Here is a 72,089-nt window from a genome sequence, read left to right as displayed (position 1 = left end):
CTATTATTGCTTGTACTCTCTCTACAACAAAATTAGAGATAAGGGCAAAATAGTTTCTGCTGGGTATTGAGGGGGTGGGGGGGAGAGGGAGGGGGCGGAGTGGGTGGTAAGGGAGGGGGTGGGGGCAGGGGGGAGAAATGACCCAAGCCTTTTATGCACATATGAATAATAAAAGAAAAAAAAGCCACCTGCCAGGAATTCACTACACAAGGGACTTTCACACCAAGCTCCACCATCTCTCCATATATGTTAGGATATCTTAACTAGCATTCCCCCAGTCTGCCAAGACTTAGCTTCTGTATTGAGGTTCTTCTGGTTTCCTCTCTCTGTATTGCTCAGCTTTTTCCCTGTAATTGGGAATAAATCAAGGTCAAGACCATCTAAAATTAATACTCTCTTTGAACTATCCTAAGTGATACTTCTCCTGAAATAAGATATGGAATGTGGACATTTAAAAAAATTTTCTTTTCTTTACTTTTTAAACTTTTCTTCACCTTTATTATCATATATTCATTGTACAAGGGGATTCATCTTGCCAATTCCCAATGGTCTCACACTGTACATTGGTTAGATCGCCCCCATCACCTCCACCAACCCCCTCCCGTTCCACTTAAAGCAATTGCAAGAGATTTTATTGTTCTATCTCATGTATGTATATGAAGCCCATCACCCATTATTTCCTCACCTTCATCTCCTTCATTCACACTCCTCCTCCCACAAGTATCACCCCCCCAAATAGTCTTTCATTTTTCATTCATAAGTCAATGTTCAAAGGGGTTACTTGATGTATCCCAGCTGTGAATATATTTTACTTTGGTCAGTTCATCCCCCTCTGATACTCTCCCTTACTCCTAGAATGTGGACATTTTTAAGCTGGGCAATCAAGATTGAGAAAGATGCCACGAGATGGAGATAGGTCTTCTTTGCTGAAGGCTGTTCTAAATAGTAATCCTTTGAAATAGAGTAGAGGGGACTGTATTCTAAGAAAAGTCTCCTGTTAAACTCAGCTATAAATGAACTATGTTTGTAGTGACGATTAGACCATTATTTGGCTAGTGATTAGATGTGATATACTCTTGCATTTCAGAGGTATTTGTATATACTTTGGAAGTTTGTGAGCTGAAAGTTTGTAAGCAGAGAATCTGCTCAGATTCTACTGAATACCTCTTACAGGACAGGTATAGAAGCAACAAGAAAATACTAGGGATAGAAGCAACAAAAAACAAAAGACATGAATCTTGTAGTCTAGGAGATGAGCCAATAGCAAAAAATTTAAGTAAAATAAAGGCCGTGATGAGAAAGTTTTGCGAAAGTGTTAGGAGTGGGAAGGATAATCAGGAAGTACTTCCCTTGGGGAGCTGGGTGAAACTTTATCCATCAGTGGATATTGTAAGGGATGTGGTGTTAGTGGGTAAAAGTCAAATTCCAAATAATATAATGTATGGTGGCAGGAAAAGTGTGTGAGGAAATGTTTGAATATGCAAAGTAAATTATGCATGTAATATTATGAATTTTCAAAAATCAAATGTAGAAAAATGTAATTTTTTGTTTGTTTTTCTTGAGACCGGGTCTCGTTATGTAACCTCAGCTGGTCTCGAACTTGTGATCTTCTTGCCCCAGCCTCCCAAGTGCTGGAATTACAGATGTGATCCACTATGCCTGGATAAAAATATAACTTTTTTGATAACTGCAGTTAGTTCTAATATATAGAGAAAAAGTCTGGCTACTCATAAGTGAGTTCCATTACATGAAGGCAATGCTGATTTAAAGCTTAGACATTCTCAGAACACACTCAGTCATACTGAGGATTATCATTCCAGTCATTATTCCCGTCCCCTAGGGCAGATATTAGGATGTAAATTTGCATCCCAGCCACATAAGCCCCCTCCTATCATCAGGCAGGACCATAGACCATGGGCTCCTCCAGACGTCTTCCCATGCCTAGGCAGATGCTTGTGTTACCATTTTCCCCTTTGAAATTGCCACACCCATAACGCCAGGGAGAACTCTGTAGAGCTTGCTGTCTTGCTGGGCCTCCTCCAGCATTCAAAGTGCAGGCCCTGCCTGTTTTCAGATTCTGGAATTTTAAAGGAGCTTTATCATGTACCATAACTTCTTCTTCCATCCCCAACTGACTTGCCAAGAAGAGACAGGCAGATTGTGTGGCTCTCACACTGAATCTTGTCTCTTATTTTTTTTCCCAAACTTTTCTCTTTCATCCCAAATCAGAGGTCTTTTACTTTATTGGTGTGGGTGTGGGGTCTAGTAGACCTGGGTCTCTTTGTTGCTAATTCTGGTCATGCCTGGGCTATGGGAAGGCATGAGAATGTAAGTGAAAAATGCATATGGAGGATGGAAGATTCACACAAAACCACAAACCCCAAGATATAAACTCCCTACTCAGTTCCCAAGAGAATGGGATTCTAAAGTGGCCTGGAGTGGTAGGTGGAGGACAGGAGAGATGTGGAACTGGGGGAGAGCTATAGCTAATCAGGATAGAGACATTAGCCTGGGAAGGTACAGTCATGGTCAGAGGTTTGCACCTGGAGCGCTGGAGTGGCAAGAACCTGAACTGAGGGGAGCTGAGCCAAGGCAGGTGTCTAGGTAATGGAGGTGGATGATTTAGATTAGACAGGATTTAACCGTGCGCTCAATGTATGATTTGTACCATGGTTCTAAAAAATTCATTTTCACTTCTTTTTTTCATTTATTCATTATTAAGAGTCTTGTGGTTGGAAATATAATATTTATTTTTTGGACAGTAAAATTTTCTTCTACCTTTCAAATGCCTAGATATCTGATAATGCAATAAATTAAAAGCATGTGGTAGTTTACAGGAACACACACACCCACACCCACCCACCCACCCACCCACCCACACACACACACACACACACACACAGAGAGACACAGGTCTGATGGGTCAACCTGAGTAGCTCTTCTAAATGTGCTGTCAGAATGAGACAGTGATTATGTCACTCATTGGCAATAAACACTGGGGGAGCCATCACTGACAAGAAGTTAAAAAGAGTCCCCAGGGGAACATGTTGTTCTGTGGGATGTAAATATGTCTCTGGAAATGCATGCTCATATACTTTGTTACTTACTGCAACATAAAAATGTATTCCTAAGGTAGGGTGCATGTCATGATGATGGAGTCTAGTATTTAGCTTTCATTCCTCAAAGGTACAGTTCAGTAAACTCATTCCTTGTGTAACCAAGGACCTGAAATGCAAGGTTTTTTTTTTTTAAACTGCCAAAACCAAAAATTCCTTCCCACCCTTTCTCAAAATGAGAGTTCATCCTTTTGAGCCAAGACTCAGTGAAGACAGGGTGTGGGGCTCCATGCAACAGAGAGGCATTTATTCCTAGCAACTGGAATCCTGCGATCCTCTTGTCAGGGCCTGTTTGAGCCATTTTCTGTTGGAACAAACCCCACTTGGATCTGTGCCCAGTCCCTGGGCAGAGAACCTGCCCAATCCCATTTGTATCCTAAAGACAAAGATCTTGTCATGTGAGGAAATTAATGAACTCTTTAGACATTTTATGGGGGGAGGATTTGATGTGGGTTTGACTGAGTAAGAGAGAGAACAGAAGGTCTGGAGAAGGAAAGAACAATCCTTCATTGGCTCAGGATTATTGGGGAAACATTGACTTTAGGTAAAGGAAAATTCCAAATTGTGAAATCTCTCAAAAGATACATAACTTGATATTTTTAAATATTATGTGTAACAAAGTAAAATGCCTATTTTTAGGCATTTTAAAACTTAAAAATTTTTCTTAGTTCTGCATTATGTGTATTGATATAAATCTAAAAATTTTATTCCAAACTTAAGAAAATGCAAATAAGTACCATTTTATGCAGGAGAATAAATTTCAAATTAGCATAGTTTAAATCAATGAATATCTTTGCCTTATTAACATTAAAGTGATTGTTGATTAATCATTAAAATGACAGATGCCCTAATGTCTCTGAGAGGGCAGCTGAGGGGTTCTCCCATTTGTTGGACAATGTGATTTCAAGGAGCCCTAGCATTATACTCTATGGACAGGGACTCAGGCAGCAATGACAGGTTGGCAGATGGACATGTGATGAGAGCCAGGCCAATCAGAATTCTCACGTGAGGTCTTTCTATTTAGAGTTGTGGGACTATAGAGCTCTGGGCTTCCTGGTAAAGGGATGCATATGATGTATGGCTGATGGTGTGGGGCCCTCATCCTCTGTTGCTTAGAGGGAGCCCACCTGTAGCATAGACTGAGGCCAACATGCAGGGACGAGAGGAATGAGAAATAGTCCTACTCTGGAGGACTTTCTGGTCTAAACCCTGTTCGCCTAACTTGGTTAAATGAACTTTATGCAGTTCCCTTTTCTGTTTAGATAAGCTTGTATTTCTGTCACTTGCAACAAAAAGGAACTGCTTGATCCATTACTCATTAGTATTAGTTCCTTGAGTTTAAAGATAGAGAACAGGGTATCCCAGTGTTAAGTTTGTGGTCATGTTTAATACCACATCTGTGGCTTGATGGCTCATTCTTGTTGCTCTCCCTCTCTGCTTAGTATTACTAAGGTCTTGCTGATGGAAACAGTTTTGGACCAATTGAAGACTTCCTTGACTTAGCTGGAAGATTCATCCTGTTGTTAGTGCATGTGCCCAGTTCCTTGGTTAGACTGGAAGCTTCCTAAAATAGGGATTCAGTACTTTTTCATATTCAAGTCCCCAACAGAGTGCCCTCTGCCCTGTCACAGGCACCTGTAGAGGGTGGATAGCCATTCCTCACACTTGTAGTACTTCTCCCATTATGTTTAATACTGGAGATACTTATTGCTTGCTTTGAGGTCTCCAACTGTTGCATTACCTTTTGCTGTAGAGTACAGGCTCAATGACTTAAGCACCTGCCACAGTGCATGGCCCAACAGGACATGGTCAATAAGCTGCTTTCAAAAAGCTTGTATTTGGTCCTCACTACTGGTTTAAGATTATGTACCTTTGTGCTGGGCCTCGTGGTATGTGCCTGAAATCTCTGCTATGTGGGAGGTGGAGACACGAAGATCATGGTTCAAGGTCATCCTGGGCAATGTCAGCTTAAAAACCCTATCTGAAAAACAAGCTGGAGGCAGAAGCACTCAGGCGTAGCTAAGCCATAGAGCTCTTGCCTAGCAAGCGTCAGGCTCCGAGTTCAATCCCAAAGATTATGTACCTTTAGCATCATGAAGTGGAGAGGGGGAGCATCTTCTTATCTTCACATTCAACTATACCTTAGAATGTGCACAGCTACACATCCCAGGTATGTGCTAAACAAATGGGACATGCCACTTCTCAGAGATGTTTCACTGTGTTTATTTTTAACTACTGAATTTTGTGATAATTATAAATTTATAGAAATTTGCAAAGGTAGTACAGAAGAGCACCGTTCACTCAGTTTCCTAGCACTGGTTATGTTTTAGGAAACTGTAGTACAGAACCAAACTGGGAAATTTATGTTAGTGCAATGTGTGTGGTCTGTAGTTCTGAGCCATTTATCACCTGGGTAGATCCAAGTAGCTGTCATTATAGTGAAAATATGGACTTGTTCCATCCCCACCAAGATCTCCCTTGACAGTCACAGTACTCCCCACCCCCGCCCCCACCGCCAACACTTCTCTGGCACCTACTCAGTTCATTTTGTGTTTGTAATTTTGTCATTGTGAGAATATTATCTAAATGAAATCACATGGCATGTGACATTTCAGGATTGGTTTCTTTTTTTACTCAGGATAAATCCTTGTAGATTAGTACAGGTTGGTGTGTGTACCAATAGTTTGCTCCTTTTTATTGCTGAAGACTGTCCCATGGTATGGGCACACTACACTTTTTCAAGTATTCACCTACTGAAGGATATTTTTCTTGTTCCAGTTTGGGGTTACTGTGAGTAACACTGCTCTGAACATTTATTCATATACAGATTTTTACGTGGATGTAAATTTCCATTTCTCCAGGGAAAATGCCCAGGAGTAGCATTGCTAGGTCATGTGGTAAGTGTATTTTTAGTTTCTGAAGAAATTGGCAAGCTATTTTCCAGAGTACCCTTACCATTTTACCTTCCTAATAGCAATAAATGAGAGTTCTACCCTTTCTGATCCTTACCAATATTTGGAGCACGAAACAAAATATTATACTACTGAAAATAACCAAGTTATCTCCAAGTTCTATTGTAGGGAGTGGGGAAACTTGGAAAGTTCAGGAAAAAATCCACAACACTAATGTGTAATATGGACTCTAGGTGTATCCACATGTGTATATGGACTCTATCATGTAATCATTTCAACCAGATGTTACATTCCCAAAGGTAGCTCTTCCTTGAGATTTTATTCTTTTCTTGAATGTGGATTAATAGCTGTGATATTTGTTCCTGTTTTCTGTGCATTGCCCTTATTATTTGTTCCTGTTTGTCTTCTATACTTTTTCTATCTTTTGTGATTTTAATTGAGCATTTCACTTTCTGCTTTAAGTAGATACTTTCTCCTCTCCCTTTGACTTAATCATTCATTGCATTAATATGGACTGATAGAGTCCTATTCTTAAAAAAATGGTCTATAATCTGTCACTGTGATTATTTGTTTTATGGTCACGTTGTTCTCAATTTGGTCACTGAGGGCACTTTTGGACTGACCCCTATGTCTTTTTGCATTCTTCTTTGGGCACTGTCTTATTTTCCAGTTCATTTTTATTTTCCTTGTACTTTTCTACGAGTTGTTTCCTCATCAGCCATTTCTTCAAGAGCTTTTAGTGGACACTGGCATATTGGTTGCTCATTGATATTGGGGTTTCATCTTTCACAGGCCCTCTCAGTAGACAGAAATAGGTTACATATACACATTAATGCTTATATACCCATATCCATTTATCTATTTATTATCAATCTTAAATTTATTTTGTTACTGTCAATTGCAACCCAAGACCACAGAGTTCATCCTATTGATATTATAAAGGCTGCCATAAACAGCCTTTTAAACTTTTCTTTTATAAATTTTTATTTCTGCGTTTTAGGATGTAATGGCAGAATTCATCTTACAGTGATATGCTCCCTTGTTGGTAAAAATTCATTTTTTTGTGTGCTAGGGTTTGAACTTGGGGCCTCACACTTGCTAGGCAGGCACTCTACCACTGGAGCTATTTCCAGCCCTTGGTAACAATTTTTGATAGTTACATACCAAACCTCAGTTGGAGATGTTGTAGTTGAAGAAGCAGAATTGCTCTGCACACACATGTAATGATATTCTTCCTTTGCCTCTTCCTCCTTCTTTCTTTTTCTTCCTTCCTTTCTTTGTGCTGGGTATTGAACCCAGGGCTTATGCATGCTAGATAAGCACTTTATCACTTGAGGTCTTGTCACTACCTTAACTTGGGCTGGCCTGGAATTCGTGATCCTCCTGCTTCTGCATCCTAAGTTGGTAGGATTACAGGTGTGTACCATGAGACCCAACTTCTTTTCCTTCCTTCCTTCCGTCTTTCCTTCCTTCCTTTCTTGCTATGTTAAGAGAGTTCATGTTCCTCTGAAGGTTTGAAATTGAGCATTGAGAGGCTTTATTCAGTGTCCAAAGAATGGAGGAATGGGAGCTCTCCTTCAGGAAGTTGAGGGTTACAGAGATAAGGAATAATGATTGAGAAAGATATTAATAAAGGGAGGAATAATCATGTCTTTTCTGGGAATAGGCAGAGATCGTCCAGGAACTCGAGAATTACTTCATTTTACTCCTTTCCTGGTCTGTAGGTTGGCAGATGTCTTCAACCTTGAAAAGGGAGAAGAGACACTAGGCAAGTCTAGGTCAAGTTAGGCCTGTTCTACAGTTTTGGACAAAACATTTCTCAAAGGTCTATCATGTTTACATGTAGGGTTGAGTTAAATATGACCCAAAGGTTATGGTAGCAAAAGAAACAGACACAATATGAAGACAAAGATGACAGGCCTTTTCATCTCATTCTATCTCTCATCTGATATCTGCAGACCCAAGTGAAGAGTCAATGTTTTCAGCCAAAGTGGCCTTCAAGTTGCTGAGAAGTAGCCTAGTCAAACATTATCACTATAACTCACATATCAGAGGTGTTATCTACAGCACAACTAGTGGAAAACTAACAATGTGCCACTCAGCTGTGTGACCCACAAAATCAGTGATTTTTAAGTCAACTGAGAGCAGGTGAAGTTAGAAGATGTGCTTAGGTTTTTCCTGTGGTAATGGAAGCACCAGGAGTACAGATGACCTAAGTTTTGAGTTTGTGTAAAAGGACAATGATGGCATCTTTGACACATGTTGGACTGTCAGAGACATACCATAGCGAATGGAAGTTTTATAGGGGATCTTATCGATCAGTTGTCATTTTCATAAAACTGTCACTCCAAAACTTTGTACTATCTTATTTGGAGAAGCTTATCTGTAACTCCCTAAAAATCTGAAGTGTGTTTTATTTTCTTTCCCAAGGATTCTCCTTCATCCATACTATACACTCTTACCTCCCAACTGATCACAGGCCTGCCTACCATACCCTGATAGCCCTCTCTGGGCAGCATCTTGGAAAGAAAATTTTAGTATTATTTGTCCTTTTTCTCCTCAAAGCTGTGGAAGAAGTTCAAAAGAGGAGAGGACAAGTAGGGAACCTCAACATGTATGAAGTTACATTCTTGCCTAATTGAAGAGACTCCTGAGTCTCCTTCATATTTCTTTCATTGTGGTAGGTAGGTTGATTTAGGAATATCTTCATCCTGGTTTTGGATCATATACAGTTAGTTTTATATATTTGGGTGATAAAAGTGATGAAAGTCTAGACAATGGTCCCCCAAAATCAGGACTTGTGAAGAGATATAAAAAAAGACCATCCTTCTGAGGGTGGGATTTAGAGAACTGTCTTTTCAACCAGATTTAGGAAGTGTTGGTTTGTACGTGACTTCCTTTCCTTTCCCTTCTGGTTTTGAATTTTAGTACACATTTTAATTACCAGGGGATTTGTTAAGCATGGAGATTTTAGGGTCCCTCCCAGAAATTCTACATCAGTAGGCATGGGGTGGGGCCCTGCTCAGGATTCCTTATTTTGCCATTAGCCATGGCTTCTGTTGAAACTGGTTCTTAGATCTCAGGTTGAGAAGTCAGCTATCCAGTTACTCTCAACCCTGGATGCTATTTAGAATTGTCCTGGAGCTTTTAAAAAATACAGATGCCCAGGCTCCACTCCAGATCCATGACACCAGAATTTCTGAGTGCAGAGCTTGGGAACAATATGTATTAAATGCTCCCAGGTAATTCTAACATGAAGTCAGGGCAGGGAGGATCCCAGCTAGACAACCAAATGCATTCATTTGCCTGCCTGGTGTTTACTCACAATTTAAGATGTTTTCCCCATCTTGTAGATGCAAAAACCCGAGGCTCAGAAAAGTTCCATAATTAATATGAGGACAGGTATCTTACTAGTGTTGGATTCTGGGGCTAAATATCTTTTATACATCTTACTGCCTCCTTCCTCTGAGAGATGCTTTGGAAAAACAAAATTCTTTGATCCAGTTTTTGAATTCAAATAAACTGGTCATTAAAATGCCTTAATAAAAACATTTTCCCTATTGACATCTGTTTTTGTACATTGTTTCCAATTATAAGCTGAGGCCATAAGCATGTAATGTTATGAATGCTCAACCAGTTGGACTCAACCTTGTCCATGGATTAAAAACAGTGCTGTTGATTTATGAGGAATGTTGGTTAAAGTCCAATGCTGCCATTCATACCAGTGACTTCCATTTGCTATGGCTGGAGACTCTCTTCATGAAAGGAAGTCTTTCCTCCTGGGCAGGGGCCTTCTAGGACAATTGTCTCTGTTTTTCCACATTCAGTTGTTGTCTTGCATCTCAGTGAACAATAATTCATAAGCCAAAATTTAAAGGTAGTATTTGATCCCAAGCACTAGCCCCAGTCCCCTCTTTTGTAGTGTTTCACATCTGACAAGCTCTGTAGAGGTGTGCAACACTGGTCTAGTCAGATTTCCTTTCTCTTACCTGTAAGGCCATTAGCTGCCAGACTATTTGGGCCTGGGTGGGGCTGTGGCTTTGGGCTGACTCATGCTTACTCACAGAGAGAATCCAATACCTGGGCTGACTGGACACTGTCATTATCTGCCCTACCCATTGCTTCATTAACCCACAGATTCAGGAAGGGCTCTTTTCAATGAAATATAGGAATCTACTCTATTTTCTGCAGTCACAAGAAGTTTGGGTGCATGCATTTTTCTCAGTAAGTCACAACACAAAAACTTTGATTTTGAAGGTAGACTTTGAGTTTGACAGAGGGCCTAAGATTCTAGGGTTTGGATTTTTCAGTAGTATGCTGGAATGATAACTGGAATGCCACTGAGAAGCTGGGTTTTGTTTGATGTATAATTGGAAACTAGCCATGTCCCCAATGTGTCTGTGTTTGGTGTAAGTTACTCTTTCTTACTTCACCATGGTCTGCAGCTAGGGCTTCAGTGTGTGATGTGTCTGAACGTCCATTCTGTGCTGACTTAACTTACTCACTCCACCTTCCTGTGCTGGTCTCCTGCCTCACCTTGACATATTTCTTATTTTTTCTCCAGAACCTCTGCAATAGATCACAATTCTCTGAATGAATGTTCAGCAAAGTTTGGTTTTCCTCCAACTACAGCTGGGTCATTAGTAGTCTTTATGTGACTTGTTGGAACGTCTTTTCTTTAAAGAAACAGCCATATTGAGGTATAATTCATGTAACCATAAAATTCACCTTTTAAAAGTATAAAATTAAATTATTTTTAAAAACTATATTTACAACTGGGTGTGGTGGTCCATGCCTGTAACCGCAGCATTTGGGAGTCTGGGGCAGGAGGACCATGAATTCTAGACCAGTTTAGGCTATATAGTTAGACTTGTGTAAAAAAAAAAGTATACTTACAGAGTGTCTAAGCATCTCCATACTATCTAGTTTCAGACGTTCTTATCACACATAAAAAAAACCCTATACCCATCAATATTCCTTCCTTATTTCACTCCAACTGCTTCCCCATCCCCAGTCCTGGGGAACTATAATCTATTTTCTGTCCATATTGATTTGCTTCTTCTGGCATGACATCTAAGTGAAATCATACACTGTGTGGTCTTTTGAGTCTGGTTTCTTCACTTAGCATAACGTTTTGAAAGGTCGTCTGTGTTGTAGTCTGTATCAGAACTCCATCTGTTTTTATGGCTGGATGATATCCATTGTAGGAATATTCCACATTTTATTCATCCATGCATCCATTCATGTACCTTTGAGTTGTTTCCACTTTTAGCTATTATTAGTAATACTGGTGTGGACACTCTTGTATGAGTTTTTGTAGGTACCTGTTTTTATTTTGGGGGATATATTCTGAGGGGTGAAATCGCTGAGTCATGCAGCAACTCTACGTGTAGCATTTTAAGAAACTATCATGCTGTTTTGCAAAATAACTATGCCATTTTGCATTTCTGTCAGAAATGTGAGAATTCCAATTTCTTCATCAGCACGTTATTTTCTATCTTTTATTATGGCCATCTTAATAGACATGAACTGACATCTTGTGGTTTTTACTTAAATTTCCATAATGATTACTGATGTTGAAGATCTTTTATTGTGCTTTTTGCCATTAGTATATCTTCTTCGGAGAAATATCTATTCAAATCCTTAGCTTATTTTTAAAAATTTTTTTTTATTATCAAGAGGTAAAAATTCTTTAAATATTCTGTATACAAGTCCCTTATTTGATTTGCAAATATTTTTGTGGGTTTTCTTTTTATTTTCTTGGTGGTGGTCTTTGTGACAAAAAATTTTAATTGTGATGAAGTCCAGTTTATCTGTTTTTTATGTTGCTTGTCCTTTTGATGTCACATTTAAGAAGCTATTGCTTAATTCAAGGTCAAAATTTTTTCCTATGTTTACTTCTAAGAGTTTTATTGTATTTGTTCCAATATTTATTTGATGGTCCATGTTGAGTTAATTTTTGTATATTGTGTGAGGTAGAGGTTCAGACTCCATGACTTTGAAGGATGGTCTTAACCTCAAATCTTTAGGTAGAGTCTGTCTGACCTGTTGAAACTGAGGGTGTCTCTGATAATCTCAGAATCACCTTTCTTTGGGGGCATTTTTCTCTCTTCTTGAAGAATAGCACACTTTCACAGCTGAATAACTCTGTTGTCCAATCAAATCCAAGGAGTTCAACAGTCTCTCATTTCATATCATCTCTGTCTCCTTCAATTCAAACTAGTAGCATTTTTCTTCATATAACTTGATAAGCTTTTAATAGAACTACTGATCAGTACACTTTTGGTGTTTTCTTCAGAGCATGATTTCTCATTTTTTTTGTTTTTGCAATATAAACTGACTAAGAATTTTCCAAATCTTCAGGTTATGATTCCTTTTTGGTTAATAATTCCTTCTTCAATTAACCTCTCTTTTCTTGCATTTTACTGTAAGAAATCAAGAGGAACCAAATTTCTTCTTCTACAGTTTGCTTAGAAAGCTCCTTAGCTGGATGTTCAGTTTCATTGCTCACTAGTTCTATTTTCTACAAAACACTACGACACAAATACAGCTCAGCCAAGATCTTTGATACTGGAATAAAGTTCACCTTTCTTCCAGTATCTAATGACATGTTCCTCACTATAGTGGCCTTTAATTCCATGTTTCTAGAATACACCTCAAAACATTTCCAGCCTCTAATCATTACCCAGTACCCAGTTCCAAAGCTGCTTCTACATGCTTAGACATTTACAGCAGTACCACATACAGTCAGTACCAAAATCTGTAATAGACTGAGTTCTTCAGCGAGAACCAATAGGAAGTACACATTACATATGTGTATTTATTTATTATAAGAAATTCACTTATATAATTATGAAGTCTGAGAAATTCCAAGATCTTCAGTTGGTAAGCTGGAGACTCTGAAGAGCTGATAGTATAGTTCCATTCTAAGTTTAAAGGCCTGAGAATCTGGAAAGCAGATGGTGACATTTCAAGCTAAGTTTAAGTCTAAGGCCAGAGAAGACTGACATCCTAGCTCAAAGGTAGCAGGGCAGAAGGGTCTTTTTTCACTCAGCCTCTTTGTTGGGTTTAGGACTTCTGTGAATTGGACAGGCCCACCAAAGTGGGACGGGTAATCTGCTTTCCCATCCTACCAAGCCAAATGTTCATCTTGTGTAGAAACACGCTCACAGACACATCAGCACAACGTCTAACCAAGTATACAGTATGGGGCCCCTTTGGGTCTGCTACTTTGGTCATTTTCTTTTCATCTTGTTTTCATTCATATTGTCTTGCTTCCTAGTCTGACAGATTAGCATTATTTCTTTGTTTTTCACTGCATGTGAGTCTGCATATTCAGTAGTGTTTGTGGATTAAATTTGAGGCCCAGAGGGATACCTTCTTTCAGAGAGAATTTACATTTGCTACTCCTAAGCAGTTAGAACCACTGGTTATCTGAACCCCTGCACTCCTGAATGATTCAAAGCCCATCTGTAGTCCCTCTGAAAGATTATGCAATACCAACTCATGCTTCCTCAGAGCATAGCCCTTTGGTCTCAGAGCAGGTCCTGGACTGTTTACCAGGTTGTCCCTAGACCCTGCTTCTCCCTTCTTCTCTCTGTGAGATGATCACAATTGCTACACCTCTCAGCTATTGCTTTCAGGAGTGGCAAATTCTGGAAAACCAGAATTGGATGTGGGATTTGATTTTCTGAATTGCCTTCTTTGGACATTTGACATGATTCGACATTATCTGGTTAGTTCTCCTGTGCCTTTAAGCATACTATTTGATTATTATTTTTTATTATTGTAGTGCTGAGGGTACTACATTTACAAAAGTTCTTACCATATATCATGGTTGAATTCATCCCCTCTATCATTCTTCTTTATTCTCCCTCACCCCATTCCTGGAATAGTTTCAACAGGTTTCATTTTTCTATTTATATACATGTGCACACATATTTGCACCATTTTCCCCACTTCTGAGTGGGAAGTTTGGTCAGATTTATCTAGACCTCTATTAGTGGAAATGGAAATCCTTTGCTCTTTAGAGAATGCTCCCATTTTCCCTTTTTGAGGTTAGCTTCACGTCCTTTGTGTTATATTATCATGCGTGCATGGATGTGGTCGGTGGGTGGAAGTTGGGTAGAACCATGACTTGAACGTCCCTCCTGCTTTGGCTAGAACTATGACAACTGAACCCCTGGGCGTGAAAAAACTTTTGTTCAGAAACACAAGCAATGTGGCACCACTATTACCCATTTCTTTCTTTTGATTGTGGATGAGAGTCCACAAACACTCTTGAGAATGTCAGGATGGGAGATCCTCAAGAAGCAAGAATTTATTTCCTTGCTTCTGAAGCTGGGAAAACTTTTTTCCTTAGAAAGAAATGTTTAAAGATTAGCGGAATGAAGATGTGAAGGCAGTTGTTCTTAACATTCCAGCATTTCTTGAGTTTCAATTGTAAACTATTTTAAATTTCAGTCTATATTTTAAATGTGAGGAAAGAAGCAATAGATATTGTTATATAGATTTTATGGGTAAACACCTATCTTATTGCTTACTCTATGTTTCATATTAACCACCATATCACTAAATGACTCATTCAAACAAAATTTTGTATTTTTCTATTGCACTGATTAATTCAAGTATTGTCTGTTGACAGATAATTCTGCTATATATTTAAAAAATTTTTTTGTTATTTCCAAATTTTCTTTCATACTTAAAACATTTTGCAGTATTTTGAACTGCTATGTATTTTGGGTTTTGGTAAGATTATCTGAAAGTACCACACACATGACTTACACAAAAGTAAAATGGCATCTTAGGTGTTGACAAAGGTGTTCTAGATCAGAAGAGATACTGAGTACCTCTGAGTAACAGCAGTAACTGCCTACTCATCCTCTGGGTTAGGCTAATACCATTGATTTATGACACCCAGAGCTCTTTCCCAACTGTTACACATTCTAACCACAGCACTGTGAAAGATCAGACTCAGTCTTTTCCCCTTGTGTGTTCAACTCTACACATAATCACTTGGATTGGTCCCTGAGAATTCTGAGGCAACTTGTTTTCATATGCATCAAGGATAAAGGATCCATGTAGAGCTATAGTCTAGCTTTATGCGATTTTTGTTTGCTTTTATAGCACACACAGGTATTATTTTGGTGCAAATAGAATCAGAATTAAATCATCGTTAGCAATTGCAATGCATGTTTTTATCTAGAAAATCTCTAATGCAGAAGTATTGATTTCTTTCGCCAGTGCTGTGGGAATTTAAAAAAATTACAAAACTGCCTATGCTACTTGAGGCACAATAATATTCCATAAACAGTGGATAATCTTGGCCCTCCTGAAATTACATGGCTTTGTTACTCATCCTTATCATCTTAGGTTATAGACCTTCCTCTGGCCACTTCTGTGGGGTAAGGGGTGCCTGAGAGGGTGACAGGAGGGAGCAGGCGGGCGTTTGGTCTTCTTCAAGTGAGGCTATGCTTGGGAATGATTCCCATTCCTGTTCATTGGACAAGGCATACTTTCAGACCCTGACCATTGGACTACCTTGATTTCTTCCTGCTTTGTTGATATCCTGGGATTATTTCTAAGATAGGCTGGGGCTCTACTACTTGAATATTCTATTTCAGGTTCAAAACATTTGATTTGATGTTCTTAATTCAATTGTATTATTGAATACATGATGTCACAACAGAAATTTGAAATTTTACTTAAGATTGCTCAAATTGATTATTTTTTTAAAAACTTTTCTTGCATGAGGGGGACTCATGCCTATAATCCCAGCTATTCAGGAGGTGGAGATCAGGAGAATCATGGTTAGAGGCCAACCTGGGCAAAAAGTTAGTGAGACCCCATTTCAACAAATAAGCCAGACGTTGTGTGTGTCTGTGATCCAAACTACATGGGAGGCATTGCAGTCTTGGTCAGCCCTGGCAAAAACGTAAGATCCCCTCTGAAAAACAATAAAAGCAAATAAGGGCTGGTGGAAACAAAATCAAACAATCAAACACCCAATCACCGAACAGTCAAAAACAATAAAAAATCTTTTCCGACTTACAGGAAATGTGCATTTATAATAATAATACAAAGAATCCCATAAACTTTCATCCTAATTCTCTAAATATTATCGCTTACCACAGTGGTTTTAATCTCCTTTGTCCCTGTCCTTGATTCACTTGAGAATAATTGTAGACCTCTGTTTCCTCAAAACAAGAAAATTCTTACACATTCTTGGGATAAGCACCCAAATCAGTGAATGACCACCAACCACAATATTTATATCATATCATACTACTGTAATATATAGTATCACATAATATAATAATATAATATACTACCACTATGTAGTCCACACACCTCATTCAGATTTCTCTAGTTGTCCCAATGGTGTCCTAATTAACCAAAGAAAAAATTTCCTTCCTTCCTTTTTTCCTTTCTTCTTGCCTCTCTCTCTCCAGCTCTCTCTCTCTACCTCCTTCTTTCCTTCCTTCTATGATTCAGGATCCAATACAGGATGACAAATTCATTTAATTACCTGGTTGGATTTTTAAAACTCAGCTGTATGGAGGCAAAATGTACATATAATGAAGTATGCCCATTTCAATTATAACTCAAAGACTTTTGACAAATGCATGCTTCTAACAGTTCTGTCACCCAGCATATTTCTTTTTCTCTTCCTAGTCAATTCTTTTTGTGGTCAGGTAACCACTGATCTTACAGATGAGATCAATTTTCTCTACAGTTTTGTGCCAAAGAAATGGTACAACATGTATTCTTTTGTGTCCAGCTTTATTTCTTCTTTCTTTTCTTTTCTTTTTTCTTTCCTTCCTCTCTCCCTCCCTCCTTTCCTCCCTCCCTCCTTTCCTTCCTCCCTCCCTCCTTCCTTTCTTTCCTTCTTTCTTTCTTTCTTTCTTCTTTCCTCCCTCTTTCTGCAGTACTAGTGTTGAACTCAGCTTCATGCTTGCTAAGCAGATGTTCTACCACTTGAGCCACACCACCAGCCCTGGTATTTTTAAGATAGGGTCCCTCAAACCATTTGCCCAGGCTGGCTTTGAACTGTGATTCTCCTGTTTTCTGTCTCCTGAGAAGCTAGGATTACAGGTTTGAGCCATTGGCTCCCAGCTCAGTTTCTTTGCTTTGAGATTCATCCATATTGTGTTAAGTTTCTGTTGTTTGCTTTTAATTGCAGAGTGATATTCTATGAACATACTAAAATTTGTGTTGATAGACGTTTGATCTGTTTTCTTTTTTCTCTTTTGCCATTACACATAAAGTCTGTTATGCACATTTTTATACAAGTCTTTGTGCACACATATGTTTTCACTTCTCTTGGGCAGAATTGTTGGAACATATGCTGTGTATGTGTTTCTTTATAAGAAACTGCCAAATTGCTTTCCAAAGCAATTAAACCATTTTATATTCCCATCAGTGATATATGAGAGTTCCAGTTCCTCCACACCCTTGCCAACAGTTGATGTGCCCAGTTGCTTTAAGTTCAGCAATTCTAGGAGGATACAGTGGGATAGTATTGTGGTTTTTAATTTGTATTTCCCTGATAATTAATGATGTTGAGCATCAACTATGAGATTTAAAAACCTATGCCTAATAATAACTTTTATCACACATCTCCATTATGCTAAGCTGTGCGTCACCACCTTACTTGTAGGAATTAATCTCATCCTCATAACAACCCCATTAAGTAGATACTACTACTGTTCTGATATTATAGGAGGAAATAGAGGCACAGAGAGGTAAGCAATTGGCCCAGCTTCACACAGCTGGGAAGTAGAAGCCAGTAGTTAAAGCTGAATCCAGAGCCTGTCCAATACTAGATCTATGAATGGTGTCTACTTAGAATCTGACACTTGTTTTCAGTTATTCCCACCATTTCACTTGTGGACCATTTTCTTCTTCTTCCCTTTCACCTGGTTCCGGTTGCACAGATGCCACACCCCTCCCAAAGCCCTTGCTTATTTGGTAACATAATCTGCCTTCAAAAGTATCCAATTTGTCCTGCAGTCTAACTTTTTATATTTAAAGTTGCTTCCATTATTTTTAATTTCTTTCTAGAAACTTATATTATGGAATATTTAAAAATATTCAGAAGTAGAGAAAAATACTATAACAAAGCCCTCATTTAAACATCTATCCATCTGTCTATCTATCATCTATCTATTCCATTACTGGCATTTGAACTCAAGACCTTGCATTTGCTAGGCAGTGCTCTACCACTTGAGCCATGCCTCCTGCCCTGTTTTTGCTTTTTTTTATTTTTCAGACAGTGTCTCACAATTTGCCTATGCTGGCTGGACTTCAATCTTCCTACCTGTGCTTCCCTCATAGCTGAGTTAACAGGCACATGCCACTGTGTGTGTGTGTGTATATATATATACATATATATACACACACACACACAGTGAAAGAGAGAGAGAGAGAGAGAGAGAGAGAGAGAGAGAGAGTTTCCTGTAGTTTGGATTTTGTTGAATCTTTGTGGTATAAAGTTTTCTGTTCCCTATATTTCTTGACATTTGTACTTAGATCTAGAGGCTTGGTTAGACACAGGTTTTATTTGTTTTTGTACGACTACTTCAAAGGTGATGTGTGGACTTTTATTAAGAAGTATGCAAGCTGGGCATAGTGGTGCATGCCTGTCACCCCAGCATTCCAGAGACACAGAAAGATCATGAGTTTGAGGCCAGCCTGAGCTACACAGAAGTTGTAGGCCAGCCTGGGCTACATAGTGAGATTCTGTCTTCAAAACACATAAGTAAATAAATCAATAAAAGTGAAAAAGAAGCAGAAGAGTGAAAATGTAAATGATTCTTGCCCACTTGCCAAGAATTAACCAGATATACTCCATCAGTCTAGTCTCATCTTTGGTTTCCTGCGGAACCTGCCAATGCAAGTGGAAAATTTGGCACCTTATACCAGAAAAATGAACCCAAGAGTAATGTGGTGCTTTTTATCTTCAAAGCATTACAGGTCTAAATTATTTCTCCCATCTTCCTAAAGAAGCAAGTGTTATTAACTTCATTTTAGAGATAAGAAAATGGAGACCTGAAGAAGGAATGAGAGTAATCTGCCCCAAGCTATGAGGGCGTCACCATGAGAGATGAGATTAAAATTTATGTATGGGTTAATTGTTAATTTCATCCTTAGGAAGGGTGGTATAGGGAAAGTCAGAGAAAAAGGTAACTAGATAGAGATCCCTGGCTCAATTCAGATATAGCAAATTTTGCAGTGTGCAGCAACTCAAGGACACGTTGCAGCATGGTCATTATCAATAAAGTGTTTGACATTGTGGTACTTGACGTATGGGAGGTGACAGATGTTTGACAGATGACTCTAAGAGAACAACGTGTCACATTCTGCCATTGGGTAATCTCGAACAGAAGACTCCTCACTATTGTTAGGCTCCAGTTAGGGGAGGATGGTCATGTTTTACTCTACCTGGGCACCATTTAGTGGTTGTTGATTACTTCCTGTGTAAAGAAAAGTGTTATTTATACTAAACTGAATATATTCAGTCATGCTGAAAGGTCACATATGATTGTGAGCCTAAAACAAACCAGACATTTGAACTCTGGGTGCTTGGCTTTTCAATGTAGAGATGTTAAAGTTAATATACCTCCAACCATTGTGGAACTGGAACATATGAAATTTGTGTTCTCCACCCAGACTAATTGCCCCAACACCCTGTAATTGCCCAGAGCTCAGTAAGCTTGCCTCACCAGTGCAAAGCTGCTCTTAGTGTTGAGAGAGTGAGGGGGAAGCAAACCAATGCAAGGCGTTTCAAAGGGAAGGAACCCAGAAGCCTCATTCGGACATGAGATTTTTATTAGTCACCTAGCAACGCCCCCTAACCTAACCCATTTGCAGAGCTCTAAGGTGATTTGGCAATTTACCTCCTCCTTGAAAAGAACTGTTAGTATTTTTTATGTACTGTAGACTTTTAGTTCACGACTCAAATGCTACATGTTTGATTTACTGGGTGAGAAAAGTCTCTGTTTAACTTGCACCTCCTGTTTCTTCTCTCTATTTAATTCCCAATTTGTGCCAATAAACATACTTACTGATTTTCTTGTTGTTATTTAGGGAACTGCAATCCCTCTTCGTTTTCTTCTTTCCCTAATTTGAACTCAGGGAAGGAATGTTGCAGTTCTCTGAGTTTTAAAGGCATCCTTGTAATCTTTCTGATGGGTGGAGAGAAAGGAGGAAGGAGGAATCCTGCCTTTACTATAGAGTTTTCTCCTACCCTGATTCCACCTAGAGATTCTCTCCACCTTTTTTCAGGCTGGGGACATCTTCCTGTGAAGTCATGAGGGGTAGCAACAGGTAAACATTGGTTTGCAAATCAAATTCTGGAATATTAAGAGCTTGACGAAACTAGGCTTAATATTAGTAACAAGGATGCATTGTTTTACAAAAGAAGAGCAAATATATCATATTTTGGTTATACTAACAAGCAGTATAGCTAACAACATAATTCAGATAGGAGTTGTGTCAGTCAGCTTTCTGTAATTATAACAAATACCTGAAATAATCAACTTATAAAGAGAAAAGGTTAATTTTACCATGTATTTTTGGAGGCTCCAGTTCATGATTGATTAGCACCATTGCTTTTAGGCCTGTGTCAAAGTGGCACATCATGGTGGGAGTGCAAGGTGGAACAAAACTGCTTACCTCATGTTGGAAAAGTGAGAGAGATAAAGATAGAGATAGAGAGAGGGGAAGGGGTAGAGAGAGAGAGAGGAGGGGAGAGAAAGAGAGAAAGACACACACACACACACACACACACACACACACGCACACACACACACACCTGAATCCCAGTATCCTCTTGAAGGGAACACCCTCAATGACTGAAGACCTCCCACTAGTTCCCACCTCTCAAAGTTCCCACCATTTTCCAATAGTGCCAAGCTGGACACCAAGTCTTTAACACAAGGGCCTTTGAAGAATACTTAAGACCTAAACCGTGATAGGAGTGTGTAAGGGTCATTGCTACATAATGAGGGATGTGCAGGGGGATTCATTATGGAGGAGTCTGACTTGACCACGGATGAATGGCACCATGTTTCTGACTCTGCAAGTTGGCTTGGTGGTTTGGCCGTGTGGTGAGTCTTTGGGCTTTCCCTTCAAAATCTCTGAAAAGAAAACTGATAGGAAATAGTAAGGGAATTATTTTTGGCTCATTCACTTTCATTCTTGAGCACTATTTAGTACTTTGGATTTAGTTTTTATTCCCTTCCCCCCTTTTTTTAGTAGTGGAAGGTGCTGTGGTATCTGCACTGTCTCCTGGAGCTCTGAGTGTGAGCTTCATTCTTTCACTTACAGTAGTTGCTTAAATTTCTAAAATTACTTTTATTATTTGTAAAATGGGGACTACAATACATAACTGAACAGGTTACCATGAGGTCTGAAAGAGAAAATACATTTCATATATCTGCTTTGGGATAAAGGGCGGGTATACAGTAACCATGTCTAAATGATGAAGCCCCATAATCAGGATAGTATAAGTTGTGATAGTGATAGTAATAGTACTCATTATTTAATATTGAAACATTTATCCTCCTACCTAAATATGAGTAAATTTCCCTTTTATTTTTCTTATTTATAAGATACTATGATCCAAAGGTAGCAAGCAAAAACTTCCTATCAGTTTTGTACATACCTGTGTGCATGTGTGATATAGCCAATAACTCATCATTTCTCTCAGGCTGTAAAGACCATCAGTTTTTCCTAATTGAAAATCTACCTCTTTCTCTTTATACCTACTATAGAAGCAAATCTAATCTCTCTGGGGTTTATAATTTTACTTCAGCTTTAGAGAGCAAAAATCATGATAGGAACATTAACTGTTGGCAGACAACATTCTCAGCAATTTTACATGTGTTATCTCGCCTGTGAGGAGTTGTTGATGGCATCCCCATTTTACAGATCTGGGGACTGAGGCAAAGTGAGATTTAGTAAGTTGTTCAAAAGCATGGAGTAAATGATTGATCTAGAACCAGTCAGTCTCATGCCCCAATCAGCACTAATCATGGGGCAGCCTGTGTTGGTACAGAACCTGCCAGAAGTCTGGGATTCTGGGCGTGTGGTCTGCCCAGTTCCTCACTAGTGGGAGGAATTAAGATTCCTGGACAACACCTAGAGCTATGGAATCATAGTTTCTGGGGATTTGGATCTGGGAATCTGCAATTTGATTGTTTTTCCTTTCTCCCTCCTTCCACTGCCATCCCCCCATTTTCCCCAGTGATTTTGTTGCAAGGTGATGATGAACAACCTGTAGCATAAGCATTTTGATCTAATTGGATAAGAAACCTTTGATTTATTTTCATTCATTTTTAATTTTTTCCCTTGTTTCAAAATATTAAAATAACAACACTTTCTTTTTGATGCTTCTTCCTTTGAGAAATACCCATTATCTATTCCATGCCATTGGTAAAGATTACTCATTTCTACTACAGGCTGACCATCCCTAATTTGAAAATCCAAAATCAGAATTGCCCTAAAACATGAAGTTTTTTGAGTTCTGGCATGACATAATGAGTGGAATATTCCACACCTGATCTCATGTGATGGGTTGAAGTCAAAATCCATGTATGCTAAAAATATTGTATAAAATTATGTCTAGGCACTGTGTATAAGGTATATATGATGCATAAATGAATGTGTATACAAATACTCTAAAATCAGAAAAAAAGACATCTAAAAGACTTTTGGTCCTGAACATTTTGGATAAAGGATACTCAATCTGTACTAGATACTTGTTCCTGTGGCTTTTTATATATTCAAGGCATGCTTATTCACTGTTAGTGTGCAAAGCACTTTATGAATTCTAGGAGAGAGAGTGGGATATACATATGTGTTAGTCAACTTTTTGTTGCTGTGACAAAATACCTGATATAAACAACTTAGGAAAGGAAAGATTAATTTTGTCTTGTGGTTTTAGTGATTTTGGTTCATGTTCTCTTGGTCCTATCACTGTAGTCCTGTGACTGAGAAGGTGTAGTGGAACAGAGCTGCTTACTTCATGGTAGCAAAGAAGAGGGAGAGACAAGGGAAGAGAAGGGAAGGGAAGGGAAGGGAAGAGAAGGGAAAAGAAGAGAAGGGAAAAGAAAGGAAAAGGGAAGAGAGAAGAAGAAAGATACACCACTTAAGGCCATACCCCCAGTGACCTATTTCTTCTAATTAGACCCCAACTTCTATAGTTTTTATCATCTCCTGATAGTCCATTCAATTACAAATCAATCAATGGATTAATCCATTGATTAGGTCAGTGGCCTCATGACCCAATCAGTTCCCAAAGCCCCACCTCTGAGCATTGCATCAGGGACCAAGCCTTCACAAATGAGCCTTTTTTGGGGGGGATAGTCTATATCCAAAACATAATACCACATAAAACATGCATCCTGCCTTTCATGTGGTTCAGGATGTAGTGAGAGACTGGGCACAAGCAAGTGAAGGGCTGGAAGTACAGAGTGGACTCAATGAAGAACATCAGTGAAGCTCTTTATGCAGGGATAGTGTATTTGTTAAGGGTACCACCTGGGTTTAAATATGGTTCTACCATTCACAAATTTTGCAGCCTGGAGGAAGTTACTCAATAGCCCTGCATATCAGTATTTTTCCTTTCCATCTATAAAATATGATAAAATAGACCTCATGTTAGATGTAGTTGCAAAAGATGTATAAAAAGTTTTACTAATATCACTTTAAAACATGTGCACACAAGGCAGTACAGCTATGCTTCTCCTTGAATTGCTTTAGTTGCATCATGGAACAAGGCTGAGATCAAAGCCACAGCTCTGTTAGCACATTGGCTGATGCTGTGAAGGAGGGAGGGAAGAAGAAGAGGGAGGATGTCAGCAGAGAATCAAGCCTGTTCCCAAGGCAGCTCTCCCAGGGCTTCAGGTCAGCACCATGGCCTTGTGTCCCCCTCAGCTTGGCTGGGGGCAGGGGTAGGGGGCAGGAGTGATGTTAAGACACACAGCTTCTGCTGGGCTGCTGAGAATTTCTCCATCTCATTAAAGAGTTTCTATGTCTTAAGAAACAAAACTTTTAATCATAAGAAATGATATAGAATGACCATAGAAAATTTGGGTAAACTATAGAAAGAAGATAATCTCACCAGTCATGAGATAACTATTCTTAAAAGCATTTTAGGCATTTCTTCAAGTTTTCTATCTATATACTTTGCAAATACAAAATTAAGCAACCAGAAGTGCATCCTTGCAGGAAACAAAGGTCCTACATCCTATTCTCTGGAGGTTGCTACAATGTATTTTTCATTAAACAAAATTGGGATTACAATTCATATGTATATTCTTTGCAATCTACTTTTTACACAGCCTGATCTTGAGAATATTACTCTGAAAACATCTACTTAGTTTTATCTTGGCTGATGGACATTCAACTAGTTTCCTGTTTTCACTGTTATAATATTGCCATAGATATTTCTGTACTTAGTCATTGTACTGGTTTGTAATTATTTCCTTAAGAAAGATTTCTGAAAGATGTATTATTGGCCCAACAGAGATGAATATTAAATAGGTAATAATGCACTGTCAAACATTTGCCCAGAATAGTTGACCACTTTACATTTCTGCCAGCTGTATTGAAATTATTTCTACTCTGTATTTTGAAAAGGTTATATTTTCATTCGTATATTTCCTTTAGTACTATAAAAATTACATTTGAAGATAAAATGATAAATCTTTTATATTTATACAAATATTTGGACAATTGAACATGAAGTAACTGAATCACATAGCTCTATTACTAATGAAATAAAATCTAGACATTAATGAACTAATTAACATATTTAATTTATATGTCATATCCAAACACATTCCATAGTATTCATTTTAAAGAGAAATTAATCTCTTCTTCTGCTGATTAGAATACTATTTATTTTGTGAGTGAATGTGATGAAATAAATACTCAGGTGTTTAGTGTATGATTAAGAGTGGAATACAGAGTTCTTTGGAGTTATTAAATCCATCATGTCTTTTATATAATGGACAAATGAAGTTTAAACAATAGTTTAATTTGGCTTTGGGTGTTGTTGACCTGCAAAAGAATATATTTTTGTATAAACAGGTGTTTTGCAATTTATGTATACAAGAAATTGTAGGCATATTGTATTTTATTGATAAGTAAGAAACTAATCTCCTTTCAATAGGGTCAAGGCAGGATTTCACTCTTGTTGCTTTACCTATAAGGACAATCTGTTTAGGTCCCCCACCTCCTTTTCAATACAGAAGATTCTAAGGTCCAGAGAAGTTGTTTCTTGCTGATTAATTCCTATTGAGTGGCCGAGTGTGGCTCAGAATCAACTCCAAGAAGAATTTGCTTTCCCCCACTGTCATTTTGCTTTTTTCCACATCCATCAACCAAACCTAGGAGTCTGATACTAAATTTTCTGCCCAGATGTGCCTTAAAGATAGGATAAGCATATTAAAGGCAAATTTTCTGTGCAACCAAATATTTGGTTGTTTGTGGTTTAACTCTAGCTTCCTGCTTTAACTCTATTTTTTCATCATCATAGTTTATGTTTGTGTGTCTTAGTAAAATATTTCACATTGTTTTTATAATAGGTTAGCACTTAATATAAAATTTTTTCAAAACAAACACTGCAAGTTAATAAGACAAAAAAGATGAAACTGTTTGAGTCCCAAAATGGACTAGTTGGTTGCACCATGGAACAACAAGGCAACTGATTGTAAATTTATGGATTATAAATCTGGGATTTGGTAAGTATTTTTTTCTGTCTTAGAAACTTCAAGGTAAAGTCACCTTATCTTGACTGACTCAGTTTCTCTTCATGTGAAAAAGAGATAATACCCAGTGACTAAGAGGGAGCCTTCATTGTGAATTTCCTTTGAATTGTTGGAGATGTGCAAGGCTAACATTGTTCCTCTGCCACAGGGGGAAGATGTCTATAAGTCAGTGGGAATCTCATTTCCAGTGGAGTGAAACACTCAGTGATTTGTGGGTATCTAGGGAGAACGCTCAGGAATTTGTGGCTCAAACTTCTTCTTTTAGAAAAGCAGGAGAGGGAGGGAAAGGGAGAGGGAGGAAGAGAAAGTAAATAGGCAGAGAGAGAGAGAGAGAGAGAGAGAGAGAGAGAGAGAGAACATGCCATAACAAAGCTCCTTTGAGTTGTTCCTGGGAGTGGCCAGGTGTATCTAGTCATCCTCCAGTCAGAATGCTGTGTAATCCAGTTCTGATGTTTGCAATGCTTCAATGTATATGCAAGAAAAGGCACCAACAAAACAGTCTCCTAGGATATTAAATATTTGGGTTGATGATTACTTTTGTTGAGCTAGAGGAAATTAGTGCTTGATAAAATAGTTTAATGAATGAATGGATGACTCATTTTTTAGGCTGTATTTTTCTCCTCCACACACAAAAAGAAGACATTCTCTTTTTAATATGTGGTCAATAAAATAGGTTTTGTGGTAAGTAAAAGAGGGAAAAGAACATTGTGACTACCTTTGGACTTATAGAGCATTTTCTTGGAAACAGGTGTATCATTTCCCACTAAATTTTTATTTTGCAAATGTGAAGTGTTTGAGATGAATCAGATACAGTGCACTTGAGTATCTATAAAGAGAACTGGGGAAAGGGAGCTTGTATTTAAGGAAATGTCAGACTGATTTCAAATCAGTTGTCATTTTTTTCCAGAAACTAGTTTGAAACATAGGTGGCTTCAGATCTGTGAACTAATTGTATGACTCCATCCTTTCCCAGTTTCCTGTTTCTTACGTCTTTTAAGGTAGAATTTAAAAGGACTTAATTTATGGCCACTGTAGAGTCAAATATCCCATTTGACTAAGTTCTTCTCAAATAGAATCACAATTTTAATGCTCTTACCACTAAATGGCAATCACTGCTCTGCCTCACAGTAGTTGGTCTTGACAGTGATGCTACACTGAGACTCACTGAGAGTCCCTGCCTTACCTGTCCAACTAGTTGGTGAGACCATTTGGGTGCATGGTCTTACCTCCAGAGACAGCTCAACAAGTGGCTGCTTTTGACAGGGAATGCTCTCCTTAACCTTTTGCTAACACACCTGTCCAACTTACCTGGTGCTGTCCCAGCTATACACCTTTGCTCATGCTTTGTTCATAGGCTAAATGGTCCCCTGATGCCCAAAGACCTGGCCTCCATAGTGCCTCCCTAGTCACCCCAAGGCTGTACTTGTCTTTAAATTCCTTTTGTTCTGTGTACCAAATAATGTCCCTTATATACAGCCATGTATGTAAATTCTTGTATTTTTCATCTTCCTACTGCTCTGTTTGTAAGATCTCTGGGGAGAGGCAGCATGTCTTCTATCCCTAAGTGAATGGTGTCTCTAACTTCCAAGCAGTCAGAATCATCCCATGATACTAGTTTTGTTTCCACACGGGGTGGGGAAGCATTGAACAAGTGTGTTGCAGAGGGAATTTAACATCAAAATGGGGAATAGATAAAACTTTCTGATTTAAGCAGAAGTCCTTTAATATCTGTGGATCACAGCTGCAAGCATGTGACAGCATTCAATAAATAACTGTAGTGAGCTGGGCATTGTGGTGCATTTTTGTAATCCCAATTTTGTGGTAGACAGAAGTAGGAGGATTGTGGTCTGAAGCCTGCCCCAGGCAAAAGCATGAGACCCTGTAAGAAAAAAATAACTAAAGCAGAAAGGACTGGGGGTATAGCTGAAGTGATAGAGTGCTTGCCTAGCAAGTGCAAGGCCCTGAGTTCTAACCTCAGGACACACACACACACACACACACACACACACACACACACACGAGTTTTGGTGAATTAGATGGCAATACCATGGTCCACCCTTTTGGTCATCGTGATTATTCCCTGGGCCTATTTGAAGAATAGGTAAAGTGGCAATTACTGCCATCATTAGGAAGCACATGCCATAGGCTGGACACTTTATATGCACTGTCTCTTCCATAAATGTGTACATATGTGTATCTCATTTTACAGCATCTGAGGCTAGCCAGGCACTGGTGACTCACAGCTGTAAATCCTAGCTACTTGGGAGGCTGAGACTGGGAGGATCACAGTTTGAGGCCAGCCAAGACCAATTGTTCTCAAGACCCCATCTTCAAAATAGCAGAGCAAAATGGACTGAAGGTGTGGCTCCACCAGTAGAGCCCCTGCTTTGAAAGTGTGAAGCCCTGAGTTCAAACTGCAGTCCCACCAAAAAAACCAAAAATCTGGGGCTAGAGAGATTAAGCACTTGTTTAGAATTTCTCCAACCACCAGTGGTAGTCAGTGTGCAAATTTATGATTTTCCCCCCCACACCCACATTTCCCCCACTACAGCTGGATAACTTAATTTTAAGAGGCCTCCTGCCCATTAGAGGTCACTAGACCTCTAATGACCTCTAATGACCTTGCCTCCACTTACTTCACTGGTGCCTGAAATACTACGCTAGGAGCTGAACTCATTTAGTTTATGAATTTGATCCTGATTAATAATAAAGAACCCAGGACCACTGGGAAGGGGAAGTTACCAGCCAAGTGTAGCTTAGCTTAGTGAGTTGCTCTCATTCAGTCAGTCAAAGAGCATTCATTGACTACATACTACTATAAATCAAGCCATTGCCAAGTAGTGGTGTTACAGAAATGAATGAAGCTTGGATCTTACTTTTAAAGTTCTGTAGTCACACTCAGGAGACTGTAAAGTCAATTGTGAGGGAACAATAAAACAAATGAACAATAGGAATATGGGTGAGCACTGTAGAGAAATAACTGGCTCAGATCCAGGTACTTTTCCGAGAACAGATTGGATAGGAAAGGGAGTGGGTCCCATCGAAGAAAGTTGCTTCAGGAAGCAGAAACCTGGAATTTGTCAAAAGTAGGCTCCACAAAGAGATTTCAGAACAAAGCTCCGTGATCTATTGGGAATTCCCTCTGCCACCCATCAAAGTTTCTCCTATAAATTTGATATTCAATCTTTTACCAATACCGTCATATATTGGCAAGATAATTGAGTTTTACCATCACCACATATTCTTTTTATTTCATATATCTCACCTTCCGGTGGTGTGTTGGCCAGTAGGGTTGCCTTTATTTACTTATGCATGCAGGTATTCAGCCCAAGGCAGGATCCACCGACAGCCCCTTCCTGCCCCAGCATGTTGGAGGCTTTAGAATCTGTGCAGACAACAGCACGCTCAGCCTGAATCATCTCTCTCAATCCGGGGCGGGCTGCCAAGGGCGTGAGTAAGAGGGAGTGCAGTGTGGGCGGGGCCTGCGGGCGCAGTGGGCGTGGCCAGGCGGGAGGGGCGGGCGCGGCTCAGGTGAGCGGCTGCTCCTCCATCCAGACGGCTGTGCTTCCACCGCCAGGTCTCTGAGCAACTCGCTTGCCTTTTACTTGCTCGTTTTCCTGGATAACTGCAACTCCAGGTAAGCAAAATGGGTTCTTGGGGTTGGTGGCTTCCCTTTTTAGCACCATTCATAAAATAGTTAGTGGAACTGCCTCCAGCTGGTGGACGAAGTGGACACTGAGGTTTTTATTTCCTTCAAGGGTAGCAGTCCCCTTCAGTACTGCTGCACTATCTCCCAGTTACAGCTCCCAGGCCTTTGGCCTGGGAGTGCCAGGTAGAGTCTCAAATCAAGTAATTACACACGGTAAGAATAAGAAGAAATAACCAGGCTAGGTTTTGGGGGCGGTAGGGCACAGCAGTGGTTCACAGAGGACATTTTCAGCCCTATCTTGGAGTTTTGCAATGCTAGTGCCAGAAAGGGAGTGGTACTCAAAACTGGAGAAAGTGAGAAGCATGTGTCTGCCTTACCTTCCTGGTTTATGGGCCCCTCTACTTTCTGGCGTTTTTAAGTATCAGATCAGTGTTCACTTATTGTCGTTTAGGCAGCAAGTGTTCTCTCTCCCTCCTCTTGGATTTCAGCGCACTTTTAAAACAAGTTGCACGTTTTAAGTGTGAATTCTTGGAACTTTGATTTGGGCTGGCTCATAGTTTCTTCCTTATGTGGTCTACTTTTTTTTTTATTTTATTTTATGGCTTCATTTAAACGTAACATACTAAAAATCCATTTGACATGCTAGACTGTTCCACACATCTGTAATTGAACTCTCAGAAGTGGGAGACCTTGACCTATTTTTTGCACAGCCATAGATGAGTCTCCCAGAGGTGAAGTGGGACCCGAAGTCACATGGATTGTAAGTGGCATCAATGAAATAGAATGAGGCCATGGGATTTTCAATAAAATTAGGTGGGTTCCAACCCTCAGTCATTGTCGGTAAGTGCAAGTGTTTGATGGGTTCTTTGATGGGTGGAGAGGCTGAAGCCCGACTGAGCAAATGAGTCAGTAGCTTTGTATCTCTCTTCCCAATGTCTTGGACTTGAACTGTGCCACTTCAGTCTCTTTCTTGTGCACAGACTTCAGGGCATGCAGTCTCAGCAACTTGGGCCATTTGGTGTGGCCCAATCTGGCGGCAGTGGGTTAGGTCAGTGGTCAAAGTTAGGCTTGTAAGGAACTGGGAGCAGCTGTGATGTTCCAGAACATCTGAACAGAGCAGAAGCTCCTCCTTCATCAGAAATTAAAGCAATTAACCTCATTACTAATGGCTGGCTGAATTGCACTTTCCTGGCATCAAAGCACTTTCCATGGACATTTACTCAATCATTTCATTTAATTCTCATTTTCTTTTACACAACAGGAGTGCTATGAAAAATCTCAAATTTTCCAAATCTGGCACAGAGTTTTCTTCTCTTAGAATTGTAAAGTGTATCACAGAAGTTGTGTTTTTAGGCATTCCATTAAAGGTATTGTAATAAGCAAGGTTCCTCAAGGTATTTTTGCCTAGGGATAGACAAAAAAGATCATGTCTCTTCATCTGTAAAATGAGGCAGGTTAGGCTAAAGGTTATCCACAATACCCTGACTCAGGGAAAAGTTAGTTTTAAGGAATGAAGAAATTATTCACATAGTTATGTATCTCTCTCTGTGTGTATGTGTTCAAGTGCCTATGTAGAGAAGAGAATGGTAGATGGTCTGTAAATAGGATGGACGTATGTTGTTTAAATATGAACGTGTTTGAGAGTGAAAGCGTTTCCCATGTCTGGACAATAGACATTAAGCAGGACTGTCACAGTCTAAGTGGGACATATAGTCACCTTATCCACAGAACTTTTATCTCACCCAAATGCTCCAAAGACAAAAAGTTTGAAGATTATTTGCATTACGAACTTAGAAAATGTTCATGGAAGGAATGGTGACAAGCTGTTAAGTCCAGAGAAGTGAGCGCCTCTCCCTCATTCTAGTACATATTGTCCCTCCATTGATTTGGGGTCACTTGCAGTCTCTGAATTATAGAAGTTTTCTCTGGCCACATTTCTGTATGACTCAGTCCTACTTATCCTTTAGGACTTACCTTTAGTTGTTTTACTTAGATGTAACTGTCTCTGAGGAGGTATTACTAAGATTTGCAGTGTAGGTTAGGTTGTTGCTAAGGATTGCCATGGTAACATGTGCAAACTATCGAAATACTCATCACCTTTGTCGTGCCACCAGTTGATAGTTTCATTGAGAAAGGAGCCATTGGGTTCACCTTTGGTTTCTTAATGCCCACTTCAGGGCCTGACATGAGTTGGATATGCAAACCTTATTAGCATTATAACATTAAGAGTTTGCAACATCAGTAGCAGAAAGAGAACTAGAGCTCCTTCAAGTTGGAAAATCACAGGGAAAAAGCTCAGCGCTGATTAAAAATGAAAACAAAAATAAAACCAAAAACTCCATGCAGGATATTTTGGTATCTTTAAAGGGGGTCATTCAGGTCACATAGGAGTTTTGGAACATGGGAAACTTCTGAGAGAACAAATACCAGTAGAGACACAATTACCAAAGAAGAAGGTGGTGAGGTGTTGTGGGAGCTAGAAGAAATGAATCCAAGTCTGGTTTTGCCACTCTCATTCCTGCGTGGGTGACTTGGGAGAATCACTTATCTTCATTCATTTCACTCGTTTGCAAAATGAAGAGGCGGGGACAGGCTAGATCCCACTGCAAGATCTTGTCTTACTTTAAAGGTTTATGATTTTACAACACCTTTGCAAAAAATCATGAAAAAGAAACCATTTTAATAAGTTCTTTAAAACTGTATTCATATTACTGTTCAAATTTCATCTCAGTTTTCTCTGGTTAAAGTGAAAGCTCCTTTTAAACTTTTAAGTGATTTTGAATGGTGCAGTGTTTTCTGTGTTGGAGTTATAAACAGAATTATCTTTGTTGAAAATTGTTATAGGGTTTTCATGAAAATGAAAGAAGGTAACTTTGTACCAAGGCGATAATAAAAAGGAAAAGATTGTAGTCATTTTAGCTTGTTGAATACAAGTCATTACATGTGTAAGCTTACTGTATTGGAATTGCTAATCTCTGATGTTGTAGCTATAATTTTTATAACATTTGCTCATGTAAAAGTGTCTATGCAGGAACTTGACAATTTCCTCTGGGTGTGTATTGTTCACATTGCTGAGATTTATTTAAATGCTTTGATTGTCTTGCAATACAATGAGGCACCATTGGCTCTGGCCAAAGTCATTGCTTGAGTTACCTCAGAGCAGACCAGCTTCACAGTGTTTGTGGGTCAATTGGGAGTAATCACTGAGCATCCAATGAGATTTACCGTGTAATTTGGTAATTTCTGATGAGATCTATCATAAAATATCTGATGATGTCTTAATTTGGGATTGTTTGTCACTATGACATTCTCCACGTACAGACTTTTTCTGATAGTTTTGGCCAGTGTCAAACAATGGTGCTGTAGCAGGGACCTCTGGTATTAGGGTTGCCTGTCTTTCCCCACTGCCAAAAAGAATTTTCTGAGACAAGGGCCATTCAGCACAGATGGAAAGGCAGATGGGTTTGAAATCATGTACTGAAGATCACCATGCAAAGGAAGGGGCTCACTGGAAGGGAGGGGCTTGCTGGTGGGAAAGCTTCCCAGGTGTCAGGTGTGCAGTGGTTTACTTTCTCCAACAGGGACCTGGATCTAAGCCTTGCATTGCCACACAGCACCAGTGTATTGTGTAATTAGCTGCCTTAAAAGCTAAATGACTCTGTACTCATGGAGTTATTTAGGCTAAATGTAACTCAAAATAATATACTGAATGGATGGTAAAATATTTCCTTACTCTTTGATACACTTCCTGGATCCATTTCTAGGTATTTACAGGCAAATTTTCTTAGCAGATTAATCTACGATCTTAAACACAGCTTTTCTACACAAAGGAAATCACTAAAAGTACTTTTTTAATTGACTATACAGAAGTCGTTCCAATTTCTCTTCTTGGGAGGAGGTAAATATATGTTAGAGAGAAATTATTGTGCTTGGGAAAAGTACAGTTTGTATATTTTCATATTATTATCAGTGTGATTGGGCCTCAAGGTGTGGAAATCGAAAACTTTGAAGGGCTCTGGGTTTAGGTTTGTCTGTTTGGAGCAGAAATAGCTCACTACTCCATGTTCATGTTGAGGTTCAGATGTAAATAACTCAGCATTATCAATGCTCAATTTGCTCTTGAAGTAAGCCAGACCTGGCATTCTGAAAGTCTGTTACACACATTCCGCCAATCTTCCATGAAGACTTTCTTTAATGAATATAATTGTGCTTTGTTCAAATTCACTCCCTCTATTGCTCTTTCTTTTCCTCCTCCCTTTTAACCAATTTTAGCAGGTTAACCAATTTTAATAGGTTTCATTATTTTTTACTCTATTTTATTTCTTTTTCTGATGGTATTGATGTTTGAACTCAAGGCCTTGTGCTCACTAAGCAAGTGATCCACTTGAGCCATGTCTCCAGCCCTTTTTGTTTTAGTTATTTTTTGGGTAAGGTCTGGATCTTTGTCCAGGGCTCACCTCTGTTTGACACGATCCTCTTACCTATTCATTTCACATGGCTGGGGCCACAGACTTGTGTGCCATACCCAGCTTATTGCCTAGATGGGGTCTCGCTAACTTTTTGCTCAGACTGACCTCAAATTTTGGTCCTCTTGATCTGTACCTTCCGAGTAGCTGGGATTACAGCTGTGAACCACTGTGCCAGGCTCATTATTCTATTTCCATACAAACATATATAAAGTGTGAAGAGTTTCTTTCAACTTACCAGTGATGGCACACTGGTGAAACACTCCCCGGGCTTTTTTTTTTTTTTTTTGTCACATCTTGGTTTGCACCAAACGTGAATCAGCTTCCATGGGGGTGTGATGTCATCCTTGGCCACAAACTTAACCCAAAAGGAGAAAGAATAAGGCTGTGGACTTTAAAGAAAAGTTCAGTGCTCACCACAGCTTTAAAGTACCTTATGATAGATTGGTATGTACATACTGGTCCCAGTGCACCTGCTGTACTTGTCAGGGACATAAAGAGAAACAGGAAGTTAGTGGGAGGACCAGTGAGCATGGACAGGGGTCAAGAAACCTTTTTCTTTCTTCTTTATTTTTTGGTAGTAAACTTGCTTTTTTAGATTCTGAGATACATTTTTGAGTCCATCCTGCACATAAGCCATATGTCCCATAAAGAGAGAAGGCCAAAGAAACTTTGGAAGACCAGAGGTCCACTACTTGATCTTACTCTATACCTTTGCATCTAGAATTTCTGTCTTGTTTAAGGTGCAAATGAGAAGGACAATCCTGCTCATGCATTCGGCTCTAACATATTCCTGGGGTCTGGCTAAGGGAGCCCCTCTGTCTTCAGTAGTGAAACTACATGCGTTCATGTTCTGCTCAAAGACATTTACTGTCATATCTGCCCTCTGCATCTGGGTGAATGCATATCATCTTCTCTCTTTGTGTGTCTGTCTCTGTGTTTTTTCTTCTCTTATAAGGACACCAGTCACCTTGGATTAGAGCCACCTAACTCAGTATGACCTCATCTTAACTAATTAAAGCTGCACAGACCCTATTTCCAAATAAGGTCACATTTATAGGTATGAGGGATTAGGAGTTCGGCCTGTCTCTTTGGAGGACACAATTCAACTTATAACATCCAGTAAATATTAAATTGAACCGCACAAAACCTATCTAATTTGACTGTTCATGAGCTATCAAAATGTCAGTTTTTGCATCATTTCGCCAAAATCCTTATTGAAACAGTTTGTGGTAAATAAAGGCAGATGATTTTGATTGAAGTTGTCAGCTGCTCTGACCACTTGCTGAGAGAGAGGTGTCAAGGATAGGCTCCTGACCTTGGTCACGATGCTGAGCAGGCCTGAATTGGAGATTCCCCGGCAGAGCAACACACACAGATGTCCTCATGTGCCTTAGGACCTTTGCGCCAAGGTTTACGCACAACTGGCTTTCGTTTCGAATTTCCTGAAGACCCCTTTCTTTCTTGCACCGGGATCGTTGCTCCGCGCCGTCTTGCTGTGTTGGGACCACGTGACCCTTTCCCTTGCCTTTCATTCCAGGACGCCATGGACGCCCTGCGATTGGCAAACTCAGCTTTTGCTGTTGATCTCTTCAAACAGCTGTGTGAAAAGGAGCCCGAGGGCAACATTCTGTTCTCTCCAATCTGCCTTTCCACCGCTCTGTCGCTTGCTCAAGTGGGAGCCAAAGGTGACACAGCAAGTGAGATTGGACAGGTAACGTATCCCTCTCCTCCTTCCTCCTTTGACTTTGAGTGGGGATTCAGTTATTGGAACCATCGCAGGGTCTATGGGAAAATGTGGACTTCATGGTCAGAATTGCGCAGCATTGAGAGCTCGGCCAATCTCTAGGACTCTTTCAGTCCATTTTCAAATGTGAAAGCTCACTTATTCGTCCTGCAGCTTATACTTAGAACAGGTACCAGGTTGCAATGGAGAACCTGAGATCTGCTGGACACTCACAGGTGTCCCATTCACCAGTGGCTTCTGGCAAGTCACCTGGCATCTTTCACCTGCCATATTGTAAGGGCAATCACGAGGTCCATCTTGATTGAAATGTTCCATTGCAAATACCCTGAGCAGATGAGTGTGAATCTATACTGTACCCCCACCCATGCTCGGACAGAGAACAAAGCAGTCGATCTTTGCACAAAACTTATTTACAGCATCACGTTTTATTTTAATGTGTACGTTCAATTGCACTCTACCCTAGAGTGTATCCATGCTTATTTTAATACAGAATAATATTTTAAATTATTACCTTCAAGTAGTGTGTATGTAAGATGAATTGCATTTATATATGTTTTGGAATATTTTCTGGGGGCTTGAGTTTTTCATTTGAGAAGCATGGACTAAGAGATGATGCCTTACTTATAAGCACACACACATGTACATAGCTATTTTAGAGTTCTTTTTATCTGTGATTCATTGTCTAGCTTTGTAAAGTTCTTAGATATTAAAATGATATGAATTTTCCTGATTGCTATGTTTTAAGTCTTTACACACTTTTGGATAGGAGCTGAATGTCCTCCTAATTCCATTCCATTATTATCTCATGGTAATTGCTATAAGTTCTGCAAAATCTGTTCCACACTTAAAAAGGGAACAACTTCTTGAGTGTCAATAGATATCCAGAAATTATGACCCACAAAATGTTGTATAAGTCAGGATGTAGAATTTACGCTTGAAATTGAGTGAGGTTTAAAGAAGAAAGTTCAGTTCTGGGAAGAGAAGGAGAATTTCCTCACCTGATCACATCTCTGAACTTTCTTACTCCACACTCCCAATCCCATCTCCCAGTCTTCATTTCTCATCTCCTATCAGAGAAGGGTAGGGAAAGAGAACTTCTGGTTCTCTATTCCTGTTCCTTAACAATCATAAAGAGGCATCTTCCCAGTACATGAAACTGGTTTCCCATAAGTTGTTACCTCAGCTGTTTAATTTTCTGATCTCCTTTACCCATCATTAGGATGAAAGTTATGTAGTGCTTGGGGAAGCCACTCTGACCCTGCAGTGTTGGAGCTTCTGACTCATTATGCAAGGTGCCAGTTCGGTGGCATGGCCTGAGGTGTGGTATCAGGGCATAGCCATTATGTGTTAGGGAGTGAGGAGAGAATCATGTTATGCTGACATCATATTTTGCAGTTCCACAAGTCAGAGGAGATGCTGGACTGTTGGTTGGAATGAAAGAAAAGTTAGGAACAAAATAAAAGTAGTTCATCCCTCCAAATGATAGCATCCTAGTTTTAAATGGCTTAGAATATAACTATAAGAATAACAGCTTGATTCCATATGATAGTTTAAGTGTTTTGAATAAAATATATGTTATTTTCACAGCAACTCAGAGAAGTGAGTATTCTCAGTCCACTTTCAGAGGGGCAAGAGAGGCTCTGGAGAGCTGGACAAAATTGCATTTCTAGTAGGTGGAGGCTGGGCTGCAAAGGGAGAGTGGTCACCCACACTGGTGGTAGCCTATCTAGGGCAGCCCACCATTGTAGCTGATGTTCATTTGGCACTTGTTAGAGCATCTAAAAAGATGAGCTTCTGGCTCTATCCTAGAATCTGATACCAGCCTAATGATCATTTCTCTTGGTGTTAAGCTCTAAATTGGATAGAAATTATAGTTCAGCTTCATTTTCCCCTAGTTTGGAAATCCTTCTGCATGAGCTTTTTGTGTCACTTTGAAGAAAAGGCAAAATCTCCCTACAGTTAATCAGGAAGGGCATCTTTATAACAGTGTTTCTCAACTGGGGATAATTTTGTCCTCCTCTTCCCTCCCTGGAAGCATCTGGCAAAGCTGGAGACATTTTTGGTTGCCACACATAGAGGGAGGAGTGCAAGGGCATCTAGAGCTAAGTGCTCTGCAACCCCCAGGACCACCCCACAACACAGAATTACTCAGCAGAAAAGGCCAGTAGTGCTGAGGCAGCAAAGCTTTGCTTTATGGGACACCTGAGCAGGGAGATGCCATGTGCCATGAGGAGGTTGAGATCACCAGACATCTACCACAACTGGAAGAGGCCATGCTTTTTGATAATTTTTTTTTCTCTTAATAGGTCCTTCATTTTGAAAATGTCAAAGATGTGCCTTTTGGATTTCAAACAGTCACCTCAGACATAAATAAACTTAGCTCCTTTTACTCTTTGAAACTAATCAAGCGACTCTACGTTGACAAATCTCTGAACCCTTCTACAGTAAGTTGTTTAAAGCAATTAGCAGAACGTAACTTTCTTTTTATCAGGAGTGGCATTTTACACTGTTAGAACTATAGCTTCTTTCAGTGAAATTCATTTCTAGAATGTGTTTTATTTAATTAATTTTTTTTGTGTACTGGTGATTGAACCCAGGGCCTTAGGTTTGCTAGGCGGGTGCTCTACCACTTAAACCATACCTCTAACTCTTTTTGCTTCAGTTATTTTTCAGATGGGGGCTCACATTTTTTTGCATGGACTGGTCTACACCGAGATCCTCCCACTTACACCTTGCTCATGGCTAAGATTACAAGCATGAGCCACTATGCCCAGCTCATTTTTGATTTGAGACTTCTTAAACTGAGAATGTAGTTGACTCAACAGCAGTCATATCTTCTAGCTCAAAGTATAGAAAAGTTTGTGGACTTCCATTTTTTTCTCTTAAACATTTATAAATCCTAACCTTCCTCCTGACTTCTGTTCTGAGAGAGTGGACACTGGAGTGGCCGACTGTAATAAATGTATCTTCATAGACAGTGAGCCTAAGACAACTCAACTTTGTCCTTAAGTTGTAGGGCAGAATGCCTGACAATGTTTTAAGCTGTCTATCTTATTTATTTATGCATACAATATGCTCCTGATGTTCCTCAAAATCAGTAAGGAAAATAAGAAGTGTGAGCTCACAGTTTGCGTCAGTTAGAAATTGACTTTGTTTTACTAGGCTGGTCAGGTGGGGATCTATACAGAGCAGCCCTAGTTATTTAAGTTCAGCCATGTCTTGAAGAATCATATAAAGAACATTGTATCCCCTTACATTTGACCCCAGGGTACAGCATGATATTTAAAAAATCCGTATTTAAGCACATAGTCAACAGAGAGACTAGCATATAGAGAGGTTTCCTCTCTACTTTAGTAATGTGGAATTGACTAAGTTCCTGTTTGTATAGTCAGAATTTCAAATTTCCCAAATCTAAAAGCTAGACTTCCAAGCTATTTTACCATGATACTGCAACCTTCTGCATTAGGTATTTATTTTTTGTGACTGATAACTTTTGAGAACATAAGTTATCAGTATTGTTGTGAGTTTATTCTTGAGGCTTGAAGACACACATACAACTGTTTTTGTTCCAACTATCATCTGGGAAATTAAGCAAAACTGAGATGTGAGTTGGAGCTGTGGATGGAAAAATTTTCAAGGCTCCCTACGTGATCTTTAAGAAGATGGTTAATGCATTTTTGTGGTTGGCAGTGAAGACAATGGAAGTTCTTTATCTTGCCTAGGCCTTTTATTGTTGTTGTTCTTAGGTGGCCATGTCACCTAAAACACCGCCTGAGCTGGCCATAACCACCTGAGACAGGTGGCTGTCTTGGTCAGTGACAACGGCCATTCCCAAGGTTGGGTTGCAATGAACTCATGCTAACGTACGTGGCTAAGGTTGCAGCTGCCCTGCGCTTAGCAGCGAAAGGACGTGACATTCAATTTATGTTTAGTTTGGTTGAACTTCCAGTCAACATTTGGCATTATTTCAACTGAAATAGAAGTTGAAAGTTTTTTTTTTTTTGGATTGCTTTTCATTGCTCTGTTGGTACAGCATCTGCAAATCTAGTAGTTAATAGTATAAATAAGTGTGGTATGAGGAGGTTCACCTGCATTCAAATCAACTGGGTGTTTGTTAAAAGGACAAATTCTTAGCCTCAGATCTATGGAACTAAGATCAGTGGGGATGCACTTTAGAGTTTGTATTTTAAACAAGCTGTAGATGATGTCATGTTTTCTACAGCACTGTGTTGCAAGCTTCTATTTGTAGAGGAAACACCTGGAAATATTGTTAAAATACACAGTCTTATTCAGTAGGCCTAGGGTAGGGCCTGAGATTTTTCATTTCTGACAAGGTTCCAGGTGATGCTGAAGCTCTTGATCCTTGTCTGTAGAATATTGATTTATTTTTAGTGAGTATGAGAGTTGTCCTCTTCTGTGCATTTTCTCTATTGTGTGATTTAAAAAATGTTTTTGATATTGAAATTCATATAATTGTATGTGTTAACATACTGTTTCTTTTTCCCCCAAAGATGATACTAAATTCATTGTTGCATTTAATAATTGACAGAGTCTTAAAATTGAAGAAATGAAACATCTAATACAAGGAAAATTCAGTGATTGCTAAATGTGGTTTTAGTTCATATAATGTAACCAGTTTTGAAAATGTACCCATGGTAATTGATGTTTAAGAAATCCTTTCGTTAGAACAGTATACCAAAGCAATAACTTCATTACAGATTTTAAGTACTTTCTGATTTTATGAACTGGATGTTTTTCAGGAGTTTATTAGCTCTACAAAAAGACCATATGCAAAAGAATTGGAAACTGTTGACTTCAAAGATAAACTGGATGAAACAAGGAGTCAGATCAACAACTCCATTAAGGATCTCACAGATGGCAAGTGTCCTTTACTCGTTCTGCTATAAATGGCTAAGTAAACACTCCTCCCTTCTCATGAATCTTCCCTCTGAACATAAAAAAATGAACATCTAGAGAATGCCTTGGATATTTTTAGTAGTCAAGCTAAATTCTTGCCCATCAAGCCATGCCAACAACTTGAATTTCTGGGCCTTTTTTATATCATTTCATTACTTGGCAGAACTCTCTGGTGCTTCAGATTAGTGTGCTTTGCTCTCTGACAAGCTGCCACATGCCCTGGTGGAGGCCCAGCTGTGTCTTTTACAAAGTATGGTTCTGAACAAATCATGGAGACAGTTTTTCAGTTTGGAAATGGAAGGATTGGTATAATTTGATAATCTTTGAAGCTGCTTCTGGCTCAAAAATGATACAAATTTACTAAGAAAAAGTCTTAGGCAAATACAAATGTGGAAAACAAAGCAAAATGAAACAAAACAAACTGTGCTGCAAGTTTGTCTTCAGTCTTGCAACTCCTAAAGCTGGTCTGCTCTCAGACAGTCCTGGGGTGTTTTGGCAGAACCTATCCAGTCCTGTCTCTGGCAGTCCTTCCCTAGGCTTCTCTTTGTGTGACCCCCTTCCTCCCCCAACTAAAATTCCTAGTGAGTTGTTTTCCTGGATAGAAAGGAATTGTAGCTAATATTATTTGGATTGCAAATCAGTGACTACTACATCTCATTTCCCAGAGATGTATTTATTGTATTTGTACAGGTAGAGAATTGTTGGGACACAGCAGATAATTACTTCCAGGGAGGTATAATTCCTGTGAGAATAAACAGTACCCAGAGTGGCTCTCTGCTTGTTTTCTGACTCATGAATGATAAGGTTCACTTCTAATGACATGGAAAAACAGGAACTTTAGTGTCATTTAGAAATTAGGTTCAAACCCATGTACTGCTACTTATCAGTATTGATATTTGGACAGGGAACCTCAATGTACTGAACTGTCAAATGGGGCATATGTTACTTAATTTAATTTTATGTGGTTGTTGTGATGATCTAATTAGATAATATATACAATAAATGGTAGCCATAGATATATATGCATGTGCACACATGTGTATATACGTGCATGCAAACTTGCACTTATGCTATTGAAATAAAGTTTCTTTGGCTTCACATGAAAGAAAAACTGATGTAAATAACGCAAGGTTGAGCACAATTTAAAAAGTTACAAGCAAAAGCAGCTTATGAGTTATGGTTTTGCTTTTAGGATTTTTAAGTCATTGTATTTTCTCTTTAAAAACCTTTCATTTTAAAATCTCCATATATTTAAGGGTTTGCTTTGTTTTTGTTTTTTGAGTCAGGGTCTCACTGCATAGATCAGACTGACCTTGAACTCATAACCCTCCTACTTTAGTTTCCTGAGTGCTAAAATTACAGGCATGTGCCACCACATCCTGCTCACTTAATTTTTTTGACTAGAGAAGGTAGGTTAGTGAAAATACTTCTCAGTTTGGAAATGGAAGCTCAGGATTTATATTGAAGCTCTGCCACCTACTGGTGTGCATTTTTCTTTGTTGTTCAAGTTTCTTCAATAATGCCTTTATAATTCAGGATACAATACATATATACATGAAATGTCATAATGAAACTCTCTGTCAGTTATCTTAAATTGTCTTTTTTTTACTCAAAAACAGAGGACAGGAATGTAAATCAGGTCCTGTTTAGGGATTGGTACCAGTGGGAGGAGGGAGGATATAAGGAAAGGGTGAAGGATAGTTGATTTGGTAGAAATATCATGTACTCATGTGTGAAAATGGAAAAATGAGCCCTGTTGAAACTATTCCAAGAATGTTGGGAGAAGGCATAAAGGAGAATGATGGAGGGGGTGAATTTAGCTATGATATATTGTAAGAACCTTTGTAAATGTCACAATGTACTCCCAGTACAACAATAATATGATAATAAAAAAATTAAAAAATAATGCCTTTATATATATGCAACATATACATATCTCATTATGAAGACAAGATAACAGAATTTGCAGGCCCTAGTGCAAAAAGTGAAAATGCAGGGCCCTTTATTAAAAATTTTATGGCAAAACAGCAGAACATTGAGCCAAGTACAGGGCCATTTCCACACAGGTTCAGGGTAGGAAGTGGGTCCTGAGTAATGATGCAAACATGATGAGGTAAGTGAAAACTCTGTGAAAATGCCAGGTGCTGTTCAAATACGAGGAGTCCTTTTTATTAAAGGATTATTACTATTGAGCGTTTTATCTGTTGAAGATTCAAGGTCTAACTAATTACAGCTGTGATTGAGCTTGTGACCATTACAGTTGACCTTGGGCAATTAGCCTGCCTGCAAAGAGTACAATTAGGGAAGAAATGGAGAGTGATAGGTGAGGGGAAGTTCTTATCTGGAGTCAGGAAGACTGCCCCTTGGTCTCTCTCAGCCTCATTTCTTCAGCTGTAAAGTGGGGATAATGATCTTTGCCCTAGAGGACCATTAAAGAAGAGAAATAATACATGTGAAATGCTGAGCAGAGGACCTCCCCTGTCCCCCATGTAAAACCAGGGGCTGTGCAGTTTTGCTGTGCAGCACCAGCTTTGAATTGAAAAGAGCTGACTTCCAATCCTAGGTCTCTTTGATAAAATCTAGTGTGGTAAGGCAGAATCAGAGAGGAGTTCTGAAATTGCTATCTGGGCTGCCAGGCCTTACTTGGCATAAGGTGAAAAATACCAGTGAATGAACATACATAGATAAATGTGTATCTGATGTAATTTGGAAGAAGAACTCTGCTATTTGTGGTTTTCTAAAATCATTTTCAGGTCAGTTTGAAAACATTTTATCTGACAACAGTGTAAATGACCAGACTAAGATCCTTGTGGTCAATGCCGCCTACTTTATTGGAAAGTGGATGAAGAAATTCCCTGAATCAGAAACAAAAGAATGCCCCTTCAGAGTCAATAAGGTAGGTGGCAACATGTCTTAAGTAAGCAGATCTTAAAAATTATAGCAATGGGGGGAGGGGACTCAGGAAAATGAGGGCATAGGGGACTCTAGCAAGATAGGAAAAGAGAAGAAAATCAGCCAACTGAACCCTGCTCTCAGAGGACCTTGGATTTTTATGAAACCTTGACCATTTAGGAACTTTGCTCCTGATTCATTAATTTCTCTATGATGTCATTTTCTTACCTGTTGATAGGGACACTTATGGCTTAAGTTTATTATTTATTTATTTGTTTGCTTATTTATTTGTTTATTTTTGTGGTGTTGGGGGTTGAACCCAGGACATCACACATACTAGGCAAGTGCTCTTCTGCTGAACTATTTCACCAGCTGGGTTTGGGTAGTTTAATCAGTAATTTAAGAGATACTTTGAGGTACCTTTTGGCGATGAAGAAAAAAAAAATATATACACTTATGTATCTGCATTATTGAGAGTCATTATAGAAAGAACTAGAAGCCCGTATTTTTGGCAGTCTTACTGATATTGTTGAGGTTAATATGTCAAAACCAACTAGTGGACATAGATCCAGTGCCTCTTGTATAAATGAAACCAAAGAACTGAGACTGTAACACTGATCCATTTCTTTACAGAATCTAGGAAAACTTAGGGATCTGCATGAGTGTGATTTGGACTCCTTTGGTGTGATGTAACTTTTATTAACTGGCACCGAAAGAGGTAAATACCTCAGTTCCAATACTTGAAGGTAGCTTATTTATCTTGTAGCCCCTATGTGTCAACTCTAGTTTTCAAGTTTTTCCCAGAACCTTGCATCAATCACATGTTTTTTTTTTTTCTGCAAATGCATTAACAATTTCTTTATACTAGAACCTAGGAGAAAAGTCCTTCCAGATACAACCTATGCCTGGGTCAGGGTCAGCTGGACTGGCTTCCATGACTCCCTAGAGTTTTTATTCATGCTCCCCACTACCTGTCCCCAAGTGTATTTGTCCTAGTAAGGTTTGTTTGCTCACCTAGATCCTCCACTAGTGCATGGGATGGACTTTACGAGGGCAGGGACCATGTCTTTTTCATCTCAGTGGCTACAGTTCATGCCACATCACTAGGTGCCCTGCAGATTTGTTACATCACTCCTCAAAGGTCAGTTTGATTAAACAGTCAATGTCAGATTAAATCTGATTTGTCTTTATTGGGCATTTTCACAGGGAGAGGACAGGAACCACTGTTATTGTTCCTTTCTGACTTAGAATATCCCAGGGGGCTAGAGGAGAGCCAGGAGGCCCTCTTTCCACTTCTTCCTGAGCTTCGCTTGGGACTGCAGTGGTCTTCTCACAGCCGACTCTTGGGACAGGAATGACTCTGATTACCTGAGTCATGTCTGAGACAGTAGGGACACACATTAGACTCTTCAGATTCTGCATTATTCACACATAGCATTGTCCTATATGTTGTCCTTCATTTGAAGCTGAAGTAGAATGTGACTTTCTCAGCTTCTACTGTTTTGCAGGAAGGAAGGAGTGTGGTCCAAGCTGCTTGTCCTGCCATAGAGGCCCCCTGTGGCTCATTTGATTGATGGTTGGCTTTCCTACCTGAGAAGGACTGGCAAAGGGTCCCTCACTATGTCTAAGTGAAATCTCAAGCACGTTGTTAAGGCTGCCCTAAATTAAAGCCCAGTACCACATCACAAAATGTTATATAGTTACTGAGTAAAACTTGGACTTGCATGTTGATCCCAAGTGATGTCTTTTGGGAAGGGGGGAAGAATATGGGCTATTCCTTTATTCTTGTTATTAAATCATAAAGTTAGGTAATATCAGATCCTGAAAACTCAGACTAACCAGAATCAATAAGGGTTTGACATGTCCCTGATCTTTCAGCAGAATTCTTTTCAGTTATGCCTGGGGCACACCTTCCTCTTGAATGCAGATGCTATTACTTTTTGAATTGCTTCTATCAACCCCTGAATTTTTTGAGTGGTATTACTAACCCTTGTTTCCTGGTCTATATCTCCTTTAAGGGCTAGACTAATGGAAGTATAATGCCTATTCTGAAAAAAATGTATATATAAATAAATAAGTAAATAAATAAATACATAAATAAATATATACATACAGGTTGAAAATCCCTTATTCTTTTTCTTGTTATTGTTGTAATGGGGATACATTGTAACATTTATAAAAGTTCTTACAATATGTAACAGTTGAATTTACCCTTATACTTAGGACCAGAAATGTTTCTGGATTTCTGATGGCTTTTAGATTTTAGAATAAATTTGCATATGTATAATAAGGGGATGGGACCCAAGTCTGAACATGAAATTAATTTATGTTTCACATACATAGTTTCAAGCTAATTTTGTACAATATTTTTAGTACACTGTATTTTGATTGCTACCTATCATATGAAATCAGGTGTGGAATTTTCCATTGTATCATCATGTTGGTGCTCAAAAACTTTCAAATTTTAGAGCATTTTGGATTTCAGATATTCAGATTAGGAATAGTCAACCTATATATATTGTTCAACAAGTATATATTATACCATATTTTCTGGGATAGTCTTTATTTAATCTTGTTTTCAGAAGTCATGCCCTGTTTCAGAGAATGGGATTATTGTGCTTATATTCAGTGCTAATAAGTGAAATTTATGGCAGCTTTTTTTGTTCCTTTATTTTTATTTTTTGTGATGCTGAAGATTGAATTTAGCACTTGTGCTAGACAAGTGTTCTATCACGGAGTCACACCCCATCTCTGATGACAAATTGTGGGGGCCACAAAGGTGCATATTTATAAATTACTAGCTGTCTAACCTGGTGGAAAGTTTTAGACAAACCTATACCTTCTTTAGAAGAAACAAGTCAAAGAATTATCAGTAACTTTAAAAAAGCAGCATGCTTTTCTATTATGTCTGTTACTGGTTAGAGTTGAAGTTGTCAATTAATCATCACCCAAGTACTCAGTAAGCAACTACTATGTGGTAGGATGTACCAGGATGGTAAGACATGATTTCTGCCTTGACTGTATCCTAGTTGAGTCGGGGAGTGGAGTTACTAACGTAAATAAATATTTCTAGCACTGTGAAAGTGTTAGGTACAAAAAGTAACATAAGATGTAGGTCTTCTTGAGAGAGGGTAAGGTTCAGCTTAGTGTTTGAAGATCCCACATGAAGGTTTTACTATCATATTATCTCTTCAGGACTTACATCAAGCTTTAAGTCTCCCCCTTAAGAAATTCAGTTAGGTGAATATCCCAAGGGAGGTGTATATATTTCAAGACAGTACAATACACTAAATTATTATCAGTCTTTTGCTTCTTAGTAAGAATTAGTTTTCCTTTAGGAAACTTGTCACTTCTGTAGCAGAGGTAGGAGATGTTAATAGGAGTAGAGAAAGGGAAGGGCCTGGGTTAGTTCCTGGAAACATGGGCCTGAGGGCTAAGACCCTTTCATGGTTCCTGTTGGACAAGATGTATGGAGAGCACGGGAGTTAGAAGAGGCTTTGAGATAAAAAAATTTTAACAAATTCTAATTTTTTGGAATCATGAAATATTTTAAGCATCAGAAAATGATATAATAAAACAAACACAATATATCTGCCAACCAGTTTTGTGAACTTAATATTTCTGCCTTACTCATTTTAGATATTTAATAAAAAGTTTAACAACAGCTGTGTTGTCTATGTATGTCCATCAACCTCCTTCCCTATCCCATTGTGCTGTTAGCTCTTCCTCCAAGCTGTAACTACTATTCAGAGTTTTCCAATTTCCTCATTTTGCTGACAAGGACACCGAGACTTGGAAAGGTAAACTGACTTGCTCAAGGTCTGTTTGTGTTACAGTTTGAACTAAAACCCAAGGTTCTTCTTTCCAATCCAAACTGTCTTTGCTCATATTAGAGCACGTGGCAATATAGGCAAGAGGGGATTCAAACCAAAGGAAAACAGAGAGGATACACCAAGTATGGTTTTTTTTCTGCTTTATGCTAAGATGTTTTGATTAGGTATCTTTTCCCAGGGGCATTATTTATACAGCTATATGGGTTTGCACTAGGATTTACCTTCAAATCAGTTCCACCAGGAATAAAGATCTTATAGTTACGGTTGTAAAGTTTCACAGATAGTCATACTGACTTAATGATTCATATATGAAAGTATAGCAATATATATAGTTCCCATAATGTATGATACATGGAATTATAAAGGATGTCAAACTCTTCACAAGACAGTCTCTGATGATTTGGGCTTAGTATGGTGTTGGTCCCAAATGATGAATGATCTAAAACCAGAAGAGCAAATTTGTGTATATACGTATCTCTATATTTGTGTATGTATAGACACAATGTATGTCTATACATACACAGATGTATGTGTGTATATATGTGTGTGTATATATTTATTCCTGTGTAAACTGTGAAAATTAGGCCATCCAAATTTTTCTCCTTTGACAGACAGACACCAAACCAGTGCAAATGATGAATGTGGAGGCCATGTTCTGTACGGGCAACATGGATGATATCAACTCTAAGATCATCGAGCTTCCTTTCCAGAATAAGCATCTCAGCATGCTTATCCTGCTGCCCAAGGACGTGGAGGATGAGTCCACAGGCCTGGAGAAGGTGAGGAGGCTGGCAGGCACTCAACATGGAGGAACCCCAGCCATGGCAGAGAGGCGTGTGCACTACGGGGATGTGAGAAGTGGGTGGCAGCCCTACCTTACACACCCAGGCTCAGTCATTTCCAAGGGTTTTAGGGACCTCTCTGGGGCCTTTCCTCTTTAATATAAAACACTGTCAACATTTATTTGGTACTCACAATGTGCCAGGAGTGTGGTACTAAATTTAAATTTAGTGTGGTACTAAATCCCCATACCATTATCTAATTTAATTCTCACACAGTCTCATGACTTAGAAACTGTCCCCATACTCTTGTTTATCAGTGAGAGAACCGAGGCAAAGAGCCGTGGGTAATATAACCCATCAGTGACATATAGACTCAGGATTTGAACCAAGGAAGTTGGAGCCATGTTCTCACTTCTAGGCTAGGGTCTTCCCTCATCTCAGCAGGAGGGCCACTATCTTGAAAATAAAAGCTCTTTATTTTGTTAATTAATAAACTGTTTTTAAAAGCAGTTTTAGATTGACAGAGAAGTGAGCAATAAATGCAGAGGGTTCCCATGTACTCTCCTTCTCCTTCCAGTTCTATAGTTTCTCCTGCAGTAGCGCCTTGCATTAGTGTGGTTCATGTGTTATAACTGATGGGCCAGTATCGATACAATTATTAACTAAGGTTCACAGCTTACCATAGGGTTTACTCTGTGTATGGGTTTTGAAAAGTTTGATTAATACATACACACACACGTGATTTTATTATGCATGGGATTTTTTATATCACAATTTTCTATTGTACAGGTCATTATTTTACAACATGAAATGTATATTTAAATGTTACATATAGCATATATTTTCAATTATACAGGTTATTATGGGTGCAAGGTTTAATAAAAGTACAAGTTTTATCTGTTTGTGATTGAGTTTTAGCTGCCCCTCTGCTCTACCAGTCTCTGCCCTCAGGGCTCCCCTCCCTGGCTTCCCCATAGCCCTGCTCCACCTGGGCCTCAGCCCTTGCTCAGGAAAGAAGAGGCTTTTGAAGATCAAGGATCTGTGCTTTATTTCCAGTCAAGTGTTAATTGCTCCTTGGCTTTTCAGTGGATAGTTTAAGTCTAACTCAGTCCCTGTCTTATCCATTACTTCAGTTATCATTGTGTTGTATCCACTGCAACATAATGCTTGTCCTCATTTATTTTTTTATTTACTGCACTCTTTCTTATTGTATTTCCTGTGTTAATCTTTCAGCTATTATTCAGTTGTCATGGATTTTTGCCTTAGTTACCTTCATAAAAGTGTCAATTGTTTTTTCTTCAATATAGACCTAAAGAAAATGATCTTTGGAGTCTCAGAAAGGAACATTTAAGAATACATATTTTATCAGCATGTTATGGGAGTGCCATGAACTGGGTGACTTAAACAAAGACACTTGTTTTCTCATGGTTCCAGAGGCTACACATCCAAGCTTAAAGTGTCAGCAGGCTTGGTTGTTTCTGGGAAGTGTGAGGGAGAGTCTGCCTCCTTGCTCTTGGTTTGCCGTCAGTCTTGGCATTCCTTGCCTTATACCCTTCCTGCTTGATTTCTGTCTTCATCTTCACATGGCCTTTTCCATTTGTGTGTCTGTCTCTCTGTCCAAATTCCCTCTTTTTATGAGAATACCAGTTGTGTTGGATTAGGGACCACCCTAATGCCCTCATCTTAACTAATTACACCTGCAATTTACTCTTTGTCCAAATAATGTCGTATTTCAACATGTGAACTGGGTGACATGGTTCAGTCCTTACCACGTCCTGTGATTTCTTTGAGTTTTAGGTGGATTGTCTCCTCTTGCTTCACTCTTAGGTGGTAAATGGGCAAGAGAATATACCTGGTGGTCCCCAAATTCTAATTACTGATGACAATCTTTGGTTCTAGTAATTTGTTCTAAGTTAGAAAATATTCACTGAAAAGTAATTATAGTGGGCGGTAAAGGGGCAAGGGAGAGTAATGGAAGGGGTTGGATGGACCAAAGTAAAGTGTAACCACAGTGGGCGTCCATTGAGATGCCCCTTGAACATCAACTTAATTATTAATAACGAAAACCAGGATTGTAAAATAGGTACAGTGTGTGTGTGTGTGGGGGGGGTACTGATGGGAGGGGGGAGGGTGAAAGGAGATTAAGGTGATGGTATATGGTAGATGGACTTCATATATCTGTATGAAACAGAACGAAGAAACCTCTTGCAATTGCTTTGAGGGGTGGAGGGGGTTGAGGGGGAGAGATGGTGGGGCGATGTAAACTTATAAGTTTAACTGGAATTGTCACTATGAATCCCCCCTGTATAATGAATATATCCTAATAAAAATTTATTAAAACAGAAAAGTAATTATAATAGATTAGTAAGAGAATATATATATAGCTCATTTACCCCATTTTTAAACACACAGGGAGAAGGGGGGGAGAAATGACCCAAACACTGTATGCACATATGAATAAAAGATATAAACACACATACACACACACACACACAACAGCATGTGACCTTGTTGTCTTGCTGTATCCCTGATTTTTACAGTTGTCACTGAGTGATCTTAGCGTGATATTGCTCCATGATAGTGGCAGTCAGGGTATTATTCTCAGTGGCACTTGTGTTTCTCTTTCAATCCGTGAGGAGCAACTTAAGATTTGCTCCATGAAGAATTTTTTGACCAAGCATTTTGTACTTCACTGTGTATCTCTCATTTTTAAACCAGCTGAAATGGTTGTGTTCGCCACCTATGATCTTAAAGAACGACTCAGAGACAGTGCAAGTTCCTATTTTTTAAGAAGAGGAATAACTTTACCTTTAATTTGAATGATTAAAATTGATGCCATGCCAAATATTTGAATGTTCTGGATTTCCTTGTAGACAAATTAAATTAGCATTCAGGAAATACGTATAAACACCTTTCTAATTTTATATTTGTTTCACTATTGTATAGGTAACCTTATAATCCATGCATCTGTTTCTGTAAAGCTGCTCTATACTTAAGGAAGTAAAAAACATGTCCTCAAATTTCAGTATAAAAGGCAGGAAATTCTACAACAAATTTCTCTTGTAGGGCTGGAAGATGGAGAATACTGCTGGGTGGCTGGTACATCCTGTAAGACAAAGTAGTCATGTACCATCTCAAGGGTTCATTTGGACTACTTCAGAACTCACAGTAACACTTTATGCTTTTAATCAAGCAAGATCTTTAACAGTTTAAAGTAAATAAAACTATTTCCCTTTTCTTTTTGTCCTTCAGATTGAAAAGCAACTCAACTCAGAGACGCTATTGCAGTGGACCAATCCCAGCACCATGGCCAATGCCAAAGTCAAACTTTCTCTTCCAAAGTTTAAGGTGGAAAAGTTGATTGATCCCAAGGCTAGTTTGGAAAACCTAGGGCTGAAAAATACTTTTAATGAAAATACATCTGATTTCTCTGGAATGTCAGAGACCAAGGGAGTGGCTCTATCAAATGTAATTCACAGAGTGTGCCTAGAAATAACTGAGGATGGTGGGGAGTCCATAGAGGTACCAGGATCTCGGATCCTGCAACACAAGGATGAGTTCAATGCTGACCACCCTTTTATTTATATCATCAGGCACAACAAAACTCGGAACATCATCTTCTTTGGCAAATTCTGTTCTCCTTAAGTGCCAGATAAGCCCATCTGACTTATCTGTGGAGGCAGATTTCTATACATCCTGCATCCAGAGAATCACTTTCTAAATATAATAAATTGTTAATGTTGCTGGATCCAGAAGTGGCCAGTATTTGTCATATGTAGCCTTTATATTAATGGACTTTCTTTTCCTAGTCTTTCTTTCATTTCCTTTTTTTTCATTGTAAAAGAAAATGGCATGCTTTTATTCAAAGAATCATCTTAATGGAAAAATAATTCTTCCTTACTTGTCAAACTCTCTGTGGTTATTACCACAAGTATAGTCTTCCACACCAAAAATTCTTTTAAGGAAAATTTAGAGGATCTTATTTCCAGAACTTTGCTGTTCTTCACTGGGATATAGAATGTTCTAGACATTCTCACTTCCTGAAAGTCTAATGAAACCGTGGAACATGGGACCCACAAAGCTACTCTTGTCTGATGCAACCTGGGTATTTACTGACTTTTCTGTAGGTCCAAAAGTCCTTGTGCTAAAACCTGTGAGACATTTTTTTTTTAAACTCTTAATTTTGGGGATTTTAGAAAGATAATATTTTGCATACAGTATGGAGCTCCACTGATTGGCACCTATAAGTCAACAACTTAATATTTCTGCAACAAATTATGATTTATTCCTATAAAATGGATAAATAAAGACTATAGCCTATAAGTAGTCACATTTTGCTAACAAATGAGTGTGCCATTATGAAAACACTTTGCAGAACTTTTTAGATTGAGGGATGTTAGATAAGGAATTATAGACCTCTACTAGCTGCAGTGTAAGATGGCAGGGAAGCTTGGCTTGGTAATAATTGACTTTCATTTTTGATAGACATCCCTCCTGGTAATTTGGTGGGTGTTGGACTGGTGGCAGGGACTTCTAGCTGACTCACAAGGTTTTGAATGTCTGATATCAGGGACTCTCACGGTAGCCAATAAGAGAATTTTATGAGTGTTGAAGGAACTTGTGTCTGTCTAATGTGACAGTTGGAAAAGGAAATGAACCTAAAACCCTTAAAAAATATAAGTAAAGCTATAAAGTGCTTATGGTGCCTCAACACATATATTTTACAGTCTATGGGTATCATTATTTTAGACAGTGAGTGTGTAACTTAGTAGTAAGTGGTAAAGTGGTTCTGATAAGCTATCTATGTGGCAGGCTCATGTATTGATTCACTGCAGGTTTTGTGACATTCCTCCCCACATCCCTTCCTTGCTGTTCATTGTAAATAGGTTCTTCTTGGTCTGAAGGTTCAGTGTTGAATTTCTTCTATACTAATGATAATAAAATATTATTGAAGTACATGTTGTGTTCTTTTAAAATTTAAGTTAGAGTTGCTATTTTGAAATATAACCAAGTTATTCATTTACCAAAAGCATCCTTACATGTACATGCATTTTATGGATTGATGTGGACTAAAAAGGAATGAGAAGAATTCCTGGTCTTTTCCCTGTGTCCTCTTCCTTCCTGAATGTTGGGTTTTTGCACTCCATTCATCCTGGGGAAGAAAGAGCCAAGGCAGTGCCAGAAGATTCCTCATTTAGAAGTCACATGAAATCAGAGCTGCAGGAGGACATGTAGCTCTTCCCCATCCCTTTTCCCATTGGGCCTGTCCTCAAAATGAAATTTTATTAAATTGTATAAGCTCATGATATTTTCTTTTCTTATGAAGGGCATTTATCTCAATACATGTTCATTTGCTTTAAATTATATATGATGCCCCTTGAATAGTCAACAGCCCTGTTCTGTCCTTGCCGTATGCTTGAAATGAAGGTGTCTCTTTTTGCAATAAATGTTGAGTTAAAAGCTGAGAGACACTCCCCCATTCAAAAAGAAAAGAGCATTTCTCTAGGATTGCTGGGAATGGCCCAAACCAGTTTTTGCCATTCTTGGATCATTATCTCCCTTTCCAGGATATAACATAAAAATACAGAATCATTGTGAAAAACTTACTGATTATTTAGCAGAAGGGAGAGAGAAGTCATAAGTCAAGTGCTCAGGATATTTCAAGTGTCTCCTGGAATTTGGAAAACGCAGACATTTTTGATCAACTCTTGCCTGGGATTGTCTACTCTGGTGGTTTCCAGTCAGGGAGAAATTCTGCCCTCTAAGGGACATTTTTGTTGTCACTGCTGAGACTCTCATGGGTAGAGATCAGGGATACTGCTAAACAGCTCCAATGCTGGAACTAGTCCCCTCAGCCCTGTTAGCCAGCTGACAATGTCAACAGTGCTGAAAGGGAAAGAGCTGGCGCTCTGGCCGAAACAGATGCAGTCAGGAGGGTCCCTGAGGTACAGCAAGGAGAGAAGGCTGGAGGTGGAGTGGAGGAGGCTGGACATCTGCTTGCTGTGGGGTCTCTAGAGAACCCAGGAGAACACCAGCAGGAAGAGTTAGCCCAATAGCTAGCCTCTCATGCCCAATAGCAGGTTATGTGGGTGGCACCAGTCAAGCAAGCTCTCTCTACTCCTTCCTTCCTTTGCTGCCCTTACCCCACGGTATGTGGAAGGTGAGCAGAGGGTGTGTGTAGGATGGTGAGGGAGCCCACACCTCCCCTGACATCCCTGCGGGTTAGACAGTCTGAGTCACACCAACTGTGATGAACAGAGAAGCTTTAAATTAGAGGAGACTGAACTCTGATTTAGATTTCTGAACTTGTTTATTTCTGAAAAGATCCATTGATATATGAAAGTAGCTGCAGACGCTTTAGCCTGGGGGATTTTGCTTATGGGATGAAGAAGAGGATGGGACAGAGCAGGGTTGAAATGCATTGGAAAGAAAGAATCTGGTTGCATTTTGCTAGCATCAGCCCAGCCCAGCTCACTAGTAAATCAGTCATGGGTGTATTATCTCAATTAATCCTCACAACAAACATGAGTAGGAAACTATGATCTCATCTTATCAGGGGGACTTCTGAAATATGAAATAGACCTGTAATCTACTCAAGCTCACAGAGCTAATGAATGTTTGTGGCTAGGTTTGAACTCACTCAGTTCAAAGCCAGGGCTATTGCTTCTAAACTCTGTATTCCATGCTTTTATCTTCCACCTGGCACCAACTCCTTACAAATGGCTACTGAGGGCTCCTTAAAGAATCCCTCTCTTCTCTGTACCTCTGTCATGAGGAGTTCCCAAATATTAGTCTCTTCCCAGCAGTCCTTTTCTCATCAATGGAGACATCTTGAGTCAGAGGCAGTTCAGCTTTCATTAGCTTATTCTCATGGTAACTGTAGGGTTAGGAGCTAACACCCCTGAAGGGAAAGAGCAGGATCCTAGATCAAGATTATGGCTGAGCTATATATACCATTGTCCCCTGCCCTGATGACAGCAGGGCAGGGTGTTAGTGCTGGTGCTGTCTTGTGATGAGCAAGTATGTAGCTGAGTAACTTCTGTTCTTCTCTAACACTCTGGTCCGGAGGGGGACAGCCAAATCACATTCCATCATCCCTTCACGTCATAGTGAGATGGTGAATTGCACTAGAGTGTCTTTGGGAAGTACTTGAAATTGGGAAGGCGAAGCTGCTGAGAAAAGGACAGGGAGCCACTGTCATCTAAATAGCCTCATGCATCTCCTGCTCTTACATGTTGAGGCAAAGGCTCTTGAGAGTGGAGGGCAAGAGCTGGCCAGCCTGCTTTCAGGACAGCAGTGGGACTCTGAATGCAGGTCTGCTTGAGAGCTATTATTCTTCAACTGAAGCAATGCATTATCGAGAGGCAAAACTCCCTCCCGACTCAGGTCAGGAAACATGATAATCAGAGTTTCCCAAGCAAAATTCAATGCATTTGAATTGCAGGTTACTGAATTCAGGTTTCTGACATCTCATATGACTGTGACATTTAAATTAAATGCTATTTCAAGCCCCCCAGGGATGAAAATCAGTAGCCTTGTTATCTTTTTAAAATAAATGATTTTCCCTAAAAAAACAGCTGAAAAAAGTCTGAAAGAGATTTTTTTTTTTTTTTGAGGAAAGTGATTGCAGAAGTTTTTGACTGACAGGGAGGGTGAAGGAGTAGCACAGAGACCACCCAGCAGCCTCAGCTGCCTCTTCTGCTCTGTAAGGAGGACCCTGTTCCCATCAGACTGGAAGGTCAGAACCCCCCAATGTAAAAACTCTGGTCTTCTGAATTTTCACTTCATTAAATTTATTTTAACAATTTTGAATGAAAATTTGGACTGAAAGACACCAGCAGTTTCGTCATGGCTCGCTTTATTTGTTTTGTTCATGTGTTAGTCCATCACGCTTACCTTCAAGGTCTTTTGGGATGATTCCAGCTAATTTTCCTTACACCCAACGCTGAGAATCACTTTGACTCTCTAGGGTGGGTGCATTTTCTCATTTTCCAAGGTCTTTCCCTGATGTTCAGGGTCATGGCTGCGGGGACCCCATATGACAGGTCCACGCACTTCCACTTCACTGCCTCTGCTCTTTCCTATTTTATGCTTCTAATCTTTGCCAGCCAGGAAGTCAGATATTATTTTGTTGGAATTTTGTGTAAAGTAAAAGTTATTTGGCAAAGAAAGTAACAAATAGTAATTTTCATGGTATAAAGTGCTTCAGGCTTAATACAATGAGTTTTTTATTTGACATCACCTTTGGCAGCTCGGAAACCTTCACACTTTCATTTGGATTCTCAACTAGATTATGAGAAAATGAGTCTACTTGTAGCCGAATTTCAGATACTTGAGTTACTGCTATTGTAACACTTTAAAAATTTTACAAGATCAAATTTTAATGATCTCAAAATTGCATTTGAATAATTTTCCTCACAAACTCTAAGTTCTCCTTTTTAAAGTATTCTTTTTTTTTCTTTGTGAATGGACCAATCAGTGTTGTTTGACTTTCTCTGCCATATGCTCAATTCCGGCCTAAGGGAGATGAGGGTTTAAAAGAGGAACACTACTTGGTTTCTTCCTTTGAGAAATCTATAATTGAATTGGGAAAGGAAGTTACATTAAAGATGACATTTAGTAACACCAATCCCCCACAGTAACCCCACACTCATGTCCATCAAAATTGCAGAAAGTCCCCAGTGGCAGTGTAAGATGAAGCGTCTTCCTTGGAGACCCCACAGGAGATGGATGCTTTCACATACTTAATTTTATTCAAGTCCCCAAGCATCTGGTGACACATTGTAGAATGAGAAACTGCAGCTCAGGAGTGGGGACGTCAGGCTCTGAGGGCTCTTGCTGACAGCCTCCCTTAGCAGTATCCTTTTATGAAATAATAGCGCCCTCTACAGGCTTTTCCTTCTCATATTTTCAAAGTACAGTAGAAAAGCGTGATGTAAGTGCACAGAATGAAGCTTCAACACCGAACACTCCTGTGTAACTAGCACCCCATCAGGAGCCCCAGAGGCTCCTATGGGTCTGTCCCTGGTCACTACTCAATCCTGGCCCAGGTCATTCTCCCTACCTATCCTGGTCAGTCTATCTGCCCTGGTCACTCCCCATGCTTGCCCTGTTCACTCTCCCTTATCTTCCCTTGTCACTCTCCATGCCAACACCCCCTCCTCCCAGCTATCTTCTAATAACACAGAGGCACTACCTATCTCTATCCTGTTTTTGTCCTTGGACAGAGTCATTTATGGATTTTCTATTTGGCTGTACAAATGTCATTCATATTTTTGCATGTAATACCAGATCATCTTTCTACTGTTTCTTAAATGGTGATTATATTGCAATTTATTTATTCATTCTACTCTTTATGGGCATTTGGGTATTTCCAGCTTTTATGTATTACAAGTAGTACTATTATGAGTATGCTAGTATGTTTTTGATGAAATATGTAGGTGGTCCTGATGTATGTATGTGTGTGTACATATATAAACAAATATGTGTGCATATTCTAATATATATGTGCATATATAAATACACACCTGTCTCTATCTATCTATCTCCATCCCAGGTGAAACAAAGATAATGCAAACTTTCAGCTTTGGTAGGAATGTCAAACCATTTTCCAAAGTGGTTCGTAACAGTGCCCTTGTTATATTTTATTATTAAATATTAATTATTAACGATTACTTTTTCCAACTGTGACTTCTACCATTACCACTCATTCTTGGAGTAATTTTTATGAGCTGGTCTCTTTGCTAAGCATGATGTATATTATAACTCCACTTTCATAACCCTGTGACTACCTGTTTGTGATGAAGGGTGCTGACATTCAGAAACCCAACATGAAAACCTGCTGAGTGCATATGGCCCGTAAGTTATATGATTAGGACTAAAACTCCAGCTCTCTGACTCTGTAGCCAATTCTTTTAATCACTCAGATTTGATTACATTAGAAATTTTTTTTTTGTAATTTAAACCATTTACTTTCATAGGCAGATTTTCTTCCTTCTGTTTATACTAAAAATGGAGTAGTATATTGAATAAAAGACAGATGAATGTAGATAAAAATAAAACTCAAATATTTACATAATAAGTAAACCTTCTAGGAATGTATGTTTACTTTTAAAATATTTTCAAAAATTTTCAAAAATTCTGCTTTTCCCTCAGGGGTCCTGTTCAGTTCACTGTGTGTCATTTGCAATTTATAACCTAGAAAAAGTTGGCATAAGGAAACACACTGAAAGCTGTTGATTAATAGGAGTTGGGGGGAAGGGGAACAGGTTTAATCTGACTAAAGTACAATATCTTCATGGGTGAAATACTTCCAGGCTGAAACTCCTCTGAACAATGAGTATACACTTGAAAAATGAAAGACTGTAATGTAAAACAGGTCATGTTGGTGGGATAAGAAAGGGAGGGGGAGGGAAAATAGAGAGGGTGAAGAAAGATGAATATAGCCAATGCACTTTATATACTTATATGAAAATGAAACTTCTTGGAATTATTTTAAGGAGGGGTGAGGGGAATGAGAGAGAATGATGGAGAGGGTGAATCTAACCAAGGTACATTGTAGACATATATGGAAAGTGACAATGAAAACTGCCTGCACAACTAATGTATGCTAATACAAATATTTTTATTTTATTTTATTTTTTTGTGATTACCTGGGTTTTGAACTTTGGGCCTGATGCTTGCTAGGCAGGCGCTCTACCACTTGAGCTATTCTACCAGCCCTAAAAATGTTTTAAAAAAGGAAAAAAAAAAGATGTCTTCCCTCTTCATACCTATCACATCTCCTGGAACAGGCTGTAACAAATAGTGACTATCAAGACATGGTTTTGAATGATGGAAGATAGAATTTGATTGGAAAAGAGAATCTCTACTTTGGGCTACCTTGGTTATCCCTTAGACCTAAAAAAGGCTTCTGGGATGATTCAAAGGAACTCATTCAGTTCTGGTCACTCTACTGAAAGTGTGTCTGGAGGAAGGGTAATTCTGTGGAGATGAGAAAGTGCTGTGAAAATAGGAATTCATGACTGAAAACTCTCAAGAAGTTTGTGTTGCACAAATTTAAATATTTAAGAAGGTAGTGTGTTCTCTGAATCTCTGGAAGAGGTTGTAGTGCTTGTTTCTTAAATTTGTGTGACCTCTAAACCTGCAAGTCATGCTGCATCTTGGAGCACTACTCTTTCCTGTTGCAAATTTTTGGAAAAGACAACTTACCTGGGAAGGCGATCTGCAGAGAAAACCTCAGATTTATTGGGGTGCTGAATAGGTGTTGTAGAAAGATCTCTGGTGTGGGAGGCAGTAAGCCTTGGATTCCAACATTCAACCACCTATCTTATCAGAAGCTCAACTTCTACCTGGATATGAGGGAGGGAGACTTTAACTCTGTGATCTCTGAGAGTCTTCTTGATGTCAACACAAAGTCCAGACAAATCCTCCATGCATCTACCTGCAGTCAATCTCCTTCTCCACCCCACAAAGCATGGTCAAGGTGAGGCAGGCTAGAGTTAGGGAAAGTTCAGGACTCATAGAAAAATACTGCATTTCAGATTGATCATGCTTTGGTTCAGGGACAGCCCTCACCTGGCCCAGTAGTCACTCAGGCCCCTCCCCACTCATTGATTATTGGATGGGAATCACCTGGTTCCTCCCTTTCCCTAGGTCTCTGTAGGTTTTAAAAGCACCTAGAAAAGAGAAGCACACTTTCTCTGCCTCCAGATTTCACCTGGGCCCCACCATGCTTCCCTAATTTTTTAATAAACTCCATTTACACTCACGTGGATTTACACCCATGGATTCTTCCCTTCAGGACACAAAGAATTTGGAAATCTTCTGGTCACAGACTCTACCTCTGGCAACAAAGGGTCTGGTGCTCCTCAGTAACATTGGGAACAAAGATTGACCTTGTCAAGGTTAAGAAGCATGGTTGTTACAGAACAATCCTCTCCACTTAGGCCAGAGGCTGGGAACACCTGAGACAAGGACTCACCTGTGCCCATTAGTGGTGAAATGACCCTTCTCCTAACAATCCCAGAAAGTTTGTTGGGGGAGGAAGGAAGCGTCAAGCCAATACAACCAACTTCCTCTCTCCCACACCACATAGTTCTTTTTTTCTGTCCTGTTTTAACCACAGATCTGTCTTTTTTTCCCCTGTAGGCTACCAAGTCTTTTACTTATCTGGGCTTTCCCCTACATGTGCACCATTACATACAGTTATGAAAGCTGATTCCTACCCAGGGGCATCCTACAGAGATGGAGATGGGGGTGAAGGCAAATTTGTGCTTAACTGACATAGCGGGCCCCCTGGTGTGGGCTGTGTCTGTCTGAGAAGTGTAATCTCTTTTGAGTTCACAGGAAAGTGCTGGGTAGGCTGGCTATGGCCTTGTTAGAACTCAATAAAATGTGCAAAAGAAAAGAAAGCATTATCACATTATCAATCTGCAGTTGCTACTGTTGCCATTGATGACAGTCCTATGCAAAATGAAGCCAATTACAAGTAGGTAGGTTTGAGAAACAAATAAGCTGATGAGAAACAGGAAGACATGCCTCACCCTGGGTGAGGGTTGGTGAGGAGCACGGGCAGGTACATAGGCACAGTGAGCACTGAGAACAGCTGGGAATATTGCAGTAATCATCCTATTTGTTGTAATGACAAGTTGAGACATGTCTTAACTCCTTGACTTCCACCCTAGCATCTACCTCAATCAAGCTGTGGTCCAAAAGAGGTCATTACTATCTCTAATTCCATTATCTCTTAGGGAGGACTTTTGCATCTCAGAACAAAGCTTGGGTCCTGGAAGTGATGGGCACTTGTGCAATGAATCCAAGTAACCAGGTCTTCTTCCCTTTGTCAACAGCCTGAGGGTGATTGCTAAATTTGGCCAGACGCTGAAGGCAGGCCATGGAAAATGAGCTATTTTCTCCTGCCCTTAATTTTTCTTTGCTGACTTAGGGAAAAGCAAGAACTCAGTGGGGAGGGTAATTAGGTCAGAGGTGTTCTGTGGAGAACAGGTTTTTCCCATCCTTGGGGAGGCATCATTGCAAAACTGCTGGCAGAAGAGTCAGCCTGCCTGAGCTGGTGCACAAGAGCATCTCTAGTGCCCTTCTATTTGTCACCAAAATTCATCCCACTGGGAACACGAGCACCAATGGAGGAGTTATAGTGAGCAATAGGCAGGTTTTACACTTGTGTACATAATAATTTAAAGCACATCATGCCCAATAATGAATTATTTCTTCACTTAATAAATGTAAGTATCCAATTGAGCATCCAATAGGCAGTTGTCTATATTTCCTAGCTTCCTCTTGTCTACAAGATTATCAAGGAAGTTTTCACCAGTCCAACCATTCATGTATCCATTATTCATTGAATAAACATTTGTTGTGTTCAACACTGGCTGAAGTGTGGGAATGAGATAGGAACAAGACACAGGATAGGAGTTGTGGAAAGTGCAAGAACCCAGAAGGAGAATCCTGCTCAGTGCGAGGGAGCCTTCTTTTGAGTCTGAGAACAGCAGACATTAGGTAGATGAAGAAAGCAAGAGAGGGAGCAGAATATGTGAACTGAGGATACAAGGTTAGGCCTGGTTGTTGGGTGGAAGTGTGTGAAGGGCTATTGAGAAGAGAAACGACAGTGGGGGTGGGATGTATGGTGAGGACATGGAAGGTGGAGCACAACATCCTGTAGAGCTTTCAATTCATCCTGAAAGCAAGCGGGAACTGGCAAACAACTCAAAGATGTGCCTTTCAAAGTACTGATAGTGGTAGAATTTCTAATTCATCGTAGACCAAAAAATAGAAATGGAATCCAAGGAAAATAAAATAAAAAGCAAGACATTAAAAATAGAAACCCTAGATTTTTATTAGATTCACCATATATAAAATAACTCCATAAAATTTCCGTAGTATTTCTATACCTGCCTTGTTTCTGTACTTATCTCATGACAGCTGAGTTTCAGAACTCACAGACCAACACTGGTGCGGCTGCCCTTTGAGTCTCCCCAGTTTAAAGGAAGACAGAGAAGAGTTTACATTTTAAAAGATATATCCTGCACTAGCAGATGGTGGGGCTTAGAAAGAATGGAGGCAGGAGGAAGTTGGAGGCCTGAACCACAGAGGGCGCATAGGATGCAGGACTAGAAGGGGCATGTGAAGGAGGGCACAGAACGAACAGCTCTGGGGAGCTCTGGGAGCCATTTACACATTGCAGATTCAAAGGGTTGTAGTGAGGTATTAGGCATGGATGTTCAGGTGAGGTGCCACAAAGGGGAATATGACAGTCCTTAGTTTTCTAGTTTTAGGTTCTGTAAGTAACCTTTGTCAAGAAGTTTTTAGGCATTTGCCCCTGAATGGAGCCATTTTGGGTAGTATAGGGTGAAGAGTAAGATTATTTTTCTCCTTTGTTATAATTCTTAAAATGAGGATTTTAGCTATGTCGAGTCTGAGATGCCTATGGACCACTCAACAGGAGACAGAAAAGGAGACTCCAGTTTCTGGAGGTGAGGAAGTAATAGCTTAGGGTGGGGACCACAATCATGAATCTGGAAGTGCAAAAGAAGATGGGAAGGGGACCAAGGGCAGAATCCTGAAAAAGCCAGAAAGGAGGGCTGGCAGAGGAATAAGAAGCCAGAGAGATGGAAGGAATTTTAAGAAGTAGGATGTCATTCAGAGTGTCAAGGGCTACAGAAAGATGAGCTGGTTTAGTTAAAATAATCTTAGATGAGTTTGGTAGAGCCCCTTCCCCCTTCCTCCAAAGTTGTAGCTTCACCATTGTGTTCTCTGACAGTATGAAAAACATAGGCAATAACAAAATTTTCAAGTTAACACATGGTCAAATCTGAAAGATGAGCCATAATCACAAAGCCATTGTTGTTTGTTCTACTGATTGATTCATTAATTCAGTCATTCATTTATTTTCCTGGAGCCATTCCAGATACAATAAAGCTAACAAGATACTATGAAAAGCACTTAGGGATAAAATAAAGTGCATTTGGACACTGGTTCCCTGGGAGCTCTGGAAGAATGAGAAGTACTGGCTGCTGCCACTCTGGGAGGCCACCAAGCATAAAAGCCATTAGTGCAGGGTCAGGACCTCAGCCCCTGAGGTGCACAAAGCTTCAATGCTGCCAGTTGGTGAGGTCGACAGGAAGTGGAGTAAGAGCTTCAGGTTGTGAAATATTGGGCAGTGCAGGTTGAGCACCTGTGAGATCGAGCATGTGGAAAGGAGTCGATGCACTGGTGGTTTTGTCACAAATCCACAACTATTGTTAATGTTGTTCTGGAAACGTCTTTTAATTTTGCAATAAACCTGTTTGGCAACATTGAACTAAAAAATGAAAGAGCATGTTTAATGAAAAACTGAGTGCTGAGTTTTCATTCTTCATGGTGATAATGAATATGAAACATGCATAAAATTTCCCTTGCAAGTTTAACTCAGGGGTAGAGTACTGGTCTAGCATTGCAAGATACTGGGTTCTATTTCCAGCACCATAAAACAAAAGAAAATGGCTAGGCATAGTGGTTCAGGCCAGCAATTCCAGCACTGGGGAGACTGGGGCAGGAGGGTCACAAGTTCGAGGCTAGCCTGGGCTACATAGTGAGACTGTCTCAAAAAACCAAACCAACAAAACGAACATCTCCCCTCAACAAAACAAAACACCACAAATTACTGACCACAAGAAAACCAGAACCACAACCTGCCGAAGAAACACAAAAACTGTCTTCATGTGTCACAGTTCTACAGCACTCTGGGAAGTGTAGGTTTTCATTCAGGTCATGTGACTATTTTCTAAATTAATAACTATTTTTCAATTCCAAGTTTGCAAGCTGTAAACGTGTGTGTTCCATTTGTATAAGAAGGCATTTCTTCCAAATAGAAAATTATTTATGTTAATTTTGAGAATGGTTCCTGTTTGGGGGATGATTCATGAAGCTTCTGGTATTTCAATCTATCAAATGAGATATCTCTGACATTACTGTAAATTGTGAATTTAGGTAAGAGTTCAACATTGAAGACTAAATTGTTTTTATAGCATAAATAGAAACTTAGGTAACCTCAATGTTACTATGAAAGAAATTTTGTTCTCTAAATTTAAAAAATATCTATAAACCAGCAATAGGTATTTGAAATTAGTTATGGGGTCATAAAATTCTTAACTATGTCCAAACATGCTGTGTTATTTTACAGAACTAGAACTTGTAGTTGTAAAAATTTGCAAAGTTTTAAACAAATACATAGTAATTACAGAGTTTTTGTGGAGATATGCTTAGTTGCACTTAGAGATGTTTGAATCTTTGAGGAACTCTATTTCTATTGTAAACCTACTAAAGTCCCACAGCAGTATTAAGGTTTTGTTGTTTTTGGCAAACAAATTTGCCTTTACCTTTTGATTGCATTTCATTCGAAGGCAGTTGTGAGTTTCTAAGAGCACCAAAAAAAAAAAAAAAAGCTTCAGCTTTTGGTTTAGCTAATTGCAATTACTGAAAACAAAGTTTGCAGACAGAAAGACATTTTAATCGCTGAAAAAGTAAAGGGGGAAAGCTGAACTTGTTTAGAAACAAGAGTTACTCAAATATGTACCCCCTAGTTCTGAAGTCCTATAACTGCACTTTGGAATATCTGAATTTGTGGGAAGAACCTATTGACAGAATTTGTATATTTAATCAGATAAATCAGTATTTTTAAATGAAACCAAGGTCCTCAGTCTCACATTATTCTGATGATTCAAAAGAATCATTAATAGAGATAATTTATTTGACAATTTCTAGGTTATTGGAGAAAAGTTCTCTCAATACTGAAGCTGGAATGTTGTTGGACTTGGATCACAAGAAAAGGGGAGAGCACATATGGGAGATATAGGAATAGGTAGAAAACCCAAAACATGCAAGCGTTTGATGTCCCCACTCCAGAGAAACTAATACAGAAACTTTAAAATGACAGAGGTTATCATGGGGAGGGGATTAGGAACCAATGTAAAGATCAGTCAGAGTTGAACCAACATGGGTTGTAACACATGGGTACACGAAAGCAATAGTAGGAATCTCTCTGTATAGCTATCCTTAACTCAACTAGCAAAAATGCTTTGTCTTCCTTATTATGCTTATGTCTTTTCTTCAACAAAATCAGTCACAAGGGCAGAACCGGACCTGCCTGAAACTGAGGAGGGGAGAGGGGAAGGGGTGGGGGAGGGGAGAGGGGAAGGGGTGGGGGAGGGGAGCAGGGTAGAGAAATGACCCAAACAATGTATGCACATGTGAATAAATGAACAACAACAGAAAAAAATACTGAAGCTGGATTACTTAACTATTAAAGACAGAAAAGCTTGAATTGACAATATCCCCACACAGCAGAATCTGCTCTGAGCTGCCTAGAGGCTTCAGCATTTGTAGAGACAGCATTTTCACCACAACTTTAATTTTATTAATCATGAAATGCAATTTTGAAGAAGATTCCTGGCAATTTTATGAAAGAATTAGGAATAACACCTCATATATGAAGACTACATTCTCTAGAAAAATAGCAGTCACAGATTTAGAGACCAGTATTTCTAAAATACTATCAAAAATGGCACAAGAATAATGATTCTGTGTAGGCTTGTGCTATTTTTTAACGCTAATCATTTTTTTTCACATTCTACTTTATGTGTACAGATACATGCTATTTAAAAATTCATTCTTGAAAACAGTTTTTATATACTATGATTTTAAAAGATCCACCAATAAAATAAAGTCAGTCTTCAGATAGATTTCATCTCTACCTAAAATTTTAATAATTTTTGATGCCATTTTCACTTCCACTTTGGGAGATTATATGGTCACCCTTTCTATGTAATGTGGCAGAATAGACAAAATACTGTCAAAAATGCGTCTTTTAAATGTCCAGTTTCTTTCTGTCCGTGTAGGACAGAGGTGGTCTGTTTTGACTAGGGGGAGGTTTGTTGTTTTGGGTCGTTATGCAATCCTGACACCCAGAAAGGGTTATTTTCAGTGTTTGGGTGGGTACCAGGGCTGAGTTGAGAATGGGGATTCACTGGAAGAAGATGGTAGCCAGAGGTGACCTGGGACTCCTAGCTTCTGGGGAGCCTTGTGCAGGCTTGAGGACAGGGAGCCCCACCCCACACCCAAGCCGCAGTCATTAGGTTCTGAGCACCCTGTGGTCTGCAGCACCCTGCGAAGGAGGTACTAATTCCAGGTCTATCATTTGAGAACCTGCGTAACATGTGGGGAAATCAAAGTTAGTCTCTGTGGCCTATGTCTCCTCTGTAAACTATTAATCTCTTAAGCTTGATTGCAGCTCAAACTCAATGTGCTTATCAATAGTCAGGAAAATCTGTCATCTCGCTTCTGTTCGTCTATGTTCCACTAGATGGCGCCGTTCGTCACGCTACAGCCGAGCTGCTCCAGGGTCTCAAACCATCAGTTTTCCTTAAGATGTGTCGGCTGCGTCAGTGCCTTAGCCTTCGGGCTCTGCTTTTCTGAGGTTGTTCTTAAGTGCTGGCTTCACCCTGCTGCAAAGATACACACCTCTGAAACTCTTATTCTGCACCTCCTTCAGTTGATAACGTTCCGTAAAGTTTTATTCTAAGCACCAGAAAGCCTCACTCAATTCTTTTCATTATAAGAATTCTTAATGTGAGAGCCACCTGTTTCAAAAATTTTAAGTGTACACAACGCAGTGTTGCTGACTCTGTGTACGACGTTGTGTAATGTCTGGATCATAGTCGTCTTGCCTCACTGAATGTTACGTATGCTGATTAGTAACTCCCCACTTCCCCTTTCCCCCAGCCCCTGATAACTACCATTTATGAATTGGACTATCTTATTATTTACTATTATTGTAATCTTTATTCACATATACTAATTATACATATTTGTGGGGTGCGATGTGATGTTTTTGTTTGACTATTTTAGACACCTCATATAAGTGGAATCATGCTATCTTGATCTTTCTGTGACTGGCTTATTTCATTCACCTGTGATGTTGCATATTGCAGAATTTTCTTCTTTTTTAATGCTGTGTAGGTCTGTATTACATGTATATTCTGCAGGGTATATGTTTCCACAGCTTCGCTATTGTGAGTAGTGGTGCAATGAACACTGAAGTTGCAATATCTTTTCAAAAATCCCAATTTCAATTCATTTGGATATGCACCTAGAAGTGGGACTGCTGCATCCTATGGGAGTTGTAGTTTTAATTTTCTGGGAAACACCCAGGCCGTTTCCATGATAGCTACATCATTTTACATTCTCACCAAAAGTTCACAAGTGTTCCAGTGTCTCCACTTCTTCACTACCACTTGTTACCTAATGACTTTTTTTTTAACCTTTTGACTTTTTGATAACAGCCATCCTAACAGGTGAGGGATGGTATCTCACTGAGTTTTGATCAGCCTTTCCCTGATGATTAGTGATACTGAATAATTTTTCATATACTGTTAGGTTTTTGTATGTCTTCTGTGGAGAAATGTCTATTTGAGTCATTAGACCATTTAAAATTCAGGTTATTATTTTATAACTATTAAGTTGTAGGGTTTCCTTATATATTTTGGAGATTAAACCACAGGGGCCCCTTTTGTTATTGATTCAATTCCATGGCTTTAATTACTAGCCATCTGTTGATCACTTTCAAATCTGTATCTTCCAGGTCTCCCTTTAGACGTCTGGACACATATTCACCTTCCCCATGGACACCTGTCTGTGGCTGTCTCACTGACACCCTGAATGCTGGCACCCATGTTGAATTCATGATCTCTCTCACACACTTGTTCCTCTTCCCTTGCTGTTCTCTTTATTTGCATCATCGTCCACCCAAATGCTCAAGCTGTACTCACACCATTTTCCACAATCATTTCTCTTTCACCCCACACAACCAATGACTACATCCTCTCTAGGTATCTCTCGACCTCACCCACTTCTCATGCTGCTATCTTGATCTAAGTTCTATGATCCTTCTTGGGGGTAGCTGAAACAGATTCTTGCATTGCCTCACATCTTGCTTTCCCTCCAATCCTTCTCCCTACATTGCAGCCACATACCCATGCATGCACGTACACATAATGCAGGTGTACACATATTCACACATGCACACATATATGAAGAAATAAATATGTGTATATTTCATATGGTTTCTCCCTGCCCTGTTGAAGTTCCAGGAGGGCAAGGCCTTTAGCATTTTTTTGTGGATTCCATCTCCAGTTTCTACAACAGTGCCTGATATGTAATAAATATTCAGTAAGTGTTTGTTGAATGGGCAAATTACCTGCTGAGCCAATAATTGGGGCCAGAGGAATGCTGTGTGTCCATTGGCTGGGGATGAAACTCTCAGTAGAAGACATGAACTGAGCACTGGGTAAATGTAGAATTCAAAATAAAAATTAGGACTATTGTCAGAAGAAACTAAGATAAGAAAGGCACCTGATAGATGCTGATTATATTCATTCAGTTCAACTAAGTTCAGCAAACATTAATTGGATACCTGTTATGTGGAGGGAATTGCTCTTAGCATCTGGAATATAGCAATGGACAAAATAGATGTGACACCTTCTCTCACAGAGCTGACAGCTCTACCCACTTTCACTGGGTTCTTGTCAGACCTCTCTCAATGTCATGACTTCTTTTCTGAGAGTCTCATCTGTCCCTCTACCAGTCAACACATTAGGTTTTTGTAGATATCATGGATTATTTTTTACATCCAGAGTTGAGTTAAACTTGGGGAAGCACCCTATATTTCAGTAAATGAAATTTTTTTTTCTGGATGGAAGTAGAGGGACAGGGGAACTTGCTTTATGGATCTGTATAGTCCTGCCATTATAATTCTTTTAGTTCTTTGAGTAACATCAGATACTTCCTTGGGCTTGGGCGAACCCCAACCAGGAGGTTGTACAAAGTTGTTCCATTTTGCCATTGTGCTTGAGCTGGGCTTGAGAATTATTTTTAGAATTTCAGGGGGGTGTGCTGTCACTTTTAGCTGGACTGCCCACTGAACTTCTCTCAAACAGAAGCCTTGGTGACCTGGCTCAACACTGATAAGTCAGAATCCTCACACACAGTTCCTGGCCAGTCCCTGGAGACCATTACCAAACTAAGACATGCTTGGTTTTCTGTTTCTGAGAATGATAACAATACTCTACACCCACATGTTATTTAGCATTTTTACATAAAAAGCTGATGAGTTCTCAGGGAAACCTTGGAAAATAGATAGGTGTCATCCCCTCCCCCACTTGGAAAGGTAACAAAATGTTGCTTAAGGAGGTCTTATCACTTGTGCAAGGTAATAGAGCTAAAAAGTAGGAGAGATGGGACCAGCTATTTGTCTTTTGAATTCAAGGAGCTACTTGACCCTTTATATCACCTCCTCTCACATAGAATCACAGGATATATGTCCTATAATTAAGAGCCATCTACTTTAAATCTGAATAGGTGATATCAGGAAGGAACAAGAGGAGCTGGGTCTGAGATGCTTTGTATTGAAGGTGTCCAGCCTAGCACAATGGTATTTGGAAGCATTTTTGCATCATCCAGAAAGACCTACAGATTACCTCTGCTGGGCCAGAGCAAGCCAAAAAATATTGCACATCAGGAGACGGGCAAAACCCTACATGCTTCTCACTTGGCCCTGGATATTTGAACCCCTGGACACATGGGAAAACTGAAAGACAGCTCTATGACCTGTTCTGTGACTAATGTCATCAGCTTTTGCCTTCTTCATTTGGATCTCATGACTTCTTTACTTTGGTCTTTCTGGACCTTATCTTACACCCATGTGCCTATGTATTACCTCCATCATCTGATGAGGAGATCAGAGTATTTGGGAGTGGCTTATGGAGGCCAACAGCTCTGGGTCTCAGCAGGTAGAAGCAATGTTCTGGCCAAGAGCTCCCCGACGTGTTACACCCCCCACCCCCACAGGGAGACCAGTGAGCTTATCCAACTTACCTAATGTGGCTTCTGAACTGAAGAACAGTGCCCGTTCTGGTTTAACTTCCTTAGATCTATAAAAAAAAATGGCTCAGCAAAATGAACAAAAAGAAAAACTTGGTGGAATTCATCCTGGCTCAGGTGACATCCTCTGTACCAGGTAGATGCTAGATGCTTTAGCTACCTTACTGGTTTATCTGTGGCACAAAACCTTACCAGGTAGGGACTGGTGTGTGTCATGTAGGCACTTTGTTTCTTGGATTTTTTCCAAATTGCTCTTCACTTTCTTCTCCACCCCATCCCTACCAATCTTTTCAGCTTTGACATACCAATTGATTGCCTTCCGAGCTCTGTTCCCTAGATTCCAGCACTATTTGGTGCATTATCACAGTCAAGTTATAAAAATAATGTCTCTTTTATGTTAGGGGGCGAATTTTCTGGGTGGAATACAGTGCAGGAGTCCAGCTGGGTGTTAATAACCTCATCTTATTTCATTTGCTGTCAGAAGATGATAAAAAAGCATCCCTCATTCTAAGAGTTCTAGCAGTTCTGTGTGCAGAAGAATCTTCTGAAAATCTTACTAAATGCAGATTCTGAGGTCCTGTGCTGATCCATTCCAATTTATTGTCAAAGTTGGGGCCCACGAGGCTGCGTTTTGAAGCAAGCATTATAAGCAATTCTGATGTGGTTTCCAAGGATCCCAGGCTAAGAAATGCTTCACTCCATGAGGCTAGCGCATCTTCACAAACACTGTCACCTGTACCCCTGACCATCTCTCTGCATTTAGCCCCACAGAGTGACCAATCAGGAAGTTATCTCTGAGCCCCTGGGGACTCTTTAGTTCATACCAAGGCTATTTTCCTCAACTCCACTTTCAAGTGTGAGGCTCTTGTTCTTCCTTGGAGATGGATGACTCTTACAGTTGAGACCCATTCCCCATGAGCAGGGAGTGACCTTATGCACAGTGCAGGCTCAGAGTGATCTAATGCCTTAATTGTGGAGCACACACAGACTAAAAGTTACCAGGATGGGACAATGAGAATTTTCTCAGGCAGGGTAAGGGTGGGGTGGAAGCTATTTTTGGGAGAAGAAAGCAAGAAGGGTGAAAGGGTAAGGTGAGTAGAGGCCTTTGTGACCAGAGTGTATATGTGCAGGAAGAGTAAGGGGGAAGCCTGTGTGAAGGGCCTGGAAAGCCACACCAGGAAGTTGTCCTTCACACTGCTGAGCAGGTATGCATTTGCTGATGGGCATGCTGAGAAAAAGGGGGGATCAGATTGAAATAAGGGACTCAGTAGGAGGTAGAAAGATGGATAGAAGGCTGTTGCAATGGTAAAGAATAAAGATCACAGAGGCTTAACCCAGGGCAGTGTAGGAGGGCCAGACTCTTGGGAGAGAACATAGAGAAATTTGGCAGGTAGAGCTAAAGCATCCTGAAGCCCACTTGAAGGTGGGAGTGGGTAAACCAGATGAGAAATCAACAAAATTTCCTAGATTTTTAAACTAAGTGAACCAACAGATGGTGAGGCCATTCTATAAGATAAGACACATGGGAGGAAAGCCAGTTTGGAGGAAATAGATTGAATGCAGTTTTGAATTCAGTTTTGGCTATGTTGGGTTTAATGTGTTGATAGTTTTCTAGTGGCCCAGATTTGAAAACTTCAATGTAAAATTATGTTCTGGGGTATTCTTTCATTAGAGTAAGCAGCTACTAGTGTTTTATTGCACAAACTAGTGGAATGCTGGGTGTGTTTGTGTGTGTGTGTTTGTGTGTGTGTGTGTGTGTGTGTGTGTGTGTGAGTGTGTGTGTGTATGAGTAATTTGAGTGGGAGAAAAAGTTCAAATCAGTAAAAACAGAATCATATAATTGAAAAAAGAATATATCATTTAAAAACTAATGCTTGTTCATCTGTTTGGGCACAAGATTAGGTTATTCTTCCCGCCACCTCACTGTACTCAAACTAAATGACTGTTGTTAGTCATCTTATTTTGTAATATCTTTCTTCTCTTCTTTAGGAACTCCCTCATGTAATAGTTTTAAAACCAGATTCTTACTTGCTCTGAGGAATCATTCTTGATTACAATATGCTA

General features: G+C 39.5%; 1 protein-coding gene across 1 annotated transcript; it reads left to right on the top strand.

Annotated features, from left to right (window-relative positions):
* Positions 1–29,310: 29,310 nt before the first annotated feature.
* Serpinb5 (serpin family B member 5) lies at positions 29,311–53,050 on the top strand. Its single transcript, XM_020175303.2, has 7 exons — positions 29,311–29,443; positions 35,462–35,635; positions 37,975–38,112; positions 40,429–40,546; positions 43,339–43,481; positions 47,922–48,089; positions 51,345–53,050. The coding sequence occupies exons 2-7, from the start codon at positions 35,468–35,470 to the stop codon at positions 51,735–51,737; spliced, it is 1,128 nt and encodes a 375-aa protein (XP_020030892.2). The 5' UTR covers positions 29,311–29,443; positions 35,462–35,467; the 3' UTR covers positions 51,738–53,050.
* The last annotated feature ends 19,039 nt before the right edge of the window (positions 53,051–72,089 follow it).

This window comes from Castor canadensis, chromosome 4 (assembly GCF_047511655.1).
Source record: "Castor canadensis chromosome 4, mCasCan1.hap1v2, whole genome shotgun sequence".
In the NCBI taxonomy this organism is placed as follows: domain Eukaryota; kingdom Metazoa; phylum Chordata; class Mammalia; order Rodentia; family Castoridae; genus Castor; species Castor canadensis.
Note: the sequence above shows the minus strand (reverse complement) of the source record. Positions and strands in the feature narration are given on the sequence as shown.

Bases quoted from the DNA above. Each gene is read 5' to 3' on its own strand.
- Serpinb5 (XM_020175303.2), top strand. From the start codon at position 35,468: ATGGACGCCCTGCGATTGGCAAACTCAGCTTTTGCTGTTGATCTCTTC. The intron at 38,113-40,428 runs GTAAGTTGTTTA...GATGTTTTTCAG, and splicing joins AATCTCTGAACCCTTCTACA to GAGTTTATTAGCTCTACAAA. The intron at 43,482-47,921 runs GTAGGTGGCAAC...CTCCTTTGACAG, and splicing joins GCCCCTTCAGAGTCAATAAG to ACAGACACCAAACCAGTGCA.